The 72,089-nt window shown below is 35.8% G+C and overlaps 3 protein-coding genes and 2 non-coding genes across 5 annotated transcripts in view; 3 read left to right on the top strand and 2 right to left on the bottom strand.

Annotated features, from left to right (window-relative positions):
- The window catches only part of LOC103524833, a 42,148-nt gene extending 13,715 nt beyond the window's left edge, over nucleotides 1-28,433 (top strand). The window contains exons 9-28 of the mRNA XM_026832402.1: nucleotides 7,069-7,091; nucleotides 7,223-7,490; nucleotides 7,960-8,103; nucleotides 9,036-9,218; nucleotides 9,650-9,910; nucleotides 10,200-10,370; nucleotides 11,231-11,417; nucleotides 11,898-12,170; nucleotides 12,626-12,795; nucleotides 13,762-13,935; nucleotides 14,451-14,645; nucleotides 14,952-15,060; nucleotides 15,360-15,539; nucleotides 24,301-24,596; nucleotides 24,967-25,154; nucleotides 25,404-25,546; nucleotides 25,887-26,138; nucleotides 26,603-26,830; nucleotides 26,996-27,060; nucleotides 28,100-28,433. Of these exons, the coding sequence (XP_026688203.1) occupies nucleotides 7,069-7,091; nucleotides 7,223-7,490; nucleotides 7,960-8,103; nucleotides 9,036-9,218; nucleotides 9,650-9,910; nucleotides 10,200-10,370; nucleotides 11,231-11,417; nucleotides 11,898-12,170; nucleotides 12,626-12,795; nucleotides 13,762-13,935; nucleotides 14,451-14,645; nucleotides 14,952-15,060; nucleotides 15,360-15,539; nucleotides 24,301-24,596; nucleotides 24,967-25,154; nucleotides 25,404-25,546; nucleotides 25,887-26,138; nucleotides 26,603-26,830; nucleotides 26,996-27,060; nucleotides 28,100-28,180 (3,591 nt within the window). The 3' untranslated portion in view covers nucleotides 28,181-28,433. The remainder of the gene's footprint in view (nucleotides 1-7,068; nucleotides 7,092-7,222; nucleotides 7,491-7,959; nucleotides 8,104-9,035; nucleotides 9,219-9,649; nucleotides 9,911-10,199; nucleotides 10,371-11,230; nucleotides 11,418-11,897; nucleotides 12,171-12,625; nucleotides 12,796-13,761; nucleotides 13,936-14,450; nucleotides 14,646-14,951; nucleotides 15,061-15,359; nucleotides 15,540-24,300; nucleotides 24,597-24,966; nucleotides 25,155-25,403; nucleotides 25,547-25,886; nucleotides 26,139-26,602; nucleotides 26,831-26,995; nucleotides 27,061-28,099) is intronic.
- Nucleotides 28,434-53,468: 25,035 nt separating this feature from the next.
- Nucleotides 53,469-63,387, top strand: LOC103504972 (spondin-1-like). Its single transcript, XM_008469312.2, has 7 exons — nucleotides 53,469-53,641; nucleotides 56,211-56,397; nucleotides 58,565-58,841; nucleotides 59,044-59,185; nucleotides 61,106-61,218; nucleotides 61,379-61,472; nucleotides 63,337-63,387. The coding sequence occupies exons 2-7, from the start codon at nucleotides 56,217-56,219 to the stop codon at nucleotides 63,385-63,387; spliced, it is 858 nt and encodes a 285-aa protein (XP_008467534.1). The 5' UTR covers nucleotides 53,469-53,641; nucleotides 56,211-56,216.
- Trnai-aau lies at nucleotides 54,013-54,086 on the top strand. Its single transcript has one exon. It is a non-coding gene; the product is annotated as a tRNA-Ile (tRNA).
- Trnai-aau lies at nucleotides 54,422-54,495 on the bottom strand. Its single transcript has one exon. It is a non-coding gene; the product is annotated as a tRNA-Ile (tRNA).
- A 1,616-nt stretch (nucleotides 63,388-65,003) lies between the features above and the next one.
- Nucleotides 65,004-66,026, bottom strand: LOC103504879 (ribokinase-like). The gene has a single exon (XM_008469211.1). It carries the CDS (start codon nucleotides 66,024-66,026, stop codon nucleotides 65,004-65,006), a length of 1,023 nt encoding a protein of 340 aa, XP_008467433.1.
- Nucleotides 66,027-72,089: the final 6,063 nt, after the last annotated feature.

The following is a 72,089-nucleotide window of genomic DNA, read 5'->3' as shown; positions in this document are numbered from 1 at the left end:
TGGAGCACAAAAGAACAAGGGCTTCTTGTTGATCGCACCTAATGAAAAGTGAAGGTTTGAAAATGAAGGTTTGATATCCGAGAGCTCTTTAGAAGTGTATGAAGCCGAAAAAAAATGAGAAAAACGAGAAAACAAAAGAATTTCCTCGGAAAAAAATTAGAATGACTGAAAAATATACTTTTTTTCTTCCTTTGTTAGGAGAAATCTTTTATATTCTACAACAATGCATTCAGGTCAGGGAAGCAATTTTGTTTGACATAGGTCAATCCAGCTTGGCTATGTCTCCTACAGAGCTTAGGTCTAAACTGTATTTCGTCCAATTATGAAAGGTCGTTTCTTGTTACTCATTGTCTATTGATGGTCAATTCTCTTGTCTCCTAATCACATTGAGGTTACCAATCTTATCCAATACCTTTGAACAGCCCAGGATTTATTACGTCGCATTTTAATCTTACTACATCTCAACACCAGGTACCTACTGGCAAAAATTGGGAGCGATATCATTTCCTCGATTTATGTTATGTTGACACGCGAAGTTGTGACCAGAAAGGCTACGTGAATGATAAAATATTTAATATCATTATATTTTCCCTGCAACGGCCAAAACTGAACCAACCCAAACGGCTCTAGGCGTCATCCCTGTTAAACAGTCATGTATGACTGATAAAAGAGATATTTTCCCTATTTTGTCATCACCCTTTCGGCTATTACGTTCAGTCACTGCGACCTGATTAGATCTTTTGTGACTAATGACCAGTATACTACACCCCACCTCTGTGGTCAAGTGGTTGAAAGCACGGACTTTCAAACCGAAGTGTTGAGTTCAAATCCCGGCCGGGTCGGAAATTTTCTAACTTTCCGTTCCCAAAAAGAGTGTGCCTTGATGTGGATGTGAAAGAATGTGCCTTGATATAATATAATGCACTTTCCGAGGTGCAAAAAATAAATAAATCGACCAAAAATAAAATAAATAATGGAAAAAGTAAAGACATCAAAATGCTTATAGTCGTGACTTACTGACCATTGGGAGGATTATTATTTATTTATTTTTGTGTTCTTTTATGTTTGCACATTGATAAAGCTTAAATTCTGTTCTATTGCTCAAATGAAAAGAGTCCTTTTACCCAAGAAGTCGCCTTGAACTTTGAACTTTCACTATTTCTTTTCTATCCTGTTTTTCAACATAGATATTTTTGATATTGAACATTTTTTCTAATAATTGTGTTTTAACAAATCTTATATTTCTCATGGCCCTATAATATCTCCTATATTCCATCCTATCATTGTGGTCGAATTTTCAAACATTTGAAAATGAAATTCCATTCCTCGGATGAGATAAGAATCCAAGAGTTCCTGATTACCAGGCGAGGGCTTGACCACTAAGCTACCAAGGTAGGATATGATATAAGGGGAGGACATTTCAGGCAAACATTCCTATTGGATAAGATTGGTAACCTCCATGTGATTAGGAGACACGAGAATTGACCATCAATAAAGAGAGAATGAGTAACAAGAAATGACCTTTCATAATTGGACGAAATACAGTTTCCCCCTAACATTTTCTCGCCTTGACTAAGCCGCCTATTACTGGACATTGGCTAAACCACTTCTGTGACCTCTGCTCTCTGTTCTGCACAGTTTCACAAGTTTTATCTTCACTCTCCAGGGAAATAGAAAATATAACTAGGCTAAAATGTAAATAGAGAGAAACGGGAAAAGCTATGTAGGGTAAAATATATACATGAAAATGATAATAATAAGTAGAAGTAAGCAATAATAATAATACTGCTGGCGATATAGATAATAGTGATAATAACAAAATGCTCCTGCATACACAATGCTCTCTTGCGGAAAACTAAAATCTTCGAAAGAAATAAAAATCCTTCACGTTTGCTCAGTTTCTCAGTACTCAAGCTGCTCTCCTAAAAGCTCAAAGTTTTCGCGAAAGTTGTGCTTTTTTCAGTAGGTTTGGAAAAAAATTGATAGTTTTCTAAAAAAAATAATTCGTTAACTTATTATTTCAAAAATATTTTTAAAACACCTCCCACTCAAAACTAGGATTAAATCCGGTTTTGTTCTCATTTTCAGAGGTTGTTTATTTGCAAATAGATTGGGTATTTATTTTAGGTGATTTTCCAAAATGGAAAAATACCTAGATGGTAAAATAATGGAAAAAATTTCACGTAGTTTCCCGATGTCTTATCATAGAATTCTGGAATGCAACTTATTATCAGTACTTGTTTTTATCCACTATGGATTTTTCGCCGACAAAAAATATATCTAAGTATACCTATAGGTACCTAGTTTCTGTTTATAATTTTCAATACCCTATATTCCCACATGGCTGCTACGAACTTCACCTAACATTATGCTTTTCCGTTCAATTATTGTTCATGTAATATTTCTCGAAGAGTGGATAGTTCATTGGGGAAATCCGGTGCTGAAATGAAGTTTCTCCTGCTTTCCAACAAAATAATGAGAAAGAGAAAATCAGTGACGACTGATAATAAGAATCTTTCTCTTGACGAAAAAATATTGCGGATACCTTCAATAACACTTTTACTTTGAACCTTTGATTTCTCTTTTGATAGTTCTAAGTCAAGATATTCCATCCTATCATTGTGGTCGAATTTTCAAACATTTGAAAATGAAATTCCATTCCTCGGATGAGATAAGAATCCGAGAGTTCCTGATTACCAGGCGAGGGCTTGACCACTAAGCTACCAAGGTAGGATATGATATAAGGGGAGGACATTTCAGGCAAACATTCCATACATATTTTGAATTTCATAAGTCCTCACACCTAATCAACCCTACTGAATTCCTAGCTGCTCATCCCACTTTTCATCAAATTTTCCTGCTCAGGTAGGGTGAGCGTTACGTGTTAGCTTTTCAAGTCACCTACGTGAGAAGGATTTATCATAAATCCTCACGTAGATCCTCATTCCAACAGTACTTCCATTTCCCATCCATCCCAATTTTTCCTTCTACTTCCTTCTCCCACCCTCCCATTCGTATTCCGGCAACTTTCATTCCCACATAGTCACATAGCTGTCAACCTGTTCATACGACTTCTTTAGACCTTTGATATCCCACATCAAATGTGTGAAGAATCGAACTGAAGCTATGACAGAAGCAAAGTAGTTAAAATTAGACAAATTAGTAGTTAGGATTAATCATTAATTTTGAAAATATGACGTAATAACTATTAGACAAGAAACAGAACAATGTCTCGAAGGAAAAAAGAAAAAAACATCAAAGTAAAAAAAATAATTAGGTACAACGGAAATTTTCTACGAACCTAGACCGGGGTCGGTTTTTGCACCTGCAACTTGAGGGTTGAGTTTTAAGTCACTCGACCTCTTTTTAAAGACTTCCTACCACAGCATCTAGAGCTCTCAGTAAATACGAACTACCTGATAGAGCTTTCATCTAGCTCTGTAGGAGACATAGCCAAGCTGGATTGACCTATGTCAAACAAAATTGCTTCCCTGACCTGAATGCATTGTTGTAGAATATAAAAGATTTCTCCGTACTAACTACCTGATAGAGCTTTCATCTAGCTGTGTAAGAGACATAGCCAAGCTGGATTGACCTATGTCAAACAAAATTGCTTCCCTGACCTGAATGCATTGTTGTAGAATATAAAAGATTTCTCCTAACAAAGGAAGAAAAAAAGTATATTTTTCAGTCATTCTAATTTTTTTCCGAGGAAATTCTTTTGTTTTCTCGTTTTTCTCATTTTTTTTCGGCTTCATACACTTCTAAAGAGCTCTCGGATATCAAACCTTCATTTTCAAACCTTCACTTTTCATTAGGTGCGATCAACAAGAAGCCCTTGTTCTTTTGTGCTCCACGTTCTTTGACAAGTGACGTTTTTATTATATTGCTTTAGAATTTCATTTCAACATCTTTCACTATGTTCGCCTCTTGGAAGGTTCTTTATTTTGCCTGCATTCTATGTTCAACAGTGGATGACGCCTAGAGCCGTTTGGGTTGGTTCAGTTTTGGCCGTTGCAGGGAAAATATAATGATATTAAATATTTTATCATTCACGTAGCCTTTCTGGTCACAACTTCGCGTGTCAACATAACATAAATCGAGGAAATGATATCGCTCCCAATTTTTGCCAGTAGGTACCTGGTGTTGAGATGTAGTAAGATTAAAATGCGACGTAATAAATCCTGGGCTGTTCAAAGCTATTGGATAAGATTGGTAACCTCCATGTGATTAGGAGACACGAGAATTGACCATCAATAAAGAGAGAATGAGTAACAAGAAATGACCTTTCATAATTGGACGAAATACAGTTTCCCCCTAACATTTTCTCGCCTTGACTAAGCCGCCTATTACTGGACATTGGCTAAACCACTTCTGTGACCTCTGCTCTCTGTTCTGCACAGTTTCACAAGTTTTATCTTCACTCTCCAGGGAAATAGAAAATATAACTAGGCTAAAATGTAAATAGAGAGAAACGGGAAAAGCTATGTAGGGTAAAATATATACATGAAAATGATAATAATAAGTAGAAGTAAGCAATAATAATAATACTGCTGGCGATATAGATAATAGTGATAATAACAAAATGCTCCTGCATACACAATGCTCTCTTGCGGAAAACTAAAATCTTCGAAAGAAATAAAAATCCTTCACGTTTGCTCAGTTTCTCAGTACTCAAGCTGCTCTCCTAAAAGCTCAAAGTTTTCGCGAAAGTTGTGCTTTTTTCAGTAGGTTTGGAAAAAAATTGATAGTTTTCTAAAAAAAATAATTCGTTAACTTATTATTTCAAAAATATTTTTAAAACACCTCCCACTCAAAACTAGGATTAAATCCGGTTTTGTTCTCATTTTCAGAGGTTGTTTATTTGCAAATAGATTGGGTATTTATTTTAGGTGATTTTCCAAAATGGAAAAATACCTAGATGGTAAAATAATGGAAAAAATTTCACGTAGTTTCCCGATGTCTTATCATAGAATTCTGGAATGCAACTTATTATCAGTACTTGTTTTTATCCACTATGGATTTTTCGCCGACAAAAAATATATCTAAGTATACCTATAGGTACCTAGTTTCTGTTTATAATTTTCAATACCCTATATTCCCACATGGCTGCTACGAACTTCACCTAACATTATGCTTTTCCGTTCAATTATTGTTCATGTAATATTTCTCGAAGAGTGGATAGTTCATTGGGGAAATCCGGTGCTGAAATGAAGTTTCTCCTGCTTTCCAACAAAATAATGAGAAAGAGAAAATCAGTGACGACTGATAATAAGAATCTTTCTCTTGACGAAAAAATATTGCGGATACCTTCAATAACACTTTTACTTTGAACCTTTGATTTCTCTTTTGATAGTTCTAAGTCAAGAAAAACTGCCAAAAAAAGTCCGTTTGCCCCTTCTAAATCTATAAAACTTTCAGCTGGACATTAGACTAGGATATCCTATTAGAACAGGTCTCATTGCAATATTGTACACCCTTAGGTCACAAGTCAAGAAAAACTGCCAAAAAAAGTCCGTTTGCCCCCTCTAAATCTATAAAACTTTCAGCTGGACATTAGACTAGGATATCCTATTAGAACAGGTCTCATTGCAATATTGTACACCCTTAGGTCAGAAGCCAGAGTATAGAACAATATAGGTACCTATGCTTCCAAGCCCCTAGGTATCTATTACATAAAATAACAGGAACTTTTCTCTTTCGTTGTAAAAGTTCAGCCGCAATTGAAACATGAAACACAAAACTTGCAACTTTAGTAAACCCTATAGGTACATGTATTTCAAATAGAAATAATTCAATTACCGTCACTCTGCTTTCCACATGTCTCGGGAAAATCCCCAATTTTCTTTTTTAACGCTCCAGAAAATACATCCATTTCTACCGAGTGACAGGAACGTTTGTGGTTGGTTGGACTAATCGGAAATGGCCGCTGAATTTCAAAGTCAATGGAAGGTCTTTTTACTTTCTATTTTTATCGTGAAATGGAAGAGATATGTATTATGGAGATTGCAAATTAGGTGATTCCCATATCAAAGGGATTTTACTCTTTTTTAACCGTTGACGAATTCAGGGAGCTTGCTTCTGAGGAAATATTTTAACTTTTATGACAACAAAAAGGTCCAATTCAAATATTTTTCCGTACTTTGTATACGTTCCCTATGTACATACTGTAATATACGTATACTGTACATTTAGCTATAAATGGGTACCGTTTTTGCTTTTTTTATCTCTTTAATTATTTGCAGCAATTTTTTTCATTTTTCTTTCAATCATATCAAGCTTGACATAAAAACGTCAGTTGATGTTGACGGACATTTAGGTAGAGAGGTAGATACTCCATCAAATAGCTGAATGCAATTCATCATGAAATGAAAGGAGTGACGGGACATTGAAGTTTTATGAATTGCGTTACAAAATGTACAAAAAATAAATTCAAAAAAGTGAAAATCTTTAAATTGGGACATGGTCCCCCATTCCTAAAAAAAAAAAAAAAAAAAAAAAAAAAAAAAATCTCCATAAATTTTAAATTTAGAATTTAAGGAGTAGCTGCTTAAATCCGGATACCTCCCACACACTCAATTTTCTTGTCAATACTGTAAAATACCGATTGCGTGCGGACCTAGAGACAATATTTTTCGTAGAAAAAATATCGCACATCTAATAATGGAATAACGTAACTCCTTCAAATTTCTAAACAATGAAGAAAAACGTATACGACTTCAACCTCCATAAATTTTAAATTTAGAATTTAAGGAGTAGCTGCTTAAATCCGGATACCTCCCACACACTCAATTTTCTTGTCAATATTGTAAAATACCGATTGCGTGCGGACCTATAGACAATATTTTTCGTAGAAAAAATATCGCACATCTAATAATGGAATAACGTAACTCCTTCAAATTTCTAAACAATGAAGAAAAACGTTGTTCCATTAGATGTGAGATATGCATTGACGCGTATTATCAAAACTATTGACAAATACAAGTACTTTCCATAGTATGGACAAACATATTGATAGGCGGTTTGTTCTACGAGTGAAAGCATTTCACCAATCAATCTCTATTACAGATTCCTCAGTGTGAAAAAATGGTGTGAGATATGCATTGACGCGTATTATCAAAACTATTGACAAATACAAGTACTTTCCATAGTATTGTCAAACATATTGATAGGCGGTTTGTTCTACGAGTGAAAGCATTTCACCAATCAATCTCTATTACAGATTCCTCAGTGTGAAAAAATGGTTGCTGAGAAAGAAGCACCAGATAGAGCTAGCCAGAAAGCGGGGCTGGAAAGGCTATTGGGTGTGTCTCAAAGGCACAACGCTCCTATTTTACCCCTGTGATTCGAGAGAAGGGAGGTCGGTGGATGCAGCCCCTAAACATTTGATCATCGTGGATGGTGCCATCATGCAGCCTATACCAGAACACCCGAAGCGGGATTATATCTTCTGTCTGAGCACAGCTTTTGGAGACGCCTACTTGTTTCAAGTAAGTGCGGGACATTTATTAGTTCTTTTGTGATTTTTTTGAGTAATTGTCATGGAGGAACAACATATTTGGTTAATTATGTAGATAATCTTTAGCCCCATATACGCGTTACTTTTATGCTGTTAAATCCACTAAACTTGCCACAAGTCTTGATCATAACCATTCCACACTAGGAAATATCCAAACTCTGAAATATTTTCATCAAAAACGACGGAATTTTCTCTTCTTCCAGGCACCTTGTCAAGTCGAGCTGGAGTTCTTTTGTGATTTTTTTCTTGAGTAATTGTCATGGAGGAACAACATATTTGGTTAATTATGAAGATAATCTTTAGCCCCATATACGCGTTACTTTTATGCTGTTAAATCCACTAAACTTGCCACAAGTCTTGACCATAACCATTTCACACTAGGAAATATCCAAACTCTGAAATATTTTCATCAAAAACGACGGAATTTTCTCTTCTTCCAGGCACCTTGTCAAGTCGAGCTGGAGAATTGGGTGAACAGCATTCACAGTGCTTGTGCTGCAGCTTTCGCCAGACACAGAGGCAAGACTGGAACCTTACATTTACTCCAGGAGGAAATATTCCGTCTGGAAAAAGCAATAGACTCGGTAAGACATTTCATGTTCTCCTGAGGGAAGATAATCCCTCTTTTCCGGTTGTCAGCCTACTCCTCATAAGGCTCAGAGAAGAGAAATGTTCTTTTATCTTGAGCATAACCTCTCGGTATTCCTACATCTTCTCAAAACAATTTCTCTCCATCTATTTGAGCCTTCCCCTTCCTCAATTCCTGTTACGTTTGTACATTTCTTGTTTTCTTTCCAAAACCACATTAATCTTCTTTCCTGCCTGTACCTATTTCGAAATTTCTGCAACTTGCACTTTTTCTCATAAGATTTCATTTCGCATTCGAATCATTTCTATCTTAGCATTTCAATTTCTACTTATAACTTCCGAGTCTTTAATATTGTATTATGAAATTGTTTGAAACTAACAATCCTTTATAATCCTTCTGTTTGAGCCTTCCACTTCCTCAATTCCTGTTACGTTTATACATTTCTTGTTTTCTTTCCAAAACCACATTAATCTTCTTCCCTGCCTGTACCTATTTCGAAATTTCTGCAACTTGCACTTTTTCTCATAAGATTTCATTTCGCATTCAAATCATTTCTATCTTAGCATTTCAATTTCTACTTATAACTTCCGAGTCTTTAATATTGTATTTTGAAATTGTTTGAAACTAACAATCCTTTATAATCCTCGAAGCATTCGGGGGTCTTAAAACCTAACTTTTCGGTAGATGAAAATAATTTGCCGGAACTCGAATACTTGGTATTTGTAATCCCACTTTAAATCGTCCAATACATTTTAATTCCAACAACTAATTGCAATATCAAAATCTTGAACAAACTTTGATATTACTCTTAGTGAAATATCGTACAAAACAAGGCAATCAGAAGCTTTCCAGTTTCCGTTCTGAAATTCATTCTTCACAACAAAATCTGGGTTAGTACGGATTTCTCAAAATCTCTGTCGATTTCAGGACAACAAGTTGAAGCACATGGCAGATCTCCAAATGAGTGTTTTGGCAGAACCAGAAACCAAACAGCAAATCAACGAGCAAATAACCCAATGGGAGGAGAATTTGGAGAGACTTCACTGCGAGCAGTTCAGGTTGAGATGTTACATGGCCAGTCTGCAGAATGGAGAGCTGCCCAATCCTAAGGTGAGGAAATTACAGATCAATTTCTTTCAGCTTTCACATCAGTAGCAGTTCGGTAGCGGTACCTTTCCAGGGTGATTGACAGTAAGATTGAATGTAAGTTTTTTCACAGCAACTTTATGCAGTACACATCTCATAGAAATCTTGGGCTCCTCTGATAAAGGAATTTTCGAAGCTTTCATCACAGCAGCCGTAGGACCGTAAATTCGATCATTTTAATATTTTTTTTTTCTTCTTCTTCAAAGACTAGTGCTAAGCTCTGTCCTCACAGCTTAAGATATAGTCGATAGCGTCGATCGACCATCGATGTGAAGAAGTGAATCTATGTTGTCGAGGTAGTGTACGGTTTCAGTCGACGACTATCGACGGGGTCGACTAGGTGTGGACACAGCTTTAGACAATCATGTAATCGTATGAACGTTATCTGCTTTCAGAGTTTGCTCACTCACGTGTCTCGCAACACCAAGTGCATCCTCAACAATCTGGGCGTGTTCACCGTTTCGTCATTCCACGCGTTCATCTGCGCCAGATCCCCGTCACTGCTGAACAACTTGCTCGCCGGTAGAGGTGCTACTAAGCGGAGACCGCCCCTGCTATCCAGATCCAATTCGGGGTCTAGTCGAAGATCCTTGCAGTCCGCCTCTTCCCGCGACGAGCCGGACAAATCGGTGAAAGTGTCACTACCTGAAAACCAAGTGAGTTTTAGAGGATGACTCCAAACGTGTCTCGAGGTACAATCTTTTTAAACCATCTTTCCTACCAAAATCTAACCAATAAAAAAAGTACTTCAATTTCGAATCTTTAATTGGTAACTTGCTTTCTCTAGAGTCTTCAAATATTACGAGTATTGCCTTTCGTATATTGAAAATTGTAAATAACCTTCCTCCTTAAATTCAATCTCTTTTATGAAGCCAGGCAAATTGAAACAAAGAGTCTTAATTTGAATAATGACCTAATTTGAATTTCCTATTTTCTGTTTTCCAGTATGCTCATGTTTATTTAAAAGATTCAATGACTGTAGAAGAATTTCTAGCCAATGCTTGCTCTCGGAAGAATTTAAACCCCATGGAACACTTTGTCCGGGTGAAAAAACGTCGGGAGATGGAGGACCACAATTATTTTGTGCCGCCCCGAGGGGATTTGATTGAAACATATGTAAGTGACTAAATCCTGTAAAATTATACCTTGGCTTTCCTTTTCAGAAATAATTGGACTTAAAGTAGGTAAGAAACTTTTCCACCAGTTAAGTACCGAGGATAGGCACTACCTCATGGGTGCTTGCGCTCAGGTGTAGGAGAACTGAGAAAGCTTGGTATGACCTTTTAGGAGTTGGGAGAGTGCCTTTTACAACCCACAGATCAATCAACTTGTTCAAAAAGTGAAACCCTCTGAAGTCAGAAATTAATTGCAATGCAAACAATGCCCAAGTGCACTGAAGATTGAAAGTGTATGAGAACACTCGAGAAAAATCATAAAGTTTATGAAAACTGTACCTCTTATTCTTCAGTGCACTCACGAAGTTAATTATTTTTGTCCCAGAAATTAATTGCAATGCAAACAATACCAAAGTGCACTGAAGATTGAAAGGGTATGAGAACACTCGAGAAAAATCATAAAGTTTATGAAAACTGTACCTCTTATTCTTCAGTGCACTCACGAAGTTAATTATTTTTGTCGAGTAGGTAATCCCAAAGGGTCACCGATCGTCAGTGTAGTAGGTGGGCCTCTTTCCTCATGATTCCCGAACATGGGCTTATCAGCTTATTTCTTTTTTAGATCAGATAGATTAGTAAAGATTTCAAATTCAATAAAATCTTGGACCGTATAACTTGAATAGGTGAATACTCAGATAGACCTATTCGTCTCTGGTACTTGATGTTACAAATCAAGATATGGCGTGACGTCCAATAAGTCTAAGATTTAAGAGATTGTCACAATACGTTCAAGATTCAAAAGATTGTCACGACATTTCCGATGGCGAATTTGATTTAAGACTTCTTCGTTTGATTTTTCAGCTGAGTACACACGAGGTGGTAGAAGTGTGTGCGAAGATCCTGTACCAAGTGGAGTTGCAGAGGACAACGCTGGATCACATGTGGGGGTTTTCCGTGGAGGCAGAACTGACTGAAAACGCAGAGAGACAGGACGAACTGTGCTGCTACGTTAGTCGGGTTGAGGACAAGAGTGTCGCCATGCATAACGGTAAGGAAACATACTGCCTTTTGATTTATTATGAAGATACTGCCGGTGTGTTTTGTTCAACTAGTGTGGGAGGATATTTTGTGATTATGTCACATTGTCTCTCGTGATTAATGAGATCCCCTCTGCTCCCAGTGACACAACACTTTCCATTTTGGTGAAACGCAAGCACAACCAGAAAACTGCTGGTAAAAATAATTACAATCCACGTTTGGAAGCACTTGAAACAGGAATATTTTCTCCAGGCTTGTGGTGTGTTTTGTTCAACTAGTGTGGGAGGATATTTTGTGATTATGTCACATTGTCTCTTGTGATTAATGAGATCCCCTCTGCTCCCAGTGACACAACACTTTCCATTTTGGTGAGACGCAAGCACAACCAGAAAACTGCTGGTAAAAATAATTACAATCCACGTTTGGAAGCACTTGAAACAGGAATATTTTCTCCAGGCTTGACCACAATGTTCTCACTCTCCGATTCCAGGTCTGATCAAAGGTGACGAGATCATGGTCATCAATGGTGCTATAGTGTCCGATCTGGACATGATGTATCTCGAGTCGGTTCTTCAGGAAGAGCTGTCCCTATGCATGATGATGCGAAGTTCGCGCACAGAGCCACCCGAGACCGCAGGGTCGGGAATGCTGAGCGCAACGGATGATATGATTGAGTCGCTAGTGTGCCCTCCGCCACCGTCAGATCCTCCAATGATATCCGAGGAAATGATCTGCGATCTGATCGTCCCTGCGCCCAGTTGGAGTAAGTTGGGCTCTTGTATTCTTGAGGATCGGGGTAATGGGACTCTTCAGTCGGGGTAAAGAGACTTTTCAGTCTCATCCTAGCAGTATAAAGGAGTATTTTCTAAATGAATTATCGTTCCGGGAAGGCTCTCGTAGAAATTTCCTTCCTTCCAAAACTAAACAAAAGTTATTGCTCCCGAAAACAAACCATAAATAATTTGGAGTTTCCATTGACCCTAATTATGCTGCCGTCTAATGAACTATTTCAATAAAGAAACCTTGGTTAGGCCTGCCACTCACTATCAGGTAGACCTCACAGGTATGGCTGAAAAGGTCCGTGTCTCAGGTCTAACTGATACCTGATAGTGAGTGGCTGGCCTCTGACTTTGAGGGTAAAGGAACTTTTCAGTCTTATCCTACATGATTACTCTTCTGATCCTGATAAACCACTTATATTTTTTTCTTTTGTTCTAGGCAAAGAGCACAATATTTCCGAGCAGCCACCCGAGAAAGTGAAAATGCCAGGTAGTTTATACAATCGAGATCTACTCATGAGTAATAACAACAACAGCAGCACAATCAACAACAACAATGTCAACTCCAACAACAAAGGAGAAACCTATGAAATAGAAAATTTAATCAAGGTAAGTTGATCCTCAATATCCTAGATCTTTTTTAATCTTCCTTTCAGACAAAATGTATTGGGGTTTCTATCATTTAGTGGAGACGCCAAAAATTTCCGCTATCATTCTCGCAAAATTTTAACTTCGAAATTCTAAATTACTACATACATTACACAAATCATTAGAACAAACAACAAGAATTGATTGGACTTAAATTCCGAAAATGTCTTGGACAATATTAGACACAAAGAACAACGGACATATTGTCGAACTGCGGACGCAATGGTAATTTTGAAAAGAACAGGAAATAAAGGAGTCAAAAATATGATACACAAATGAAGTTGTGTGAAACTCTTCAGGCTGATGGAGTGTAAAACCATCTTTTCGTTCTAATGAGACTCAGACCAACTCCTTAGACTGGTTTTCTTTGGGGCTAAAATTGTCAAGTTATGTCACGCCGACTTTCATTTACAAGAGTAGAATTCAGACTGATTTTCCTATTGCAATAGTATCCTCATATCTGGCCACAACTCATTCATACAATCACTATCATAAAAATGTCACATCTCCCCCATCTCACTAAAATCATCGTTTCGTTTTTCTTTTCCAGGAAAGTCCGCTCAAGAACAGTCAATGAACAAAAGTTCTCTCAATCCAGGGTGCTCGCAAAGATCTCTTTTAATCTTCCTTTCAGACAAAATGTATTGGGGTTTCTATCATTTAGTGGAGACGCCAAAACTCTCCGCCATCATTCTCACAAAATTTTAACTTCGAAATTCTAAATTACTACATACATTACACAAATCATTAGAACAAACAATAAGAATTGGTTAGAATTAAATTCCGAAAATGTCTTGGACAATATTAGACACAAAGAACAACGGACATATTGTCGAACTGCGGACGCAATGGTAATTTTGAAAATACTTTGTGATCAAATTTTAGAATATTTTCTCTGTTTTCATTCCTCACCCATTTCCATTGCAGAGTGCTGGTGAAGTAACTGGCTTCTGCAGATCCCCAGTGGAAACTCACAGAACCAGCCCGACTGGAAGTATGGCTAACCAAAGCTCTTTGAATCCTTCGCGACAACTGACCGATGCCGAAAAACTTAGCAAAGTGATCATAGAATTAATTGAAACCGAGAGGACCTATGTGAAGGTAAGTGGTAATACCTGTACTAGTTCTAGTTTGGCCAGACAAAATGTTAGTCCCTGACGATCTAACGCAAGGATGCTTCGTATAATCAGTATATTACCAGGAAGGATGAACTATTTTTATCTCCTCCGGTAGATATGAGATATCTTTCTAATAAATGAAAATTCGGAGAATCCAGCTCAATTTCCTCTCCTTTCAATCAGAAGCTTCAAACAAAAGATCCCTTTTCTTGAGAAGAAATACAAAATAGAACTTGTCAAAATGTTCTATGAACTTGAACACGACTTTTTTTTTAAACTTTCCATCTTTTTTTTTCAATATAGGTACCTAATTATTACACGAGTATAGGTAATTCAATACTTTTCAAATTTTGTCAGAAAGGAGGACTTCAAACTTTCGCCCCCTCTTTTTCGTTTAAATATCCCTCATTTTAATATCAACTTCCCTTTGTTAAAAGTTATTAAAACTTTATTACGTTGTAAGTTGAAACTCATTAATTTACTCTTTTTCTGTTTCAGAACCTCAATGGGCTCTTGGAAAATTATTTAGAACCTCTGAAGAAAGAAACGTTTCTGTCTGGTGCTGAAATTAATGCTTTATTTGGAAACATTTTAGAGATAGTTGCTTTCCAACGTCAATTTCTACAAAATTTAGTTGAAGCTTTAGAAAACGAAGCTGATTTTCATCACTTTGATCAATCTAGTCAATTTAAGGTAAGTGAAAGTGCAGGCTGTTAATTGGAATCTGCAAACAATTAGGTGTCAATAATATCATGAGCTACAAGAGATTTTAAATGTTATAAGCTGATCGACAACACGATAGTATTCAAATTAATAAATTTTCTATTTGGAAAAAAAAGAATATGTTTAATTTTTCTGTCCATAATTCCATTTTAATCACGGATTTAATCAATGCACAGTAGCCAGCGGCTAAAGATCAAAATTTGGTTACTTCAATCAACTTTTAGGACTACCATGCCGGATTTGAGATATAATAAATTTGTTTCGTTTTTCTTGCAGAACATATTGTTCTCAATTGGGAGTGCTTTCCTTTACTACGTGAACCACTTCAAACTCTACAGCTCATTCTGTGCAAGTCATTCAAAAGCTCAAAAAGTTCTTCATCCAAGTAAGTGAAAAAATAGAAATGGAAAAACCGTATAGCTCATCCCTAAAGGGAATTTAGCTAAGAAGTAAAATCGAGTCGAAGAAATAGGATTGTTTTTTTACAGTTGAAGGGTCTATGGAAAATGGTCTACGAGTAAACGGTCTAGTATAGTAGTTATTTATTCAGTGCAAGGAAAAGGATTCTTCAATTCAAAGAACAGAAAATTTCTCATTCCTCACAAATGATGGACATCAGCACATTACTGAAACAAAATCGTTTTCCATTTTAAACCTAAACTCTCTATGTGTCTTCAATTTCAGACGAAGGCAACCAAGCACTACAAGAATTTCTTAGCTCTCGAAATCCGAGACAGCAGCACTCGTCTACTTTAGAATCCTATTTGATCAAACCCATTCAGAGGATACTCAAATACCCTCTGCTCCTGCAGCAACTTTGTAATTTAACTGATCCTCACTGTGATGAACATTTGCATTTAGTTGGTAAGTGAACTGAAGATGGTGTTAACCTAAAACTTTTCCTTGTAATAAATGGGAGAAAAGAAAGACGAATCCGAATTCCAACTTGAGAAATATTTGGATCCGGGGTGCGGGTTGGTATGACGAAGTCAAATGATACAGGTTGTCAGAGAGATTCCATTTTGAACATCCTGTAACTAGTAACTGAACAAATTATTTTCGAAACAAATATTTCTTCCGTTGTACTGATGGCTCCATGTCCTACGTAATATTTAGAGTCTTTGTTGGTAAGATGATACTGTGGGAATTTGGTGAAAAATTACAAATATTTTGATTCCGGTTCAAATGTTGCCAAAATAGTTTAGAATATTATTTTTATATGATTTTTTCTTTCTTTCGTTCTTTCCACATTTTAGAAAGAACATTTTTCTTTTCGATGTATTAATTGTATTTTTATAAAATCATTGTCAATCGAAGTAAATTTCTTTCGTTCTTTCCACATTTTAGAAAGAACATTTTTCTTTTCGATGTATTAATTGTATTTTTATAAAATCATTGTCAATCGAAGTAAAACTTTTCCACCAGTTAAGTACCGAGGATAGGCACTACCTCAAGGATGCTTGCGCTCAGGTGTAGGAGAACTGAGAAAGCTTGGTATGACCTTTTAGGAGTTGGGAGAGTGCCTTTTACAACCCACAGATCAATCAATCGAAGTTATGTGAAACTTAGTAGAAGGTCATGTAAATCATTACAATAAAATTATAGGTACTCACTTTTAAAAATGTATTTTGTTTTGAAAGCACCATTTTTTCCATCTCGAAACTTTCACATTCCAAAGTTATTTTTAGTTTCCTACTTTTTGTGGTTCTTATATTTAAAAAATCTATGTACCAAATATTGGTTTGTAGCTAATATTATAGATGTTTTTAAATATTAAATTACATTTGTCACTTATTTATTTTTAGAGTGGTTTATAAAACTGTTGCCAAATGGAAAAAGTTTTCAAGTTAGATCCTTATTACAAAAAGAAAATCAAAATCTTATAAATAATCTAAAATAAAAAATATTGCAAATGAAATATTGTTAGTTTATATTCGTAGTTAGTAGTGGTTGCAATCAACCAAATTATAAAGGGTGCCAACCTAGTATTACCAGAATTTAATGCTTCCCAACAAGACTGCAAATATTTATTTTACGAAATTGACGAAGGTGTAAAGAAATATAAAGCTACAACAAATTATAGGTAAAACTTGGAAGCATTTAGTTCTTAAAACTATTTCATAGTTTTAAATTTAAAATAGATATAGTTTAATTATTATGTACGTATATAATTTGTTCTCGGGATTCATTTACTTTTCTCTTTGTTTGCGGAAACAAAACGTGTTATTTTGGCCTGTTTGTCTCTTTCTGCTCAAATAAATCATCTTGTTGTAGTTTTTGTTTAAGATCCTTTATGGTTTTAAATATTATTTTGTGAAATTTATTTCTATTGAAGCACAGTATCACTCTTTTCATTTGATGGTATGACATTAAAGTCATTATGAAAACTTACACAAAACCAATTAATCTATTTAATATCAAACAAACATACAAACAAACGAAAAATCTCAAATTTATTGGATAAGCAGTAAATATTCATTAATATGTATATCGAATCTTGTTACTTTTCCTCTGTATTGATAGTTTAGTGTATTGATCAAACACATCTTTACGTATATGTTAAACTAAAATGGACAAAAGTCCATTAATATTTATTTAGGTATTAAGTATTATATTATTTTTCTCTTCCTTTTATTGTTCAAAAATAATTGACCATCACATATTTATGTAAGATATTCTTCTTTAATAAATTTTATTGTATCGAAGTTTCATAATGTTGTCTTAAGTTTGAAATAAATGAAATGGATTGAAGAGGCTGTGCAGAAGGTATATAATACTATCTTTGTTATACCATAGCATAGTATAACAACTACAAAGTATTGACTTTTAAATTAGAAACTTCAACTAATATCCACTTTTTATCAACTTTGCTTTTTCCAAGTCACCGCTCAGTTTCAAAATGAACAAACGCAAATTTGGAATGGAAAGAGTCCGAGGTCACCGAGTTCTAGCAGTAAACTTGAAGGTCCTTTGAGGAACAAATCAATAAACTCAGTTTCAAAACCACGGACTAAACAGTCTAAACACTGTGTGATAAATAGGTAGTACAAACACACACAAAGACATATAGCAAACCTGGAGATCACTACCAGAATATGACTGAAGGTGGAATCGGTAGGCATTAATTTAAAGATGGACGAGTGTGAAAGGTCGTATGAAGGATTCAATGATAGACTCAAATTTAATCATAAGCCAATCATTGTTCGACTTTTCAAATTTGAAATCGAACTGGAGAAAAGCGCTAGAATTTTCCAATAACGGCTCTATAAATCGTCCCCCCTATGAATTTTCAATATTTTTATGTTTCGAAATCGCGGGCTTGCCGTTCAAACGAATCGCGAAATTGAAGTTTTCTAGTTCCAGTGCAATTCAAAATTTAATGTGTTAATTTCAACTCCTCCCTTATTTCCGAAACGAATAACTTCAAAAAAGGCAAAATATCACATTCGATATGAAATTCGATTATATCGAATATCACATTCAATATAATCTCCCAGACGAAACGCCAGGTCAAAGTTATGAAATTTTAATCATCAGCAAGGTTCAAGCTACGGTAAGTGCTTTTATATTTTCTAGAAATTAATTTGGGATTCATTTGCGTCCTATTATAAGCGAAGTTCAAGGGTAAAGTTTGCTTACGAGTCCTAAGGATGGCAAAAAAATAACAATACACACGTGTAGGTAAATAATAGCAATAAAAGATACCTATAAAAAACCGTGTTATCCTGCAGCAAGTAGGGTATTCGCCCAAATGACGGCTCCTTTATCTAGTAGAAAAGAAAACCCGGCAATATTTCGACAAGTTTCCCTATTTATTGCAGTAAGAAAAAAAAAAAAAAAAAAAATTATTGCCTGAGGCAATCTCTACCATCCAACCCTGAAATACGTATAAAAAATAAAATACAGTTCTAACAGTTAACTATCTGTGGAAAGAAAATATTGTAGAATTGCAATTGTCAGCGTATTTGCGACCAGCAATCCTGACAGTTCTGAAAATTTACACATAATTTTATAAAATGGGGATTGTTGGAATTCTTATTGTTTCTTTGCTTGTCAATCTGGAATACTTTTTACAGTCGGTTTCTTCATTTTTCCAGGAGTTGTCTGCCTAATATCGTTCCTAGTTGGACTGATATTCACAACAGGTGCTGGAGAATATTGGCTGAAGTTATTCGACTCTTTTGCTGGAACTATTGGACTAGTGCTGATTGCGTTAATAGAAATGCTGGCTGTGATGTTTATCTATGGACACGAAAAGTATGTGAACCCCTTCTTTCCTTAAATCTTCGTAGATTCGTATAAGCTTAACCAATCCTTTGGGGCTGTTTGCCCCTACACCGAAGCTGAACAAACATTCCAAGAAAGCCTCAACAAGGGGATAATTTGTTAGTAAAAAGTTTACTATTGGTTGTATTTAGGGACATTGCTTCTTGTTTTATTATATCCCACTTCATCAATTTTAAATGGACAGAGCCAATAGAGGCATTTCGTGACAAACTTGTACACTTTATATCCCATTTTTGATTCTTCGATTACTACGATCAAGTGGCTAATAAATAATAATCAATCATTTCGATTGGGTTTCCCTATTCCAGCAGGTTAAACGAAGTGTATTCTATTCTAACCTAACCGATTTACACTTGTTGCAGGTTTACCAATGACATTTACGAGATGACTGGCTACAAGCCGGGCTGGTATTGGCAAATCACTTGGAGATTTCTCGGTCCGGCCATTATGAGTTGTATTCTGGTGTCGTCCATCATTTGCAGGTTCCTGAAGAAACCATCGTATAGCGCATGGAATAGTGAACTGGTAAGTGTCTCTTGATCTCCAATTAAAACTGAAATTTGTCTAGTTTGTCACTAACTGGGCTACTGGCTATTTATTTGTCACTTTAATCCAGTCAATCCTCTCATCTTATTCTACAAAAATATACAATTTAAACGGAAAAATCCGAAAAAGAAAATTCCCAAGTACATGCTTGAAAGTTTCCACTGTATTTTATCCCATCAATATTTGTCCTTGCATGTTGCAGGAGCTTTTCTGATTCCGTTCATGGTGATGTTGATTTTAGAAGGAATACCTTTGTTCCTCATCGAGCTAGGCATCGGTCAAAAGATGCGCCTTGGCTCTCTTGGCGTATGGAACACGATTCATCCTTGGCTGGGAGGCGTTGGCATTTCCAGCTGTCTAGTGACGTTTTTCGTAGCCCTCTACTACAATGTTATAATCACGTGGTGTTTCTATTACCTGTTCAATTCTTTTTCGGTAAGTCTCTTGTTCAATTTTCAGCATTAGTGATATTAGATTTACTGATAATAATGTCATATTTACAGGATTTATTAAAATTTAGTAATATTTCTAATTTAGTAATATTCTTCTTGTCACTCTATTTCTCTAATCTAATTTAAGGATGCTGATTGCTGATCAAAATGACAACACAGGTATTCTCCCCGATTACTTCTTACTATGTAATAATATAGGGTGCTTTACGTTACTTTCCGTGCCCGTGAGATGATCTTTGTGTCACAGTTTTGGGGGGTTTAAAAGCCCTTGGATTGTGTGTTTAGTTGTTTACCCCTCGGATACACGGAAAAAATTTCTGGACTTCTTCCATGTCCAAATAATAGGTAATTCTAATATCATTAGCAATAATATTTTTGCAGAGTTCATTACCTTGGTCTTCATGTCCCACCGACCACAACGGTACCATCATACCGGAATGCGAGCTATCTTCAGAGACGGCCTACTTCTGGTACAGAACTACTCTGGACGTTTCACCCAACATTGAGTCCCCAGGGAGTCCCAAATGGTGGATCGTTTTGTGTCTGCTCCTCGCGTGGATTATCGTCTTCTTCATTGTGATGAAAGGAATCCAATCTTCCGGTCGGGTAAGTCGATTTCCAAGTCGTCAGATAGTTGTCGAAGGGTTCGCCAATGAAATTTAAATGTGGGGGAAACGTGGGTCTTTCAATCTGGACTTGTTCCATCCAACTACTTGTGTGAGAGATAACTTTTTTGGGGTCGAGTGGATGGAAACACAGTACATGTCTTTAGTCACACTCAATTTGTCGAATATAAAGGTTTTACCTCACCCTTGTGATCACTTTACTTTGAAGTTCAAAGGTCCTTAGACTGAGCTTAGAAGAAATGGCCCATTATGATAACACGGATACTCTTTTGAATTAATTTTTATTTTTAATACATAACAATTTTCTAAATCATGATTTATTCATGGTGAAACTGAGAGCCTTTTTTTTTGGACATGACATTTTTCTCTTCCGTCTGTTTTCAGGTTGTCTACTTCACATCCATGTTTCCATACATTGTGCTCACGATTTTTTTCATTCGTGGGATCACACTTCCTGGTGCTGGGGCAGGCTTAGTTCACATGTACACGCCCAAGGTAAATAAAACAATACTTTGACACCGTGTCCTAGTGTCAACAATACAACATAAATTAATGTGATATTAATATATAAAAGTAGGTATATAATATTTTAGATTATGTAGTCCCATGTGCCGAAATATGTATTATGTGAGGCGAATTTAAAAGTAACTCTTATATTCTGCCTCAAATTTGTCCACAGTGTACTCATAAATGAGTAGCTAAAGTCAAGTGTTGACTACTAGCCAATGATGTCGGTCCAAGAGTCCAATGTCGGCTAACTGCTTGGGAGCTCTTTTAGGCCCTCCAATACTTGACCTGAGTATTTCCTCATATGTAGATGTGAATTTGTGTCTCTTTAAGTTTAATTTTGACTCGAACAATCCAAATTGTATTTGTGACTAACAAATTGGTCGGTGGCCAATGCTTTTATAGTGATAAAACTAAAAAGGCGTTCAAGTGGAACGAATCCTATACGTACAATAAAGACAGACTACCGGTCAGTTTTGCAGTCGTAAATTTTGTGCAGAATTGAAAATTTATAAAACTGTTTCCGGTCATTGATATATTGCGCGAAAACACCCATTGATTTTTTTCCGTACCTAGCGTTAACATACAGTTCCTATCATATCCAGTTATGTCCGGAAATTTAATTGCATTCGTCGTGAGGCTGTGGTGAAAAGAGAAAATCGACAGTTCTCACGACATGTGAATGGGTCTAAAGAGAAAGAGCCAAAGTCCAGAAAAACTAAAGTTTAGGAAATTAAGCTCGGGGAAAAAAATTTGTATTGTGGCCCTTCTTTATGAGACAATGAGAAGAGTGGGCTGTATTTTACAAATGAGGAGGGGTACCCCATTACCCCAACTTCATCGACCTTGTAAAACATGATATGGATGCTAAATTAGTTCATAGAAGTCCCAATAAATTACGAACAACTCCTGGTCCAGACTAAAACATCATCTATCCTTCATTTCGACAAAATGGGTCCTATTTCACTACTTACATACCAACATGAGATTTATCTAATCACTTTAACCTCTAACGCTGCGCTGGTGAAATTTCACCTAAATTGGCATTTACTGATCATCGTTCATTTTTGTTCCAGGTTGAAAAGCTATTAGATCCCAACGTTTGGCTGGATGCCGCGACCCAAGTGTTCTACTCATTCGGTCTCGCGTTCGGATCACTGATTGCTTTCGGGAGCTACAATCAGCCCAACAACAACTGTGTTAGAGACGTCATTATGGTGTCCATTTGCAATGCGTTAACCGCTATCTATGCTAGTGTTGTCGTCTTTGCCATCCTAGGCTTCAAAGCAATGTCGAATGTCAATAAATGTATACTCCAGTAAGTAATATTTACTAACACCCGTCTTTATGTCCTGCCTCGGTAGTGTAGTGGTCAAGACGCTCGCCTGGTAAACAGGAGGGCGTGTGTTCAATCCCAGCCGAGGTATGGAATTTTATCTTCGATATAATTTCTGAATTGAAAACTCTCTGGGGGTAAGATCGAACATTAGTGATTTAAAATATGAGATTAGGTCAATGAGGCACACTTACCTACCTAGCTAGCACGCAGAGTAGAGGTTTGATTTTCGATTTTTCTTCTCTCCTGCTTGGGGGTGCACTCAGCCTCAACATTGAAGAACTGTTACTTGTGAAAGGGCTTATCCTTGAACTCCAAAGTTTCAATTCCTGGAAACAAAGAACAAGTGTATATTTTATTACAGACATTTATTTATTTAAATGGTAGTTATAATAATTAACATAGTTCTAAGGATAACAATAGAGCTCTAAGGATGAGTGTGCAAAAGAATTTATTCAGGATTTTTTTTCCATTTCCAGTAATAAGCAGAAAATGAACTGTAGTCTCAAGACAAAATTAGGCCTAAATGAGATGGAGGACAGTTTGTACATCTTACATAATCAAGTCAGCCAATAAAATTTATAAATAAATAGTTACCTATTTATTTTAAAGATTTACCTGTTTCCTTATATTTTACTTACCAAAATCAGAGTCTTCAGTCTATCTTGAATGAAAATCATAAACTGTGATTTGGTCTAAAATTTGGTTGGTAAAATATGAAGACTTACGGGAAATTTATACAAAGCAATAGTACACACTGCATTATGTGCTTCATTCAAAACTGTCTCTAATATTATAATTTCATGCCAATTCCTGGAAACAAAGAACAAGTGTATATTTTATTACAGACATTTATTTATTTAAATGGTAGGTTTAATAATTAACATAGTTCTAAGGATAACAATAGAGCTCTAAGGATGAGTGTGCAAAAGAATTTATTGAGGATTTTTTTTCCCATTTCCAGTAATAAGCAGAAAATGTGGGATGCAAGAGTCACCGACTCAATAATGATGACTGAAACCGAGTATGAAAGCAAGATCCGATCATTTAGTGCTGACAATTTCAAAACCATGGACCTACAAGTTTGTAGTCTCGCTCAACAGTTGAATCAAGTAAGTTTAAACTATTATCTTTTCATTTTTGAAACTATTCTCTTTTCATTTTTGGGCCCTAGACCAACATTTATTCAAATAAAGTTTTAAAGCATCTCTAAAGCAGTTTGCAAAACTTGCAAATGATAAATTTCACTGACAATTTTCTCTTTAGCGCTCACTTGTGGGCCTTGGAAAATTCTCAATTTAATTCGGTTCTGGTCTTAATTTTCTGAAAATATTGCTATATCCTGTCTAAAGTCTCTTTTTTCGACACCAAATGACTTCTCTTGTTCTCATTTGCAGGCCGCAGAAGGGACCGGTCTGGCGTTCATCGTATTTACACAAGCAATGGTTCTGGTCTTAATTTTCTGAAAATATTGCTATATCCTGTCTAAAGTCTCTTTTTTTCGACACCAAATGACTTCTCTTGTTCTCATTTGCAGGCCGCAGAAGGGACCGGTCTGGCGTTCATCGTATTTACACAAGCAATAGTAGAATTACCGGGCGCTCCTTTCTGGTCGATTATATTCTTCATGATGCTCCTCAGTTTGGGACTCGGATCACAGATTGGGATCCTCGAAGGAGTCCTATGTACCATATTTGATATTGAAATTTTCAAACGAATAAGGAAGCCAATTCTCACAGGTAAGGAACCTTCGATGACCCATTTTTAGTACTGAACCAAAGCCACACCTGTAACAGAGAAATAATACCTATACTCTTTATTGAAATGCAATCAATGAGCGGGATTATTGCCTTATTTTTGTCCCTTTGCAGAAGCACTCAAAGGAATGGAAAAAGTGGCGGAGCACATTAACGAAATGCAACGAATTCACGAAGAATACGGTGCCATATTTGACCATCTTTTCCGTCAACATCAGAAATCCTGCAAACAACCTATCGACCTGAGTCCAGGAGATCTACTTTACTATGGCGGAGTCGAGTGGCTCAATATTTCCGACTTTTTAGGAAAAATTAAGAAGGGTTTAGAATTGCATGCGATGTGCTTTGTGTTTAAATCGGCTGTGGTGTTCCTTTGCAAGGAAAGGTTGAGGCAGAAGAAAAAGTTAATAGTAAGTATAAGCATGTTTTAGAATGACTTGGCCTCGGTTATTTAGCTGAAAAACTAGGATAAAAAACATAGTTGGGACTTACCCACAATTGTCAGTATTTGTGAACTGTGTCAGTGATGAAATTCAAGATACCACGAGATCCTGGAAAAACAACAAAAGGGAATACAAATTAACAAAAGCCAAGAATGGTTTTGTACAGTCCTGAGCTCATAGTTTCTAAATGAAATCACGTACAAGTTACTCACTTACTAAAATAGATTCTGCTAATGTACCAGCTTTAATAGTAAAAGGTCCAATGAACAATTGTCCATCAGTTCTGTCAAAACTTCGTAACTAATAACAATCGTCCACGCTTCTACCGACGTTTCAGGGCGTGTCAAACAAAGGCTGTTCCAACGAAGTGGAAATCATCAGGTACCAAGTTTTGGTGCCCGTGACTGAAGTTCAAGTCCGCGCCAGCTCAGCTAAGGACATGGACTCACACTTCCTGTGGGAGCTGATTCACCTGAGAAGTCAAATACAGAGACGCACTGAAAAAGTTTACGTTCTTTCAAACAGGTAAGTTTCAAGAAAACGAGGGTTTTTTGCCTTATCTGTTATCCCGTGAACATATACTAACAAAACTAACTGAATCCCATGCATTTTTAAGACATTTACAAAAATGGGCTGAAGCTCTATAAAAGTCCTATTAAAATAAACACTTAACCTTTCGTCATTGTAAGTTGAGTCGTATGCATAGTCCAGTTTTTAGATTTAAATAAAATTTACGTTTACAATGGTTCATAAAATTGTCTTCTTTATTTTCAGCACGGCAGAGTTCAGGAATGCATTCTTGAAGACGATCAGACAGATTATTAGGGAAAGTGTAAGGAACATGAGTATACCAATGACAAAGCCCGGAGTTGCTACCCAAATCGTCAGCAATACGCTGGGAAGGCACTCCTCTACAGGTTAGTAATTAGTAAATAGGAAATAAAGGAGTCAAAAATATGATACACAAATGAAGTTGTGTGAAACTCTCCAAAGTAAGCTCTTCAGGCTGATGGAGTGTAAAACCATCTTTTCGTTCTAATGAGACTCAGACCAACTCCTTAGACTGATTTTCTTTGGGGCTAAAATTGTCAAGTTATGTCACGCCGACTTTCATTTACAAGAGTAGAATTTAGACCGATTTTCCTATTGCAGTCGTATCCTCATATCTGGCCACAACTCATTCATACAATCACTATCATAAAAATGTCACATCTCCCCCTATCTCACTGAAATCATCGTTTCGTTTTTCTTTTCCAGGAAAGTCCGCTCAAGAACAGTCAATGAACAAAAGTTCTCTCAATCCAGGGTGCTCGCAAACGTTAGAGAAAAGTAAAAAGCCTCCGAGGCCCCCTCAGCGGCACTCTTCGGGGAGTATTGAATACGAACAGCAAGCCATCATAGGACAACCACAACAGGGTACTCAACCTAGCTATGTGCAAGAACCTCAGAGCACACACTCGACCTTTCGGGGTCGAAATAAACCTCTGAACGAAAGTCAAGTTAGTCAAGGTAAGTGAACAATAGAATAGAATATACCTTGTTTATACTACCAGCATAGGACTGAAAAGTCCCTTTACTCTCGCAGTCTAAACAAGGTCTTATATATTTGATAGGTAATAAAATTACATTTTAAGGAAAAATAATTAAGACCTGTTTAAATTGGTTGTGCTTTTACTAAATAAATTAATAGATACAATGGTCGCACATATTGCATTTTCCTCTGGAAGAGAAGGAGTAACCAGGCATATTATAGCAACACATAAAAAAGTACAAAGCATAGATTGTCCAAAAACGAAAGGTATCTACTGAAGAACGGAGAGTTTTGGTTGGATAAAGTAGAAACAGTGTACAAGAGAAGAATTTTGGTAGGAGCAAGTATTGGACGAAAGACTGCTCTAACAAATTGCTGTAAAAAGATAATGGTCTAGTAAAATCATTAGGATATTGATATAATGCCTTTCCTGAAATTTCAGATGAAGGTGACAAAGAAGTCAAGCATGACTGTGATCCGGGTACAAAATCGGAAGGGGAGGAAGACAGCATCACGGGAGCAGTAAAGAAAACCCTAGGGCGAACTCCAAATCATTTGACCTTGAGCACAACATCAACATTATCAGCTGGGAGTACAGGCAGCCAGGCAAAGCTGATACAATCCTCGCAACATCCAGTGAATTACCAGCCACCTATCGTGAAAGATTTAGGTAAGAAAGATGGAACACTCTTGCTGAAGGCTTTTGAGCTACATTTTTCACAGATCTGTCCTATTTACAAGCGTCTTTGTATACGAAAGTAGAGTTGCTTGATGCAGTTTTGCACTTGGTAATCATAAGTCTCCTAACTTGAATTGTTCTCTTTTCATTTTCCAGGATCACCAGTGTGGAAGCCTCGAGATTTCGGTGAAGCATCAACATTACCCAGAAAGAACAAAGCATCATACGATGAAATTTAAATGTGGGGGAAACGTGGGTCTATAACGCAAGAAGAAGAAAATTCGGAAAAGGATGAAAAAACAACAACTGTTCAGTGAATGAGAAAGCGCATGACGAAATAAATCGATGCAAAGTCTGAAGCAGGAGAGAAAATAGAAGGCCCAATAAAATAGGTTGGGCAGGAAAAATATTAATCCTAACGGTTATATTTCCCCATGTACATTTGTACATAATATGTACTTATATCTCACACTCAGACTCTCTGGTTAATCCCATGTGCAGGATCCTGCGCACTAAGAGCCATACGATGAAATTTAAATGTGGGGGAAACGTGGGTCTATAACGCAAGAAGAAGAAAATTCGGAAAAGGACGAAAAAACAACAACTGTTCAGTGAATGAGAAAGCGCATGACGAAATAAATCGATGCAAAGTCTGAAGCAGGAGAGAAAATAGAAGGCCGCAAAATAAAATCACACTCCACATTTTTCAGCGGTGATATTTCGTGGTCACTTCATTTAGATAATAAAATAAGGAATCTCGTATATTGTCGTCACAGTGTTTGTTTAGTAATGATAACTAAATAGTGTTTTTGTTTTTACAAAGAGAAATCATGGCTTCTAGATCGGCACAAACTAAAAATAAAAACGGGCATGAATTAGCTCCGCTAAATGCCCGTCTTACTAATTCGGGTAATGGAGTTACCATCGTAATTACACCGAATCAACCCTCGGACACCAACTCTAACAATGAAGGGAATGGCAGAGCAACCGAAAACCGGGCGGAATGGAGCAACAAAATGCAATTCATGCTCAGCATTATAGGATATTCTGTTGGGCTAGGCAATATCTGGAGGTTTCCATACCTATGTCAACAAAATGGAGGAGGTAGGTGCCTAGCACGGTTATGTGTATATTCATGTCTTCATGTTTAAAGTTGTCTTTTTGTTCGTAGCTATTATTTTGTTTTTATTTCTTTCACGTGTGTCTAGAAAACTTTCTTGAGAAATGAAATAATCGACCATTTCTTAAAAGAACAAAGCACCTTCAACGAGCGTCACTGACACACGCACACTAGTCCGGGCGAAGCCCCCAAATCCATCTGACAACAAACTGAAACCATGAAGTCAGGGATTAGGGCTTCGGCTAGGCAAAATTGTAAAGTAAAAATAAATAACAAAACGTAACTGATTTAATCAACAAAAATCAGTTGGGGCCAATTTTATTTTTTGAAAAGGTCCTCGAGAACATATCCCCTGTATCACACACAGTATTTCACATTAATTGATTGCTTTTCTTTTTTTTTATTCCTCATTTTTTGAACTATCGTGCTCACAAATATTCCAGAAACATGTTTCAATAATCTTTATATTTCATTTTTTATCTATTCCTCATTTTTTGAACTATCGTGCTCACAAATATTCCAGAAACATGTTTCAATAATCTTTATATTTCATTTTTTATCTTGATGTTTTGATTTGATTTTTGTTATTTTGTTTTGTAATTTGTATGTTACCCTTTGATGTTGATCTTGATAATTCAAGTGTTGCCAAATATAAAAGGATTTGAAACGGTTAATTTCTATTCTATCGTGTACCTAGGATGACTAGAGTTTCAAAGAGCGAATGAGGGGAAGTCCAATCAAACACCAGAAACATCAGGGTGCAGTTTCTCAATCATAAGTCCAAACTATGGGAGAGCTTGTAATAAGTTCAAGTGTTGCCAAATATAAAGGGATTTGAAACGGTTAATTTCTATTCTATCGTGTACCTAGGATGACTAGAGTTTCAAAGAACGAATGAGGGGAAGTCCAATCAAACACCAGAAACATCAGGGTGCAGTTTCTCAATCATAAGTCCAAACTATGGGAGAGCTTGTAATAATGCCTAGCACGGTTATGTGTATATTCATGTCTTCGTGTTTAAAGTTGTCTTTATGTTCGTAGCTATTATTTTGTTTTTATTTCTTTCACGTGTGTCTAGAAAACTTTCTTGAGAAATGAAATAATCGACCATTTCTTAAAAAGAAAAAGTAACGCTATGGGATAATGTTTATTAAACCCACATGTCCGCATTAATTAACGTCTCAGTTTCCGCATAATATTTTCAAAAAACATAGGTTATACTTCCTTCGAAACCTAAGTTTATTTATTGTATTTAGTGCATGTAATGTTTTTTTACTCGTCATTAAAATAATAATAATAAAGATAACTCTAAAATGTAACGCAAAATTCCATCATAAACTTTACATTTAACAGAAAGGAGACAGTACGCAACAGTCGACAGCATGCTTTCTTGGAAAGAAAAAATCAATATTGTTTGTATTGTTTCAAAGATCATCAAACCATACAAATGTCAACGCTTTGACAAAAAAACTACTGAATTCTATAGTTTGCTGAGGTAAAATATCTTGACTGCGTACGTTTGTACCTAATATGTATCAATTAAAAACTCAGAATAATTACCTATTCGTAGTTTTTGATTGGTAAGAAAACTCCCTCGATGTCGTTAATTTCCAAAGTAATTTAGCGATCTCTAAAATCATTATAATTTATATCGTAGATCTATTCCTTTTCTCTTTTGCTCTATACGTACGATGCACGTATTTGTTTATGAAAAGCGGTGAAATTTGAGTATTAAAAAGTTCGTGAAAAAAATGTAAAAGAGATGAAAGTTAGTCTTTGGAGTTATAAGCTCTTTAAAAAAAATAAAAGAAAACTTTGACATAAAAAATGTTTTTACTTTAGACACGTGGGTAAATATCAATATTCAAACGGGATTTTTTTTTTTTTTTTTGGGAAGAGGGGATTAATGAAGGTAAATATCAATATTCAAACGGGATTTTTTTTTTTTTTTAGGGAAGAGGGGATTAATGAAATTCTGCTAGTGGATGTACCAAAAGTACAAACTTTCCTTTAACTTGATACCTAGGAAGGATTTTTGAGTTGAATTTGTAATTTAATTATTTTACGTCAAGAAATGACAACTACAATACTTACTCAAAGATATTTTTAGTGGATGTGCCAAAGTACAAAATTCTGTAATACCTACATAAGGAAGGGAGAGAGTGAAGTTATTCTACTCGTAAAATCGATAATGTAATTTAGCCAACCTAGTTCACTTTGAGGGTAGCGCAAATGCCTTGTAAGCACTAGGCAGAGGGTTTGATTCCCGCCCGGGCAAACTTTATCCTAAACAGATAAGGTTCGTTATCGGAACGGCTGTCTTTCTCCTATCCTGTCTTCCTTCTCCCTTCGATTTCAGGGCGATAAAACCATATTAGTTTTACTCGTATTACAGGAATTTTACTCATGTTCAGCATAGGCATAAATGAGTGTCACAAGTGTCGTTTCCCACTTAATGCACTACGCTAAATTTTAGTTATGACTAGACTTGGACTCGAACCACGAACCTCCAGATCGAGAGTCCACCGTGCTAACCACTACACCACTAAGGTTGGTTAGTTTTGCTAAGGTGTGTCCAAAAAAATAGTCGTGCCGCGCCGTCGATTTCGAGAGTCCACCGTGCTAACCACTACACCACTAAGGTTGGTTAGTTTTGCTAAGGTGTGTCCAAAAAAATAGTCGTGCCGCGCCGTCGACTGAAACCGTACACTGCCTCGACAACATGGATTAACTCGTCGATCGACGACTAGGTGTGGAAGAGCTTTACAGTTCGCTCTATCAAACCTCTCAAAATAAGGAAGTAAAAGGGGGAGGGGGAAAACAACATCTTATCAATAGGTAACTACTGACACTCGTATTTATGAACAAGAATGATCGTTCTTAGATCAGTCTCAAGTCAAAATTAACCAATCAAATGCCTTGAGACTATGCTTCAAGAAGAAATCAAAATTCCACGGACCAAAAATCACCAAACATCCAAGAAGAAATCAAAATTGAACCAACATTCCACGGACCAAAAAATCACCGAACACCCAAGAAGAAATCAAAATTGAACCAAAATTCCACGGACCAAAAAATCACCAAACATCCAAGAAGAAATCAAAATTGAACCAAAATTCCGAAAATCACCAAACATCCAAGAAGAAATTAAAATTGAACCAAAATTCCACGGATCAAAAATCACCAAACATCCAAGAAGAAATCAAAATTGAACCAAAATTCCACGGACCAAAAAATCATCAAACATCCAAGAAGAAATTAAAATTGAACCAAAATTTCACGGACTAAAAAATCAGCAAAATTCAAGTCAAAAGAAAATCAAAATTTCAAAGAGTAGAAGTCGAAATCATCTAAATTCAAGAAGGCTAAAATTGAACCAAAATTCCACGGACTAAAAAATCAGCAAAATTCAAGTCAAAAGAAAATCAAAATTTCAAAGAGTAGAAGTCGAAATCATCTAAATTCAAGAAGGCAAAAATCACGAAAAAAAAGAAAGCATCAAACTCCAAAAAAAAGTCCGAAAATTATTATTGATGTAAAAGTTTATAGGAAAGAAAAATAAATTCAAAATTAAAAGTAATACCTGTGTTTTCATTTAACCCCATGAGAATAATAATGTATTTAGGCATTTAACCGAGAATCAAACTAGGTATTTTCCTAAATTCGTATTAGGTTAACCTGGCTTTTAGTCCTGTTTGCCTCGACACTTGAGCCTCAGATTCGACTTTTTGTGTAGGAAACTAGGTACCTATTTAGTATTTAGTACAGAATCAAACTTTCATTTTTTGATATTGCCGAAAATCACCAAAGTTTCTAATTTTTTTAGCACAAATTTCGCCCCGGGCGGGAATCGAAACTTCCACTTTGATTTTTCTTTTTTTTTTTTTTTTGAAATCGTTTATTGATGTTTTAAACAATAATTAGTTTTTAACATCGAGATGATCAAAAAAGAAAGACATCGAGATAGCAATGATTAATATTAACCTAATCTATAACATTACCTAAATAATATTGTACCTAGTCAGAAAGGATTCGTAACTCTTTTAGGTAAGCAAGCAAAACAAAGTAAATAGATATTTTTTAAAAGAAAAAAAAAAAAAAAAAAAAGGAAGCAAGTAAAAATAAGTATTTATCCCCCCATCAGAATAATAATGTATTTAGGCATTTAACCGAGAATCAAACTAGGTATTTTCCTAGATTCGTATTAGGTTAACTTGGCTTTTAGTCCTGTTTGCCCCTACACTTAAGCCTCAGATTCGACTTTTTGTGTAGGAAACTAGGTATTTAGTAGAGAATCAAACTTTCATTTTTTGATATTGCCGAAGATCAACAAAGTTTTTAATTTTTTTAGCACAAATTTCGCCCCGGGCGGGAATCGAACCTTCCACTTTGATTTTTAAAATATTCCTTGTTTCTCTAGGAAGCCAGGAACAACTGTATTAACACTCAGCTAGAGTTGACCGATATAGAAACCAGTCTAGACCAAGCTATCAATGAAACCAAAGATAAAGTGGACCACATCAAATCCCTCATAGATAACATAGCTGCCTCGGAAGTGAGTCTAGACAAGAAGATCGAGAAGAGACAAATAGAACTGGATAGAAATGTAAAGCGACTGCAAACACTGAAAAAAGTCAAGTAAGTAGAGAATAGAATAATATTCGAAATAGAACATGTAGAATACGAGTTTGTTCTATTGGGATAGGACTGAAAAGTTCCCGAGTAAAAATTAACAAACCATTGGACTGCCAGCCTAGTTAGCTTAGTTGGTAGCGCGTCTGCCTTGTAAGCGCTAGGCCGCGGGTTCGATTCCCGGCCGGGGCGGATTTTATCCTGATGGGATAATGTTCGTTCTCGGAACGGTTGGCTTTCTCCTACCCTGTCTTCCTTCTCTCTTCGATTTCGGGACGATAAGACCATAGCAGTTACAGTTCCCTCTGTCAAACCTCTTTAAAAGAAAGCTACTCGACTAAAGTAGCTACTCATTTGTCCTCATGAGGCTGAGTGCACCCCGAACTCCAAGAACGGCCTGAAAAAACTTCAGCCCCGCTGGGAATCGGACCCGGGACCTCCGGTGTGCAAGCCTAGTGTGATACCCATTGAAATTCAGTAGGTACCTACAGTCATCAGGACGGAGGATCACTGGACCCTAATGATAAAGGAGGACTAAGGACAGTGTACATAACTTGACGTGTTGTTCGAGGTCTAGCATATCCTAGCCTAGACTCTAGGTTATTCTAGGAAAATTATAATACGAAGCTATAGCACGTTATGTCAAATTCCATTGGTAATTTACGTTATTGCATTTCACGGAACAGATCAACTGATGAACCGTGAAGGCATTAGAGACATCCGCGGACAATGGTCCAGTTCGAATCCTCGTGATGGTTTGAAAATTGAGATGAAGTCTCGGACACATTGACTGTTTTGGTCAACTCTTATTCTGATCATGTACCTATCTATTAGAATTAAGTAATTTGTTTTAATACCGTACTTTTGGCCAGGCTGGGAAGTATTAAAATACATGGATAATAACTCTTAAATATTGTTTGTGTGTAGGTATTTAAGCACAAAAATATCTATGGTAAATGGTAAGTAAAAAGTTAAAATATTTAGGTTATCATGGTAACCAATGGATTATGCGGATTAGTATTTAGAGATTTAAAGATTAGAAAAATAATGAACAATTAGGAATTCAGGTATGAATTTAAATGTATCTCGTGTATTTGGATCGAAAATATTGTGGTTTAAACAAATCCGTAGTAATTACTGACATTTTGTTCAAGTTATGAATAACACATCTTATACAATGTTAAGATAAGAAAAAAAAATGCAAAGTGTGGAAGGAGGTGAGGAACATCAGGACTCAGGAGTAAAAGTGAAGCAAGCCAAGGTAAAGGCGTGACCGTTTTTACTTTCCATTACCCTCATTACGTATGGCGCGTGGCGGGATGAAAATTGGTGTCCGAATTCGTCAATCTTGTTAGATCAACACCCTGATCTTGTTTGGGGATGACATTAATTTGGTTTGTTTGTGTTGTTTTTTTTATTATTATTATTTTAATTTGGTTGTCAAATTATCAAACAGTGTTGAAGATAATTTAAAATGTCCATACCTCGGCTGGAATTGAACCCGCAATCTCCTGATTACCAGACGAGCGTTTTGACTACACCACCGAGGAAATTTTACATCGCAATTGGTGTAATAGCAATTAAAAACGGGAAATGCTGGAAAGCAACCAATATAGGATTCAAATAGAAATGAAAATTTATTTAAGTTGTAAATTATCAAGACTAGAGGTTAGCCCGCGAACGTCACACAAGTATTATCTGATGTAATTTATATTAATAACATTCCTTGAATTTCGCAAATTTTATAATTAATATTATTGGAGATATACAAATATAATGTGTAAATATGGAGAATTTCCTATAAATCATACTCGTACATTTTCGTTGTTTACGTAGTTCATAGAATTAAAATCTGGCGGCCTAGTTAGCTTGGATGGCAGAGCGTCTACCTTGTAAGGTTCGTTCTCGGAACGGCCGGCTTTCTCTTATCCTGTCTCTCTCTTCGCTTTCGGGACGATAAGACCTTAGCAGTTACAGTTCCCTCTACCAAACCTCTTGAAAAAAATCTACTTTGCACCTAGATGTAGGTCCCATATCTTTGAAAAATAAATAAAAATAATCATATTATCTACCCCTACTTTGAATGATGTTTGTTTTTTCAAGGGTAGCTAGCTACTTATGTGCAGAATACATGATGACCTTGAACAGACAGGGATTTCCGAGTACTTCAAAATAATGAGCTTTCAATTTTGACGGAATACAAATAAAAACATGTTTGTACTTGTTATGATAATGAAATGGGTCGTATCTTCCTGTTTTTCGAGGAAAAAGTGAGTGACAGAAATCACTTTACGTCAAAGCGATATCTTTTCAAAGGCGAAAATAAATTGCATGAAATTGACGAATTTGAATGACGTAGGTACTTGAATACATTTGTTTAGGTAGGTAGTAGGTACAGGGTGCAGAACATACATACATGAAACCGAGTCCACATCGTTTATTTCTTATGCACGTGTATCCAATTCAAACAATATGTCAAAATTAGCAATAAAAATAGTCCTGATTTGAAATGAAATAACAAAAATGCTCATAAAAACAATAAAATAGGTTGGGCAGGAAAAATATTAATCCTAACGGTTATATTTCCCCATGTACATTTGTACATAATATGTACTTATATTCTCACACCTAATCAACCCTACTGAATTCCTAACTGCTCATCCCACTTTTCATCAAATTTTCCTGCTCAGGTAGGGTCAGCGTTACGTGTTAGCTTTTCAAGTCACCTACGTGAGAAGGATTTATCATAAATCCTCACGTAGATCCTCATTCCAACAGTACTTCCAAGATTCACCTCTTTAACTCGTCGATCGACGACTATGTGTGGAAGAGCTTTGCAGTTCGCTCTATCAAACCTCTCAAAATTAGGAAGTAAAAGGGGGAGGGGGTAAACAACATCTTATCAATAGGTAACTACTGAGATTTCATTCCCAAGTACATGCTTGAAAGTTTCCACTGTATTTTATCCCATCAATATTTGTCCTTGCATGTTGCAGGAGCTTTTCTGTCTACTACAAAGTCTTCAGAAAGTAGGCAGGTAATTAAGTGGAAAGTCTGATCAGATGCAAGTATGTGTTCAATATACTGGCATCTAGACTTGATTTTTATTTGCTTACTCGTAGATTCAACGCACAGAGTTTTTTAAAGTTCAGTGGGAATGCGGTAGTCCATATTAAATGATGGCTGCAACTGGTATTATGAATGCCATCAATCATATTTTTATGAATCTATTGGAATATTTTATGGAATATACAGGGTTTTCCATACGAAAGATTCAAGAATTAGAAACAAGTCTTTTTAGTGCTTTGAATGTAAAATAATACCTGATTGACGAACACCGTGTACATGATCACTTGAGGTTTCTTCACCACAGAGTGTCAGTAATCAGAATCATGTTTTGATTTTGTGGTTAAGATTGTGATAGTGCAGTAGTAACTACAGGAGTGCAGTTTGCAATTTTATTCCCAGACTCGATGTAAGGCACTCTGGTCATAAACTTGAAGTCCCTATTGGTTTTCATCTTAGAGTTCTTGATCCTAACCTTGTGGATGGTGAATTATATTTTGACCTGACATAGTTAGGAACCTATACGTTTCATACCGATGACTAGTTACAAGTATGTGTAACGTTGACAAATTGACCAACTCAGAATTTCAGATGGATGTTCTTAGAAAACTTTTTTTTTCGACGAAGATTCTGAAATTTTCATCTCTAACCCAGTAGGTACTGTTAAGTTTAGTACCTAATAACTCTAATAAGGATTATTATGACATATTAATACTTACCTAGCCTACGCTAGGTATTTATTTGATTTATCACTGGCTTATTAGAAGAACCTGATAATTTTATTATGATTAAGATATATATCTGCAATGATTTTTAGCTGCTAGCGTTCCAAGAGTGCAAGCTTGTGCATCTGATTTTCCTCAACTTTCTCGGAGGATGCATTTCTCGTTTTAATTATGTACTCGTGATGCAACTGCATAGGATTGAGATGCAGAGAAATTTTATAATTTACAGTTTTGTTCGACCATTGGGACGTAATCTAATTAAGAAGGATTTTTTTAAAAGAAATTTGATAGAGGGAACTGTAAAAACGGAGATCTTATCATCCTGAAATCGAAAAGAGGACAGGCTAGAAGAAAACCAGCCGTTCTGAGAACGAACCGGACGGGAATCGAACCAGCAACCTAGCGCTTACACGCTAACCTCCGAGCTAACTAGGACGGCTAGGAATTTAAAGAAGCGTAGGTAATTATTATTTTAGTAATGTGGAGGAAAAAGTTCAAGTTGGTTATCACCCAAAATAGATTATCTGAAAGACATCGATAGTTTAAGTCTTGCTGTACATATTTAATTTTAGAAATTTACAGCATAAATTATTTATTTATCACTGCACCAAACACAATTAAAAGGAAAGTGAAATAAGTACCTGTTGTAATGAGCCCCGTAATGTAGTACTTAGCTCTACATTACAAGTATCTTTTCCCTTTTTTGTTGGGTGTTTTAGCGATAATAGTAATATACCTAGGTACTCATTAAGATACTACATACTATACATGATAATAATGATTAGAGATAATAAAAAGAACAGAATTGTGCCTAGAAACTGTCTACTACAAAGTTACCTACTTTTGAAACAGTACCTTAGTCAAAGACGTAATAATTATTATAAGTAATTTATTTTATCAAAGGCTTTTCCCTCGTCATGCGAAGAATTGTTCGACCTTGTTTAGCAACTCTACAAACCCTATAACCTGGCTCCTGAACAAGAACAATGGCCTCCAACCAAAGTGATCAACACTCTCGATATTTCCATCTAAAGACACCAGCTCAATTGTCCTAGATTCACAGTTTTGGAATTAGAAATTTCAGAGTTTTATTCTCTTCCAAGTGAACAACCTAGAAGTAGTTTGAAACCAGTACTGTCCTAAAGAGATATTGAAGTTAACTATTTATATAATAAAATTTATTTGTCTAGTTAAACTGGTACGTGTTCACATTGATCTTGAGTTCATGACAGACGCGATGCTAGAACTTGTGTTCTAAATCTTGGACTTGTCTATTTTCTCAAATGTTTTATTCTTTCAAATGAAATGTGTTTTACTTTCTTTCGAACTAATATGTTTCTTCTCGAATTTGATTCAACCATCAAGATATGGAAAACAAATCCGAATAGGAATGTAGGTTACCAAATCTATTAAAAGGTTGTTATGATGAAAAGAAAACGTAATCAAAAGATTATTTTAAAAATCCCCTGCTCCCTCAGGTTAGACTCACTTTAGTCGCTAGATAGAGCTTTAAAATTCAAGGTCGCACAAAAGTGGCATAAAAAACTTTCACCATTAGTAGGCAATGTGTACCAGGTAAAATTTGTACCTACACAGTTGAATTAATTCTAAATTTCCAACAGATTTTTAACATCATCAATTTTTCATTAATTTTACATGCACTCCCATGATATCAGATGGCCATGGACCGAAGCACCAATATAATTTTTATAGTAATTGCAGTGGATTTAATTTGCAAGCCTATCTGGATAATATAATGTGTTTACTTTCCTTTTAAAATTTGCACATAGGCAAGTGCAAGTGGAGAATGCAATTCTACTTTCTTGCGAAATAAGATGGAATTATGTGTCGAGGATAATGATATACTGGTCAACATGGTATTACGGACCAATAAGGTAGATCCGTCATTGATTGGCTTTAGAAACTGTTTTCCCCGTCCCATGGGAATATTGACTTTACATCCTTTCCTTAATTATTTCTCAGATTGATTTGATCAACAATCAGTAATTATCTGTAATAAGACTTGTAAGTCTCAAGCTGACTGTCTAAATACAGAATATTATTCTTGTCACTGTCAATATTTTGCTCATTACTGGTAATAAATATCTTCTTTTACTCAGGTATTAATCTTATTCTCTCCAAACTTGGCCGGGTTTTCTTTTTAGTCTCTCTAAAAGAATATTAGAGCTTTTACTTTGTCTACTATCACTCATGGTTTGTTCATCAAATTAAGTGACTTGAATATTGAAAAGGAATCGAGAAACACAGGTCAGGGGGTTTTCTCATCTTTTCTCTTTCATTCTCAACATACACTTACACCTACTCACAACTTTTACGGCTATTATTGTTCTCAGTCAATTTAGTAAGGTGTGTTATCTCTTAGTGTAGGTAATAAGTAATAAGTCACTACAATGACTAGACCAATAGAAGCAGATAATGAATGCTCATTAAATCTTACAGCGAAGATCATAAAGCTCTGCCGACATAACAAAAGACTATTGAAAGATAGATAAAACCAACATGTTCAAGCACTGATGCTGTCGAGTTACTGACAGACAATAGACTTATGTAAGTGTCTAGCGACCAAGTTAGAGTTATCTGAGAAATCAACTAATCATAACTAAGGCACTTGTAATGTCTGTGATAGGTAACTCGAAGCGTCTTCTCTTGATTTCAAGGTCGAACGTAAATTATTACGTTTAACTTCTTTTCTATTAATTCATCACAATGGCTAGCTTATACATTCATAACAAATCTTATCCCAGACAGTAGGATCATAGATCTGTTCTAATTGTACTTCCTTTTAATTTGAGAACCGTACTTGTACAACTATGGTAATGAATGTAATGATGGTATTTATAAAATATCTCATGAGATCTACATCTAATGCATCTATACGGGAAGTATTACAAGGACTTTTTGTACGTTTAGAACTGTCTTATCTGGACAAAATGTTTTGCTCGACAAAATGTATACCAGAAGTTTAGTTCCCTGCCATTGTTCCCCTTTGTTTTTTCCTACTTGATTCTACTACTGATTTCCTCTTTTCAATGAACCTTTGACTACAAGAATCAATCAACTCAGTCGCCAATTACCCAAGATTTTATGAGTATCTGCTTCATTATTCAATAACTTGTTTCGTTTATTCCTGTTATTACCTCAATATTTCAATAATTTCTTTATGGCGTCACTATGACTGGTAATATTGAACTTTTAAATGCTAGAAATAAAATCAATTTTACGACAGAATACATACCTAGAGGTAAAGTAGTCGAGATCAGTGTCAAAGAAGCAGCAGCAGCAGCAGAAAATGATGAAAAAATTTGACGTTTTTCAAAGTCAAATATCTCCGGCCTAACTTAACCAATATTGATGATTTTTTTAAAGCTCTTCAATTATTTCTTCACTTACCAGGTTGGAAGTAGGAAAGGAAAAGTTGACTCTCGTGCTCTTCAACTTCTCTGTGTTGCACAGGAGCTCCTCCCAGACTATCATCCAGATCTACAGCCAGGATAGCAGCTGCTCCAGATTCATCCTGAAATATTACATCCAGTTTTATTGACAAAATGCCATAAGATCCTGAAATAATGTAGTAGGGTGTTGCCATTGTTCTCCTGATTTGTTCATGGGTGAAGGAACTTTTCAGTCTCATCCTAGGAGTATAAATAAGGTACATATATATATATTCTAGTTTATAATCTACTCCATAGTTCTCGTTGTTAAAGTCATTTCCTAGTGAAATATTAAAATCGAATATTCCCAACTTTCAGTTGTGGGTTTCGTTCCGGTTTAACACCCGGGGTTCATCATAGATATCCGGAAAACACCCAAAATAGAAACTGGGCTCAACACCAATACCAAGAAACACCTTTTTTCCATTGGGTAGAATTCACAACAGTTGCTTATTCTTTACTTCCAGGATCCTCAGAAGTTGTTTCCCATTCAATTCTGTTTACCTACCTGGGAAGTTTCCTTGCCCAACCAGAAGTGCACGTCCCAGGAGAAGGTCTTCTTCTTGTTTCCTTTCTCTTCTTTCGTCTGAAATCAAACAAAAGGCCAAATTTTATTCATCAGTCATCAGTGTCATCAATTTGTAGTTCCCCTAAATTTACCTTTGAGGAAAATACCTGAATATTATACCAGTAAATTTCAGGTATACCTTTGTTTATACTTGCTTTGAGCTTTTGATTTGACAAAATTTTATCACCAGTCTCAAACATTAAATTTTTATCAGTTTTAGAAAACAATAAAATGGCCTAGGGCTAAAACAAGATTTTCGGAGAATCCAGTTCTACAATGTTCACTCTTGAGTAGCGTGCTTGAAAAACAAGTAGTGCTTAAATTTTTGAAATAAGTTACATGTCATTTTTTCTGTAAATACCTAGTTGTTCCTAGGTGCTTTTTATTTAATTACTTCTAAGTGTACGTTATGATTTTACGAGTTTATTCGTATGTACCTACTTTCTTCGTAGACTGAGCTCAACATTAACATGAAGATTTTTTTGTCCAGACTTCCACTTGTGTTATCTGCTTAATTCTTCGCTATATTATTATCTTAATTCTTTAGATTCCTACGAAAGTTTCTATCTTGACATTTTAGTCATTATGTTCACATTTCTGATTTCACACGGCTAATGTCAATTGAGTTGCGTCATTTTAGCTGAGCGTAGATGGGACTCGTGTGAGATATAAGATGAAAAATGTGTTTATAAATTGGTTCTTTTAGCTTTTACAGCTTAAAACTTTCTTCGTTTTCACACAAGGACGTAAAAATATTATTTCGATAAAAAATCTAGCAGGTGAAAAGCAGGCGACCTAAAATATTATGTTGGTTTAGCAACCTCCGTAGTTGCTCATCAACCTAGCCCAACAAAAAAGCCGTGTCCGATTCCTGGTTGGGTCGAACTTTTTCCAGCTTTGTGTTTGAATTTTGAGGTGCACTCAGCCTCATGAGGACTATGGGTTCGTTATTTCCCAAACTTACCTTGAATTCATTAAGTGTTTGTGAATTCTTTCCTAAATTTTAGTATCTAAGGAAAGTCCTTCAACCAGACTTTGTTTGAGACGTTCAAATTCCCTTAGATATACCTACATACCTATATCTTTGTTTTCATTGTTCCAGAATGCGTAAACAATGTAATAAAAAAAAAATTGATTTATTGTGCATCTATACGGGATAACAGTAGAGATTTCGTCTTCTCACAATGGGTTTGATTCATATCTCTACAACCTTCCTTACTTCCTTAATGATTACTGATTATTTTATCTATCTACCTAGCAATTATAATAATGGCCTTAGTCTGGTGTTTACAGTAGCTTTTTAAAGGGTTAGAGAGTAATTTATTGAGGAAAAATTACGAACATTAATGTTTTGATTATAATATTTATGATAAAACAATACTCTCTCCTTGTCAACATGCAAAAAGTAAATTAATGATCAAGTCAAGTGAATTAAGGTTAGCATTTTCGTTTGTACATTTTAGATCGCGCTTGAACGTACAACACATTTTCTGAAATGTCTTCTGTGCCAGAACTACAAACCACCAAAATAAACGTCAGATAATGCCCCCTTATTTACAACTAAAATTTGGCTTAGCCTAATGACTCTAGCGACATAGATAACTGACTTACTTCTCAGACAGGCCATTTATACGACCATGTAATTAAACACCACGGTCACAAATTACCTACTTATCAAAACAGAATGTACGTAGAACAATTACTTACGTTCAAAACGATGTATGAATCACCAGAGTAGAATTTGCCATAGCTTTTTTCCGGAACAGGGACGGGTTCGAATTTCTGAAATCAAAACAAAGAAAAAATTAATTTGGTTCAGCTTAAGGGTATAAATTCAATGGCTTTCCGCTCTACATCATTGCCCCAAAGACTCGTGAAGATGAAAATGTAGAAATGTCTGTTAGCTTTCATGACGTTTTTATTAACATTTCTAGCATTGTAAAATAACACAACATTAGTGGCACGCCACATAACGTCTAAGATTCTAAGGTGATATTTCATGTATATTACTGACGGAAAAATGTCATTATGATACTGATTTTATCACAGTAACACAATTTGTGCTTGTGGGCTTTGCACCACAATGTTTTGGGCCGGTTGAAAATATGATTGTACCTAGTCCATTACCTAAGAATATCAAAACCATAGACGAGTGGGATACCAAAATGAAAGCCAATAAGAATCTTGAAAGACAAAGATTGGCAATGACAGTGATCTGTAGAGATAACATCCAGAGATCAAGCACTGATTTTGGTCACATACGTCATCCCAGTATGTCTCTAAGTAAATACGGTATGGACTCCCCACACAGAATCTGCAATCTGCATTCCTACTCGAAAATAACAAATAGACAACAGGCTAAAATGAAAGTGGTTTTCGGATTGGCTGTGGGTTATTAGGTGACCATGAGTAGGTAGTCTCAGCATCTTCAAATCAGTACTGAAGCTTTGTTAGAATCTGCCTTCAGATATGAGTCATGGAATTTTATACCTGTAAGCGTTGAGTTTCTATAAAGTAGTTGAAGTTCCGGAATATTGAAACGTCTGGTTAGCAATAAATAAAGTAACACATCCCACTAAAGTTTGTCAATCTTACTCACTGTTTTCAAAACTATTTGTATATTCACTCGTAGGTAATGTACAATATTGTACATGTTGTAGGTACTATTGATTTGATTAATTGTATCAAATTATTTCTGGCGTACTAAATGCAAATTGAAGACATAGGTCGATGATCATGAGGGCCAACATTTTTGTCTGGGTTTATCCAAATTGAAAGCAGTTTAGTGAAGCATGCGAAATTAGCTTCGTACCGTAATTTAGAAATAACTTGTGTTTTTTATTATTATTTTATGAATCTATCTAAAGTGGCAACCTCTTTTTATGTACTTATGGCAGCTAATTAAACTGATCCAGTCAAGTACTTGTGGTCCCCAGTTAGGTATAATACTTGTGAGTCTCCTGTTGTAGATAAAACTTTAAATGGTTGAATGATTCATAGTCGATAGTAGCTTAACTGCTGGATATTAGAAGTTGACCAACAGCTGACCAAAAAAAAATAAACTTTTGATGTTTCTGCCCGTTTGTGTCTGGTTGTTTTGGGTTTTGACTGTCGATTTTATCAAACTATACGGTGTATATTCCGGGATGGTTAATTTTTGTAGTTTCCATCAGGTAAACCAGTGAAAGACACTAAATACTCCTTTTAAAAAAGCTTTTGGGACGAAAGAGTGTGTGGACTTACATTTTAATGATGCATGTGATAATGTTTTTTATATTCCTTTATTAGTTTTGCTATTTTAAAAACAACCTGGACACATTCAGACCCAACGAAGCACTTCGATGTCCCGTTGGTAAAATTCCTGGGAGGACATTTAGATCTCAATAAAAATACTTGCAGCATAAATGATTCGAACGTGTAAAATACCTTGTAAGGATACAGTGTGTTTTTGTATTCCTTCTTGTATTTGTATTTCTGGCAGAAGACATACGACATCAGGTGTTTGAACCAATAATTGCTTTAAATAACTTACACCCATTTTGGGGTAGATTCTTCTGCACTTAGTTTTTAGCACTTTTCTGTCACTTATAAAATTATTGTTGAATCACTTATCTGAATGTTTCAGAGGCGTTTTTGGCTGGATTCGAACAAATTCCCTTTATTGAATGTAATGATTAATGATAATGACAACCCATTACATTCGATATAATCTATCACGTCTGTTTTACAAGTAGATTCTGTAGATTGATTATTTTTTTTCCTTACCACCAGGTACCATTGTACCAACCAAACTCATCTTATGATTTCCTAGTCTTGAAACTTGAGTATGTTCTTTGTCATGGTTAGTGTCATAGGTTAGGTCATCTATTCTCTATTGTCTACTGTCATAACCTCAAAGCCAGGTAAGATAAAGTCAAAAGTCAGGTTCTGTTCATAAAACACTGGAATCTTCATGATACATAATAAAATGACTACGTGAAGTAGGTCTGTGGTTACATCTTGCTCAATGTGCACATACCTACCTTCAGTTACCAAATTGATTTCATCTAGTTCCAGTTGAAAGTTAAAAAAAAAACAATAAGTAGGTATTGTTGCACTCGGATTTATCAATATTGTAATTTTAATAGCCATTCAACACCAATAAACTTGAACAAAAAGGCATTGTTCTTTGTATTGACTTCTTTTTAATCAAAATGTTTGCTAAATCTATCACATCAACAGAGCAATCACCTATCCCAAAAAATAATCCAATAAGGAAGGTTAAACCCATTCGTTACACAAATATGTAAGTTAATCGAATATGGGAATCATACGTTACGTCTAAACTGATAAGTTTCGTTGATTTTTACTTTAACGTGAACTGATTCTCATTTTGTTGAAATCAAGGTTAATTTGTACAAATTCTAGGTATTGATAAGCTTGATGTTTGATAGTAGATATTCTGTTCATCACAACTTTAACGAACAATCTGAATAATTATACCGAGAACTTTCTGCATGATAATGGCTATTATCTGATGATTCGATCATTATAGAGGTTCATTTCGTGCTGTTTATTCTAAGAGTATCTAAGATAACTTAGGATAGATCGCTGATTTTGAATTGACCTCCGTAGTACAGTGAAAGTGACAGACAGGGATAATATCAGATATAGGCGCAAACAAAATAATGGAATCTGAAAAAAGTGCCGACTTGAATAAACTTTCAGTATCATTACTTGAGCTATGACTGGAATACTAGATGCTTCTGTCTTCTCGTAGATATTCTATTGCATTAGTGTCTAATTAGAAATCCCAATATGTAATAGTGTTCTTACCTCTATTCTCCAGATCTTCAGCCCAGGAACTCTCCCAGCATTTACAAAAGCAGGGTGCACCACACTATTCTTGATTGTGGGAGTGGGAGATATGCTTGCAGCCAAGCATGCACCAAATAAGGCGACAGTCACGCCAATCGTACTAATCATGATTGAGAGATCTCTGAAACAGAAATGTGAAGTGAGGAAATGAGGGAAAAAACTGGAATAATTTCCTATACCCTTTTCCATTAATTGTTTGGACTAACTCATAAAAGACCATGAACCATAAATGAGATTCGAAAAATATTAGGTATTATTGTTGGCGTTCCAGTAAGAAAGTTTGAAAATTCTTAATTGGTACCTATAAGTACGTAAATCAGCTAATCAAAACATACAAAAATATACAAATTCCAACGCAATACAAACTTGATCCTGCTGCCTAGTACAACAGAAATTATTCAACCATTTAAAAGAAAGATAAATAGGTACATAAAAAACTTGAAGTGAATTTCTACACAAGTCTCAAGTTTTCTCGACTTGATCTTGAATATCTCGAAGTTGAAAGTCATGAATAAAGAAAGTAAAACGAAGACTCTCTGAAAAAGGTTACAAACTGGGTTCATCCACTGATCGAATGACCTATTGAAGCAAAACAGTCATTAGAAAACCTTGATCTAGGCAAAGCTACTTCTTCCGATGCTTGAGGAGTGACTAGCGGGTGGACAGACCGCATTGCAACGTATAAAAACCGGAATCTCAGTCCGAAACCAGGGTGTATTGATGTCCGGTATATTTTGTGTTTTCACTATAGAAATGTTTCTGAGTTTCTAGTTAGCTTGCTTGTTCTTTTAGACTTCTGCGGACTGTTAAGTCTTGATAAAACTTTATTTTTACATCGAACTTTTTTCCTTCAACATGTTTCGTTATTATTTTAATTCTAGACAATCCTTTCAACTGCTTTTCATATCAGTCTTCATGCCTCTATACCTTTTTCGCTGAAATTTAAACCTGGACTTCAATAATTTTGGAGAAGTGTCTTCAGTAGTTTTTAGATATTTAATATTTAACTATGACATAAGTAAAGTGCAATTTGCGTTACGTACCTTTACGTGCTTAAGAAGTTGAAACAGATAATTATTATGAAGATCCTTCTCAAAATGAGATTTTCTGATGTTGTTTTTGAAATGAAATTTTATTATGTACTGTGTTCAAAGTTATTCACAACACTGGACAAAATATGATGTATCAACTCTAGAAATGATATGACCACAGTTAAGTGATAAACTGATGCTTTATATGTTTGATATTATAATTTATATTAAACACCTTGGCACCTACAAGTCCATTATCATTTTCAATTAAATGTATCTTGATCGATCCGGAATATTTCCTAGTCAAATTCATGTTATTTTGAATCCGGAGATTACTGGTTTCTTTTCATTCAATTTGTTTTCGAAAATTGACATCTGGCGAAATTCATATTTGTTTTGAGTCGACAAAATCTACAACATCTTCATTTTATAGTGGATATCTGGAGATTACTAGTTTCTTTTCATTCAATTGGGTTGTTTTTGAAAAAACATTTACGAGTGACGAAATTGATCTTTATCAGGGTTAAGTTATGTAGTCTCCAACTATTACGGTTAGTTCTACCGGTACATCGTTGTCACATTGAGAGTTCAAAATGATGATGTCTATAGCGGTTTCCATGTTATGATTCCCCTGATGAATGACCATCTGCAAGGTCATGGAATCGGTCCAAATATTTCAGTTTATGTTTGGATCCAATATCATTGGGCGCGGTGCTATGCAGTTATAGGAACGCAAGACCTAACCTTCCCTGACAGGAAAAGATTAATTTGTTTCGCGATTGTTTATTCAATTCGCAATATTTCTGGTCTGCCATTGTTGAAGCGCTATTGCTTGCGTCCTTTGATTTAATCAATAAACCGAGGAAAATTTTCATGTAGGATGCAAGATTGACGTAAGTAAGTCCAGTGTGACTGATGCCGGATTTAGTGGAAAAGAAAACTATGAGATGCAATGCCTGAATAAATTAGAGATGCTGAACAGATAGCTTAAACGCTTGGAGTTTCACATTTTCAAAATCATTGGATGAATAACTAATTATTCTAATTATCCCAGACTTCTATTTGGTACCAAGATTTCACTGACGGTGTTATTTTGCATACTTCTTTTTACTATTATTTAAAGAATCGATCCACAGTAAAAAAAAAAAAAAAAAAAAAAAAAGATCCACAGTGCTTTATTGTTCTCTGGACAAAATTTGCACAACAATAAGGTCTGAAATGGAAGAAACTTTCTCCGGCCGAAAGTACTTAATTTTGATACTACAGTATTATTCGAGCTTCATTCAGTGTCCACAGAACACCACAGGGTTAATAATGCCCCGACTCGGTAGTGAATTGGATTTTGAATAATTCGAACATTAATAATTTAATATCATTTCATTATTTATGCTAGGCACCGCGTCTTGGATTCTTGGATCATTATTTTAACTTTGATTCTTTCGATTAATTCCTTTAAACAGGGGCATCCGAGCGGACCTTTCCCTTCGCTGCAAAATAAATAATACTGCAGTAAGGTAGATTGGCTTATGAATTTTGCAGGTTACCTACTTGGATATAATTTTAAAACTTAGTAATTTAAGATTACAAGCCAAACACCTCGTCAAATCTGTCTCCAGCTGGGGAGGTCCCCTCCACACTTGCCCCATTCTCGCGCTGGACGGCCAAACCAATCCTTTGGTAGAGGAAGGATTTCGCCTTCACGTCACCTGTGATTATTAAAATAAAATAACAATAAATGAAGTAGGTACATAATAGGTATTAGACATACTTACATAGTTATACGCAGCTATTCAAGTACTATCAGTTCGGCGAACTTTAGAGCTAACTTAGAAAAGGGGTTCCTATGAAGCCTCTGAAGGCCCAATTGGTCTCAAATCGAATAAGCCATTCCTTTGTGTGTCGACTACTGCTCGTATGTTTGCCAAATTTGGACCAATGGTAGTCACAAATGTCGTTCCGCTGAAGTTGGCCCCTAAAATTTTCTTCGTCTTTTCCCGTGTTCAGACGGGGTTGGCGTTTTTCGTCATCCCTCAATCTGCCCTAGGATGATCGTTTTTGGCTGTTTGGCCGGTTGGAACCTAAAATAAAAAATAAAATGCGAATAAGCAAATAGGTACGCGTGAGCTAAGGGACTACATGTAGAAATGAAGTTTCAAAATAATTCGACAGTCAAAGCATACCCCCCCAGGTATTAATACATACCTGTTCCAGCTTTCTTGCGGGTAGGTTTGCCTAGATATCCAAACAATTAATGGTCTGATCTAATCAGCAAGTGGAAAGCTAAGGGACTACATGTAGAAATGAAGTTTCAAAATAATTCGACAGTCAAAGCACTATTAATACATACCTGTTCCAGCTTTCTTGCGGGTAGGTTTGCCTAGATATCCAAACAATTAATGGTCTGATCTAATCAGCAAGTGGAGATATCGAAATTACATTCGTGTCAGTTCTTGTTGAGTTCTTAGAAAATTTGTTTCTCTTTGATCTAAATGTATTTTAAAGATGTAATAAAACGTGAAAGTTCTCGTTATGATGTTAAATTCTTTCGTTTCATTTCAGTAGGACTCTTAGATATGGGTTTCAGGTTCCCATTCAGCTTTGGAATGATCATTTCACCGCCCGAGCAGTCAGCCTGAGAAAAACAAAGTTGAGAAGCTGTTTGAAATTCAAGTAAAAGGTTAGGTACGTATAGGTAAGAACCTTCTAACCTTAGCAGTGAAGAGATGGCTCTTCGTTCAAAAGAAAAAAATCCCGTTTGAACTGGGGATTTTCTTGAAAAAGAAACCAATGCTGACATCCAAAATAGAACATAATCATCTGCGGACAAGAAAAGCTGACAGAAAAGGGTTGATAAAGGATCAAGGGAAATAATACATGGTTCACATGACCTTATTTAGACTACAGGTAAAAGAGACCTTTCAGTCTCCTTCTGGCAGGACAAACAAATTGGTCAGAGATATTGGAGCTGTCAAAAAGAAACCAATGCTGACATCCAAAATAGAACATAATCATCTGCGGACAAGAAAAGCTGACAGAAAAGGGCTGATAAAGGATCAAGGGAAATAATACATGGTTTACATGACCTTATTTAGACTACAGGTAAAAGAGACCTTTCAGTCTCCTTCTGGCAGGACAAACAAATTGGTCAGAGATATTGGAGCTGTAAAAGCGAGTCCAAACATAGTAGACCGGCCTTCGATCGACGAGGTGAATTTATGTTGTTGAGGCAGTGTGGACGGTTCAGTCGACATCGATCGACTATATATGGACACACCTGAATATTCTTTGATTTCAGGGTAAAACTGTGGACACGCCCTATCCAGACTGGATCCTTGCCATTGCTATAGCGATGATAACTGCAAGTATACTCCCCATATTCATCGTCTGCATACTAAGGCGATCCCAGTGTATCAAATACGACATGGACATCCATCAAGCAGCAATAAGGAGAATTGAAACAACTGTGTCAACTAAGGAAATGATTGTGGATGTGGACGTGAGTAGTTTTTATGAGTGGAATTTACCCTTTGACAGCAAGTAGATGCTGTGGCAAGATCGGGGCTTAAAATCTATTCGAGCAAATAAACTAAAATTTAAATTTATTCGTGTCAACTAAGGAAATGATTGTGGATGTGGACGTGAGTAGTTTTTATGAGTAGAATTTACCCTTTGACAGCAAGTAGATGCTGTGGCAAGATCGGGGCTTAAAATCTATTCGAGCAAATAAACTAAAATTTAAATTTATTTTAAATTTGGCATTTTTACAAAAATTCTAGGTCACTGGGACCTAATGTCGCGAGGATGTTAGGTACTGCCCTGGGTTTAATATCACTCAATGTTGAGTTCATGCTAGTCCAACTTTGGACGTTATTTATTAGAAATCTTCTGGAAACGAGATACTATGTCAAATAGCATGATAACAATAAATTTATTTATGAGGTTAAGCCTAATTTTTTAAAATGAAATTAACTGTGTTTTTGGCAAAATTTTCAGTCCGATGAATTCCGAGATGAGGACGAAGAGGAAGAAGAAGAGAACAACGTTCAACGTAACAAGACATTCAAAATGGAGGTGATGGATTTCTAGCAATCGGAAAACGAATGCCAAACCTACTTGTAAACTTGGCCATGATTACCCCGCATCGTTCATTAATTTGGTGGACGAAACTCGTGCAGTCTTGGAAGAATTTCGCTGTGACCTAGTTGTACTCAAAGTACACCGAGGATTGTTGTCTTTACATGTTAGAGATGAAGGAGAAACCGTGAAAATCTACTGTGGACTGAGAAGATATGTTAATTTTCTATGCTATAATATGTTGTATAGTGTACTTGGTATACTGTCGGGACTAGGAAAGTAGAAGCGAAACAGAGGACTTAGGTATAGACAAAGAATTTGTAATTAAACTTCAACTTAGCACACTTTACTCGAGACATATTGTAGATACCTATTTTTAACTTTTATAATACTTTGATGTCATAGTTGGTATAGTATAAACTCTTGGAAAAACCTATTTTTATGTAAACCTATTACTTATTTATTTTTTAAGTAACTTGTACAGGGTGTTTTTTAAAGTTGATGACCGAAAAACGGTAGATTTTTGGGACCTTTGAACTTTGGAAAATAAAGACTGAGACTGGAAGCTTCGCCGTAAGGTTAACTAGATATTAGCTAATGGATAGGCAAATAGTGAATATCACCAATAGCTAATCAAAAACCAGTCCCAGTCATTATATTGACTCTTGGGACTTCCAAAGGATCACAAATCAATGTATGTAGCTGTGTTTTGACTACTTTTTTACAATAATTGTTTCATTTATTCGTACAGAACTAGGCTGGCCACAAAGTAACAATTTTCAAATCAATTCTCACATAGTCTATTATTCAACATTTCTGCCAGTTATTTTCCTCCCTTCTTTTTTCCTTTGGATCCCGAAAATTTCCCGTTTAAATTTGCGCTCAAGTTTCAGAAACACCTTGTCTTAGAATCTATAAATAAGTTATATTGTGGTTAAGAAAATCTCCGCCTCAATGTGTGATATCTATTGATAATTGTTGTCACGCACCTATAGATTTATTATTGGTCAGTATTTATGTTAACTATTTAAGTAGTCTATGTTTCTATACCAACCATTTTCGGTGTCTATTCTTCTGAGTGTACCCAACTTCCTGAGGACAACTGAGTAGCGATCAGGGACATTGCAATACATGAAGTTTGGGAATTAATTACGTTCATACGTTGCTTCATTTATAACTAGAGGTAATTTTTGTAACAAAATCAACGTTAACTCTGATAATCATGTAACTAATTTTCAATACTACAGGAATAGGTAGGTACTCCAGATTATCAAGGATCCCTCACGAATCTCTCAGGTTTCCCTTACGACTTCCAAATGCCTATCTTATGTGCCGGGCCACCTGGCCAGAATCTCAGAACTTAGGCCAAATAATATAAATTGAAAAGAGGTGCATTAATATTTTTAAAGCCCAATTGTCCTATTTTGACAGTCTAAAATGTCTAAATAAAGCACTGCACTGTACAATACTTTACCTTGGATTTTAGAATTGATATAGGGTTATTTTGTGATTTAAATAATAATTGGATAAAGCACTGCACTGTACAATACTTTACCTTGGATTTTAGAATTGATATAGGGTTATTTTGTGATTTAAATAATAATTGGAGATCTAGGTTCATACTCGTACAACTGTAGTCTCAAGACAAAATTAGGCCTAAATGAGATAAAGGACAGTTTGTACATCTTACATAATCAAGTCAGCCAATAAAATTTATAAATAAATAGTTACCTATTTATTTTAAAGATTTACCTGTTTCCTTATATTTTACTTACCAAAAATCAGAGTCTTCAGTCTATCTTGAATGAAAATCATTTAACTTAGTATATTAAACTGTGATTTGGTCTAAAATTTGGTTGGTAAAATATGAAGACTTACGGGAAATTTATACAAAGCAATAGTACACACTGCATTATGTGCTTCATTCAAAACTGTCTCTAATATTATAATTTCATGTTTTGGTCATTTCAAGGGTAACCAATTAAACCAAGCAATCTTGGTTGATTTTAAATTTTGGATTGAAATTTAACCATAATTTCATGTTTTGGTCATTTCAAGGGTAACCAATTAAACCAAGCAATCTTGGTTGATTTTAAATTTTGGATTGAAATTTAACCAATCAGGATGTTTAGATTCATCCAAGATGAAACCCAGATTGTGAACCTGGCCATTATCCTACATAGTATGAGACAAACTGAACATTTGACATTTCATTATCTCTTCACTGTTGAGTCTTCTTATTAATTATAATTTCTAGTCCAGAGGTAAATTAGGTAATATATTATTGTATAAAACTTTAGATTCTGGAGCTTTCAACGAAGCCTTTTTTAAGGAGTTTTTTTTATGAACTATTGTCCTCAATAAGTATTATGTATTCTTCTAGAGTTCCTAGATTTTTAGCAATTTACTCTTACTTTGTAATAGGAAATGAGCTCCCTTGGAATAAGGAGTTTTTTTTATGAACTATTGTAACCTCAATAAGTATTATGTATTCTTCTAGAGTTCCTAGATTTTTAGCAATTTACTCTTACTTTGTAATAGGAAATGAGCTCCCTTGGAATAGGTAAGAACCTTCTAACCTTAGCAGTGAAGAGATGGCTCTTCGTTCAAAAGAAAAAAATCCCGTTTGAACTGGGGATTTTCTTCCATAAAAGAATGTAATAATAGTGCTTATTTATACTGCTCGCATAGGACTGTAAAGTCCCTTTACTCCAGCAGTAGGCTACTACTATTATTGTGGTCAAATTCTCAAATTATATTGAGGATAAAATTCCATACCTCGGCTGGGATTGAACCCACGCCCTCCTGTTTACCAGGCGAGCGCCTTGACCACTACACCACCAATGTACCCACACTTTGCAAGTGAATAACTGTGCCAATAAGCCCTTGAGTAGAATAACTGTGCCAATAAGATACTTACACATCCGCTAAATCTTCATCTGCACTTCCAAAGTCCTCTGAAATCGGATGATCCTTTTGGACCATCCTGTAGATTCGATCACATTGACCAAGTGCCTCCACTTCTGAGATATCCTGTACATGAGGAGCATCAAACGGTCATAATAGACTCATAATATTTTGTCCATAAATTAGTTTGTATGGAACCCTCTTTCTTGGGTCAGTCTGCTCTGTGATGTGTTCAAGTGTTTTGATCAAATCAAGTTGTAAATAAATCACAGTTTGAAAAATCTAGTTGGGAGTCAGTCAGTGAGTGTGCAGTTCGAAGGGTCAACCAACTTCTTGTGCATTTGTGTAATTTTACTAATCGTCTGTTTCCGTAAGATAATTCTGTATGAAATAATAAATTCCCTGATAGCAGGGGAAAACAAGCGGGGCCCGTCCCTCCGGGAATTTTTCGATCTTGGTTAAAGAAAATCAGTATTTATGTGCCTAGGTATTATGTTTTTTTTATTTTATTTTTTATTTTTATTGAAAAAAAATCCATTACCACACGCATACCCACTACTAAAAGTACACGCAGTCAGTCCCCTGGCGAAAATCAAACCCCCAAGTAGTAGTCTAGTGGAAAGTGGTGTCAAATGGGAGTAAAAAATTGAAAAGTTGAGAACAGCTGTCGGGAAAAGTTTGCGCATTTCACAGTTTCCCGTTCGTATTAAATAAGTTTATTTCTTGTCCCCTATTTCGACTGGCCCATTAGCTCAGTTGGTTAGAGCGTCGTGCTAATAACGCGAAGGTCGTGAGTTCGATCCTCCCATGGGCCAATATTTTTTACTTTCGTTTTATTTTTTATATGCCTGCTTATGGTGGAGTGATCAAGGTGCTTCCCTGGTAAATAGAAAGACGCGGATTCAATCCCTGCCCATATATGAATTTTTGTCTTCGCCCTTAATATTATTTGAGAATTTTGTAGCCGACTACTCCGATAAATAGGATCTTTGAGTAATAAAAATAAACACTAGTTTTATCATCTTTATTTTTTTTTTTTCTTTTTTGAGTGTCCAAAATAAGTACCTTTAAAAGGACGTCTATTGATTTTAAGGATCGAAAATTTCAGCCTATTACTTCCCTTTCTCTAGGGAAGGAAAGTAAAAAATCTTGGCCCATGGGAGGATCGAACTCACGACCTTCGCGTTATTAGCACGACGCTCTAACCAACTGAGCTAATGGGCCAGTTGATGTATCACATTGAAATTTTCAAACGAATAAGGAAGCCAATTCTCACAGGTAAGGAACCTTCGATGACCCATTGTTAGTACTGAACCAAAGCCACACCTGTAACAGAGAAATAATACCTATACTCTTTATTGAAATGCAATCAATGAGCGGGATTATTGCCTTCCCTTGGAAAACATAAAAGAAGGAAACATGTTCTCGTTTATAAAGTTTGGACAAGTTTGTTTATAAGTATGTCACATCAACTCCCTGTTAACTTTATGGAAAGATGGGTGACATAAATTCCCTCCTTTTTATACGGTATTTCCAAATAAATACCGTATTTGGCCTTTTTTTACTGGAATTAAAACTAGGAACTTTTAGAACTACATTAGTTTTATTTTTTATGGCACAATAATTACCCATCTCAAAATGGCCAAACGAAACTTCCAACAGCAAAAATTTTGCATGATTTTTCAATTCCTGAAATTGATAGATTCCATTTCCCTAGGAACCCAATATTATCATGGACCAAACTTTTACAACGAGACCCACCTAATTTCATAATTTATGTTTTTCTTGGGGTACAGAATACAGGTATTGCGTGAGTTCAAAACCAGGCCCTTATTACAATTTGGCCTTTTTTTTCTAGGAAACAATAAACAATATTATTTACGTGATTTTCATTTCCAATCACTAGATTTTATTTGCCCCCACTGCTCATAACAACTCACAGTGGGGCACTATGTCAATTCAAGAGGAAACAAACCGTTCAAGTTTTCCTACGTGCTTTAATAAGATTTTTATGTTGTCCGGAACCAATAAAAAAAAAAAAGATGATAGAATATTATTTTCATGGTTTTTATTTTTTAAATTTTTACTGTGGATTTTTGTTTGGATAGATGACAAATACCTACCTATTTGGGTCTATAAAAAATCAACTCTAACAAAATTTGCGTTCTTCCCTTATGCAGATTTTAGAGGGTGGATTTTTTTTTTTAGTTATGACCCTTAAAGGTCATACGGCCTTGACCTCATATCCTTCTTTAGAACAGTAAGTCGGTAAACCCATGAAACTATTGAGCTAAGGGATGTATCAAAGAATAAATAAACGTACTTAATGAACGCCCGTCATATGACTTGATGAGAGATGATTAAAATAAAATAACAATAAATGAAATAGGTACATAAGTGTAGGTATTAGGCATACTTACATAGTTATATTCAAGTACTAGCAGTTCGGCGAACTTTAGAGCTAACTTAGAAAAGGGGCTCCTATGAAGCCTCTGAAGGCCCAATTGGTCTCAAATCGAATACGCCATTCCTTTATGTGTCGACTACTGCTCGTATGTTTGCCAAATTTGGACCAATGGTAGTCACAAATGTCGTTCCGCTGAAGTTGGCCCCTAAAATTTTCTTCGGCTTTTCCCGTGTTCAGACGGGGTTGGCGTTTTTCGTCATCCCTCGATCTGCCCTAGGATGATCGTTTTTGGCTGTTTGGCCGGTTGGAACCTAAAATAAAAAATAAAATGCGAATAAGCAAATAGGTACGCGTGATACTTAGGTACCTACACCGTAAGTTTCCAAGACGAGTCAATTGAATCTCGCGAAGAAGATGCTACATGGTTTACAATACTTACCATAATTAGGTTACGGAGAAAATAACCTATTTCCGGAATGAAACTTGCAATACAAATGTAATTTCCTATGCAATTTTCTGTCTCCTTATCTAGGCAATAATGATGTTATTTCAAATCTACTTAACTCTGTTCGCTGTGAAACTCAGTCGCGTTCTGTCTCAAGAGACCTGTAACAGAGACCCGGAAGCAGTCAAAGGCTCCAAGACGTTTGCTGATGGCAGGTTCACGCTCAGCCTAAAAGAAGAAGTGTCGTATTACATTCCTGGGAATACCTATACTGGTTAGTGGATGCTTGTTCTGGTTAGTGAGGTCCTATACGGGTAATGAGTATGTAAATGCCGTTTCCCAGCTTGGTCTTCCGGACTTTCAACAGATCGATGGTCTTCCAACCTGGTCTTGAGATCGTTGCGTGTGTAGGTACTAGGTACGCAATATTTGCGTAGATCTCATTCGTTTGGACGTGAACTTTACACAAATATCGCGTACACACACAACGACAACGATCTTTCGAAAGCCCATCAAGTTAAGAGACAAGCCACATGCCGTAGCGTGTGTAGTGTGTACTGGACTTAAGTATAATTTATTATTACTTGATATTGAAATTAGGTACTTAATGACGTCATTCAGTGATTTTTTTTTAATTGCAAAAGATTTTCATCAGCGAGAATGTCATCATTAATTACTTACAGTTACTATCAGTGCAGAAATTGTACTGTAAATGTTTGATTGAAGAAGGAGGAGGGAGAGGAGAAGAAGAAGCAGAAGAAGGAGGAGGGAGAGGAGAAGGAGAAGGAGAGGCAGAATAAGAAAGAAAAAAGAATAAAAAATGGTATTTCATCGATTTTTTCCCCCTTATAAAAAATTTTCTCTGATTTTATGAGGATTCCTCACTAGATAAATGAAACAGATACCTTGTTCCTCCTCCCCAAAGCTTGAAATCAGAAATTACCCTATTTTCTTGTTTATTTATTTTTTATGCATCTAAATTGCAAATCCGTTACTTAAGTACTGAATGCAAATTTTAAACGGGTACACCACATAAGATAACGTAGTGGCTCTCAAAACTTTCCAAGTCCAGGACCTTCCAAGAAAGAAAGCTCTGTATTTGTCAAAAGAACACATTCCCTCCTTCCCCATGTTATGAAGCACTAATCGTACTATCAACGTTATGACCTCAACAATAAACGGTGCCAAGAAAATCTTATGTAACTCGATTGAGAAAAGATGAGGGATTCAAATTTATGACTTTCAACACCCCAGAAAAATCCATTCAAACGCAACAGGTTACTCTACCCGCTGTGTGGAAAATTTTCTGATACATTCCTCGAAGAAATGTTCTTGGATGTTACATAAGATTGTTTTGGCAGAAAAAACGACGATGGTCTATTGTTTTGAATTCTTTAGAATGAGCTGAGTGATCAATTAAAAATATAAATTGCAACTTTATTATTGACCTTGATTCAAATTAAGATGTTGGGACACATGTCATAACTAGGTACTGGGTGTTGTGATTATACATGACAATGGTATTATTGGTATTGTTATTGTTAATAGCAATATTGTCATACTTAAATGATACGTACAGTTGAACGGTTTTACTTAAGAAGTACTTACAGACGAAAATTGAGTTTTGAGTAGATTAAATTTCTTGATTTCCAATGAAAAACAGTGGGAGGATTTGTACAAAAACTCCTGTACCTTTGTGAATAACTGGTATAGTTTGGGATACTAACAACATTCTTTTTGCGACTGATTTTTAACAACATTCCACATTAGAAAAACCGTTTTTCCAAAAAGCGTGTAAGCAGGTTTAAGCTCTTCTTCCATAGAATCATCAATCAAATAAACAAGAAATAGGTTAGAACCACTGTACCACATAAAACAAATGACAAACAACTTCTCTATTGAAAACTCATAAGACACAGGACACAATTTATGGGCTCAACTCTCAGTTTTTATCAATATTTATTTTTCCGGAAGATCATAATTTTGTGCAACCTATTTTCTCATGTTCTTTTCATTTCATATAATCCAAGTGCTATATTGAGCTTTTGATTTATTGGCACCGTTTTTCCTACTTCGATGTAGCAATTCGTCTCATAGCATAGTAAGAAAACTTGACCCTGAAAATCAAATCCTACAAGTTAAACAAATAGGTTTTTTAGAAAGACAGAGATTGCCTCAGATAGTAATCTTGCTGCTAAGGAATTAACAGATAGGATCATAAGTGGGAACTGTGGGATCATAAGTGGGAACTGTTCAAATCCCAGACATGAACGAACATTCAAACATTGTAAGATTGAGTTCAAACGAGATAAATCCTTATTTCATTTTATTTTAAAGTATAGAAAGGTACTGCGTGATTTTTTCGTGTCCTCTTTACAGGATAAAGGTCTCCTTCCAAAATAATTACCATTTGCTCACTTCCCATTCTTGTCCCCTTCCAGTGATTTTATCTTCCAGTGCCCCTCTCAATTCGGAAGACAATCCTCCCAAGTTTACCAGCTTCAACATAATTGTCGAACCTCTTCAGGATAACTCCGCCCCCAGCCCAAACGATGGGGAAACCTCCGTGGGGATTTTCGATCTCAGTATGGACGATTCCATGATCAAAATGAGTGATACGTGTAGAAATATGATCGAACAAGCCTCGTACATACCGAAGACGGAGGTGCAAGTGCTGTACACTGCCCCGCCTACCAGATCTGGTTGTGTGATTTTCAAGTAAGCACCTAGGGCCCGAACCACAAAGGAAAGAGTTTTAAAACCTATGTTCGTTCCTCATCCCGATTTTATAAGAAGAATAAAAAATAAAATAAATACCTATCAGGTACATCATTGCCATACTTCTTGAAAGAAATATCTCTACTAGGAAGGAATTTCTTTTCTTACAAGGTAGTATGAATTAATTTCATTTCTCTTTTAGGGCTTCAGTTGTGGAGCAGAAAGATCTTTGGTATCAAGATGACGGACCTTTGAGTTTAATCCTCTGTGAAGATTCTGAAAGCAAATTCGGTTCCAGTTCCAGCAACAAATATTGTTGTGCCTGTGACGAGGCCAAATATGAGGTAATTTGAAAATGCAATTAAGTTAATGCGACCGTGCATGATGACAACGTGAGCTTTTCTCTGTTAATTTTGTTGCACAAATACAAGAAGAGCAGTGATATCATGCCCCTGTGACGGTAAATAAATAAATGAAATAATGTCATTATCAATGCTAAAACGGAAAGCAGAGTCTAATCCACAGAACAAGGGGAGGGGATGCTGGGAGCAACCCCCCCCCCTTCTTCCCTCTAGCCTCTTCTTCACTCTCTTTAGTTTTGCCTGTATGCATGAGATTGAGATAATTATTTTGCAATTATGGTGTAGAAACCTGGGTTGAAAAGCTGTAAACACCTCCTGGCTCAAAAGAGTTTGGTATGTATAGCTATGTAGGTACACAGGTAGGTACCCTACCCACATTATTTTGTTGCTTGTCCACCCATAGCCTCTCCCTACCCAGAAGAGAAAAGGGAGTGAAAGAAAATAATAATGGGTATACAACTTACTGATCTTTACTGGGTTTACTTATTTTAAAGCAGAGCCAACTAAAGAGAGTAAGAAGTTACAAAAAACACACACACTCAGCCAGTGGCTGAGAAAAATCCTAGTTAAAATTCCTGTTTTTTTTTTTTTTCTACCCTCATGCTTCGGTTGAAATTTGATATGGATTCTGCCTTGAGAGGACAATATTGGTAGCAACTTAGTTGTGGTAACTTTGTTAACCAACCCTTAAGTCTCATGTTAACTTTGATGGCCAAATTTTAGACTTCGAGTCCTGGTGTAAAAGATAACAATGAGTTAAAGACCACGGGGTTGAAAACCCCACCGACCAGACATTGATACCTACACACAATTCTAAGGGGTGGGGGCTTATAGTAGATACACAGATACATTATCATTCTTCTTTTTCTTCTGTGATTGCTTTGGGCTGACATTAAATTTGGTTTTGACTACAAAAATTATACAAGTGGAGGTCCTTTGCACTCATCCTTTGCTACTTCTTTAGAAAGGGAAATTTCAGGCCGATATCCTTCCTGTTTAGCTCCCAGCTAGACCAGCTTGGTCCCCCAGCAAGACTCTACATTATCATTGTTATTAACGAAAAATATAATTAAAGTGGAAAAGGAGTAGAAATACTGATACAAATCTTACCTCAAGATATTTCAAACAGGTGGGTGTTTCAGCAAGTACAAAATCAAAGATTCAAACAAAAGCATAGGGTAACTGAATTAAAGCAAAATATGGTAATTAAACCTCTTCACAATTGTTTTTTTAGGTGCTCACTATGAACTAAAAGTGGTAATAAATCAATAAATGAGCGATAATGAGATAATCTCGAAAAATAATCAACGGTTCCACTGCTACTTTTGAAAAATATTGAAAAATCTGACATTTTCAAAAAATTCGCGGTTCTTTTTTGTGTTGACTGCGTAAGATCCGTTTACACGATCTGCTTTCAAATTGCTACTGCGCAGTCGCAGACAAGCGGCCATCATGTTTTTCATTTCATTGGAGCGAGAGAACTAACGATAGTGTGCGAGAGAGAAAGAAAAGGAATGTCAAGGTCAAAAATACTACAGTACTACTCCCGTACTACGGGAAGGTCGTTCGTGGGCCTCTGCACTTACTATGATCCAAGAAACCACAAAACTAGTACTAATGTACTAGATATGGTGCATCTTTTTAGAATATCTCGTACATCTAGTATAAATCTACTACAATTTTAGTACTTTTTACTTTCCTTATCCAATAAGAAGGAAAGTAATGTAATTTATTGTGTGGTCTGTTTGGCCTAAATGATTTTATTGATTTATCATTTAGCACTTGATATTATATTAATGGATTTTACAAATTTATTAATTAATCCGTATAATACCTACATTGGGATTTTTTAGGAAGAAAAGTTAGTTCTGCTTGACCAATATTTTTGCTTTTTATTTTCAGATGGCATTCGAAGGACTTTGGTCGAGATATACTCACCCCAGAGATTTTCCTAGGGACAGTTGGCTCACGAGATTCAGCGATATAATTGGAGCATCCCACACCAACATCTACACGTAATGAAATTATTATCTATTTTACTATTTTATAGGGGCTTGGAAAAAAAAAAATAATAACAAGAGGTAAAAAAAAGGAATACCTAATAATCACATATCGCCATGCCGTTTTCCTCTAACTTTAAAATCAAAAATATCAATTTTATTATTTTGATTTCAGGTTCTGGAAACTTGGCGGAATAGCATCAGAAGGTCTCAGGCAAGTTGCAGAAAGAGGCTCCACAAGAACTCTAGAGGCCGAGTTGAAAGCTCAGGTAAATTTGAAAAATCCAGCTGTCACTTTTCCCTTAAAGTTTTCAAAGACACGAATGCCAAGATATAGATAGGTAGGTATGTGAATCTTGGAAAATAAGTTTTGGTCGTACATGATAATATTTTCCAAGTGGGTCTACTTAGATAGGTTCCTTTTCTTACTAGTAGGTACAGAATTTTCTTGTTGTCTACATATTTTCTTTCTATCGGAAAATAGTTTAGAGATATAATAATAATAATAATAATAATAGTGTTTATTTATACTGCTCGTATAGGACTGAAAAGTCCCTTTACTCCAGCAGTAGGCTACTACTATTATTGTCATATACAATATGTGTTTGTATTTGCGAACCGCTGTTTTCGCAGGTCGCTGATGTTAAACAAATTTTCAATGGATAAATGTCGCAGGTCGCAAAATGGATATAGGTAATAGATCTTACACAAATTATAGGTATTCTAATCAATATTCTTTCAATATATTTTTACACAGAAAAAAGCTCATAATAGTCTTATTGAACTTGCCCTGTATAAATTTAAATAAAAATAAATTTAGTGCAGTATAATCCAGATCCCAAGAACTTATATTGTACTAAGTAGGTAGTAAAACTAAAGATTATATTAAACATGCAAGCATGCAACTATACAAAGTGTCCCTTAGGGTAAAAGATTGCTTTGAGATGTGATCTAGGTGGGTATTATTTCCTCTTTTTTCCTCAACCTGAGGATAGAACTTTTCTCTTTCCTCGCCTCGTACAGAAAAAGTAGCAACTTTAGCCATCGGCGCGGCTCAGCGTAAGAAATGTAAAACTTGGTCAAGTAGGTAAGTATGTTGATGGGAATTCTAATTAATGTAAGTAAGAGTAGATAGGTATAGTAATTGTATGTGTAACAACTTCACACAGTACAAGAATATACTATCGATAATTCTATAAAGTTTGCATGAAATAAGGATTTGAAGGACGATTCATCCATTCCGTAAGAATTTGGCGGCGATTTATCCACTTTAATACAGTTTTTTTTTTGTCTAAAATATTATACGCTATGTTTTTAAAACTTTGAAAATTTCAAATTTAGCACTCAGAAAAAAAGGAAATAGAGGGAAAACTCGGACAGGAAAACGGGCATGTGATTATTATTTCCGTAGTGGAACATAGTTCAAATCAGATAGTACAGAATAAATAAAATTGCTCCTAATACTCATAGAACAGATTAACAGAAGTCATGGTCGAATGTTTATCATTTAGATTGGGATTCGCACCCAAAGAGGCCCACATTTGAAGGTTGCGTTTTTTTTTTTTTTTTTCCTGAAAGTTTAAAATGGGATGAGCGACATTGTTGCAATACCTAGCTAATTAGACATTATCTGACTGGTTAGGATCTGACAGGTTGGGAAAATTAATGAACCAAACAGAAACTGTGGTAATGTATATCAATTTAGATATATTCTGCATTCTGAAACTTTGAAAATAGTTCATAACAGAAATTTCCAGAAACGTCTTTTTTTTTCTTTTTTTTTTTCAAATAAGATGTCTGATGAGCTGAAGTCCTAGCAAGCGAGTTTTGCACTTTTCTCATACACCTGTTAATAATTCAATTCTAATACCTACCTAACACTGGTAGCATCCGTGTGAAATGACCCTAGAGTCCAAGATTAATGCAAGAACCATGGTCAAGATTTGAATACCTATCTAGCTCATTTTCTCATTATGAATTCTAATATATACCTACTCGTACATAGCCTCTGGTCGAATTTCATTTTTGAATTTCTGTGTCATTTTTTCAAGTCATAATTTTTAGCTGGGTAGGCTTGTTCATTTCAAAATTATGAATTTCACGGCGACTGGTTTTTGTCTGGATCTATTCCAGAAATACCGAACACATGGGAATTTGATAGACGCAGCCATGAACATCAAATAAGATGGGGAGTTGGTGCAGTAAGAGAAACGTAGAAATAATATCTGATACCTACGTGCATACCTAGTACCTACTTACACCTAGGCCTAGGTACTTGTAATTTAAAGACCAAAACTATCAGTAGAATATCTACACTTATCTGGTGAAATGGGCACTATAAGCTTGTGAAGAGGCAGAGGCACATACCTAAATAATAGAGTTAATTATTCGAACTTATTTGAGTAACAAATAATAATAATAATAATAATAATAATAATAATAGCTGGGATTGAACCCACGCCCTCCTGTTTACCAGGCGAGCGCCTTGACCACTACACCACCGAGGTAGGTTGGGAAAAGATGAGGGGGGAATAAGGAAACAAGTTGGGAACCAAGGTGAGAAAGAGAAATTTAGGAGTAGTAGAACTGGTAGTGGTCGGGGGAGAGAAATAGGAGGGACACAAGATAGGATAGGGAGAAAGGAGGGGGAGGAAGGACAGAAGGGTGAACACTGGTATTACACTTGAGGACCAACCTCAGTTAGTGCAGTGGATTTCAGATATGAAGGGTGGTGGTACTGGTGGTTGGAGTTCAAATTAAGTCATGAAATCTAGCGGAGTTTATCAGGGAATATTTCTTACAATCATTCACGAGCCCAAATACACCTCTTTCATTGCGAGCCCAAATACACCTCTTTCATTGCCGTTATTTTTAAACCATGAAACAAACGCTGAATTCGACTTTCTTTCAGAACTGTTCTTCCCTTCCAATTGGACTCTTCTCGCAACAAGACACTAAAGATTCAACCAGGTCGCGGTGAAATAGGGCTGAAATCTAGCCGATGGCCCTACTCATACGAACAGCACCACTCTAGCAAACCTGCAGCTCTTTTAAAATCCCTCTACCATTTCTTAGCCTGCAGCTGTCTAAATTCCCTCCCTTCTGACCAGCTTTACTAAATAAATAAATACTAATCCCGAAATTTCCCTTCCCTTCTTCAAGTCGCTTCATTTCCTACCCTGACCCTCTCAATTTCCCCCTAAAATTCCCCCTCACACCACCTACCCACCCCCTAACACCTTTTTGCGAGGTGAAGTTCGCAGGGGGTGCCCGGGTCAAACTCGCACAGGCGCACGAAATGTTGAGATGGGGAAGAAAAATTCCCTTTTTTCCCTCGTCCGATTAAAAAATCCCTCGATTTTGTACATTTCTCCCGTATTTTCTCTGTTTTTTCCCACAACCAAGTTCTTTTCCGTATTCATTTGTCTTTAACCAAGTCTTGACCTTCCCACTTTCAGAATCTTTCCCTTTTCTTCAAAATTTTCTCCCATGTATTTTTCCCCGGCACGTACCTATCCAAAAGTTGTCTTTCGTTTGGTCTCGTGAGAGGAAAAGTTTTTTTTTTTTTCTCATCTCTTTTTGCTATGCTAGCACACTAATTTCGTTATTTCTCTCCTCCCGCGACCCCCCCATAGTCTATCTCTCTCTTGCTGAAAAGTCCCTTTACTCCAGCAGTAGGCTACTACTATTATTGTGGTCAAATTCTCAAATTATATTGAGGATAAAATTTAAGACCTCGGCTGGGATTGAACCCACGCCCTCCTGTTTACCAGGCGAGCGCCTTGACCACTACACCACACCTAGATGTCCAGTAAGTTTGATGTATTCAATTCACATTTAAGAGAAAACAAGTTATCAGGTAAGGTCTCCTTGTCAGGAAAACTATTCTGAAGTCCGACATTGAACAAACTCTGTCTGGCAACGTGGCAGGATCTGAGAATTATTTCACCCAGGGGAAGTTGAGGAAAGTAGCACAAATAATATGCTAAAGCTCCTACAAAGCAATCACCAACGCCTTCAGATTCAATAGGATACTCTACATGATCCACAGTAATGGTTTTCAGTCTAGGATTATCTCTAGTGGCGTACACAACACCACTTCCTCCCAATGTTATGATGACAGTATTACATTTCATGTCAAGCAGTTTCTCCATACAGTCTGCAAGGTCTTCTTCATTGTTGATTTTCATGTCAGTGATGATTTCTGCTTCTTGTTCATTGATACAAATAATATCAGCAAGAATCATAACAATAGGATTTAACGGATAAACTGCTGGCGATGGATTAACTATGATTTTAGCTCTTGATTCCAATGAAACATGAAGTTTACTCAAACAATATAAAGTTGTTTCCCATGGTGTTTCACCTTGAAACATTATAACTTTGGCTTTAAGTAGCAAATTCTTTGCAGCATCTATGTCTGATGCAGACAGGTAAGTATTGGCACCAGGAATAATGTTTGTTTGATGGGTACCTTTGTTGGAAATTACCTTAGAGCATACTCCTGTGGTAACATCTTGCAATAGCCAAATGTATTTCGTGTTGATGGAATTGTATTTTCTCAACTCTTCTAAATAGCTTTTGCCAAATTTATCATTTCCTAGTTTTGATATCAAAGCTACCGAAGCTCTGAGTTTGGCGGCTGCTACACATTGATTGGCTCCCTTGCCGCTAAAGCGTTGTTCAAAATGATAACCTTTCACTGTTTCTTCGGGTTTAGGAAGCGTTTGAACATAGGTAATGAATTCTACAAGACAAGATCCCACTACTACAATATCAGCTTCATCTTTCAAGTTTGCAACACAATGACTCCAGTCTCCCATTATATAGTACTATTAAAAAGCATTCATTTACTTCTAATTTAGATACGGGGAATTTAGACAAGTTTTGTTTTTTAAAAAATTCTGAAAAACTTAAATATCACCTAAAGCCTGAAGGATCATTTTCCATTCAGGAGAGTTTAAGAATTTTGGACAGATCAACTGGGTTTGACTAGCTGATTTCAAGCCATCTCATTACTTGAGATGGCCATCTGCTTCGTCTTTATCTTTACGAATGATTCCCGAGGAAGATGAAACGAAACTGTTGTTGCTGCTGTTGTTCTTGGACTACTTTGTTGTTGACTCTGACTTGTTTAAGGATCGCGAGAATAATCTCTGGTAGGAGTAGGAGTAGGTAGGTACTCATGTCTTCAATATCTACAATTCTACACTATAAGTTTATACGTGTGTTTCTTGGTTCATATGGCAACTAAACCCAGAGGTGAAGGTCGCTTATTATGTTTTAATAGGTGATGTATGATTATTTATTATGCATTCAATGCAGAACTTGATAGAATCCTCTTCAGTATTAAATGAGACCGACCTCTTGAGTATTTTTCGTTTCAAAGGCTTTAAGAATTTGAGGTATCAATGAAGTTTAGTTGTCCTGACGTCCTGGCCCTAAGAACCTGCATTACAGCAACAGCTTGGGCCCTAGAAGACTGTAGCACACAAAATTAGGGCCCTAGAGGACCCTAACAAACTAACTTGATCATTTTTCACTGCTTGTCTCTCAAATTTCGATCAAGAACTGAATTGATCAATAATAAGATGGATTACAGGTACATTTTACATAATTACATAAGATTAAAAGGGTAGATCCATCATAATAAATTCAACCTACTCAGAACTCAAAAACTTTGAGAGGATGAACCAGAGTTAAACATTTGGGTACTTAATTCTTGAAGACTTTTTGCCCTGGGTTAAGTTTACGTTGATAATAAAAATTTGGCGTTTTCATACATTGTTACTTTGTTTTTACTGTGTTTTTCACGAAGTACGTAATTTTCGTGAAATAAATTCGTTAGAACTGTGTAAAAATTATAAGGTGTAAGAGAAGACACTGAACTTTTAGGTAGAGTCTGATTGCTTAATTTTAACGATTTCTTAGAAGCTGATTTTGCTGAATTATACATCAAAATCCAAACCAAAGTGGCTATAGCTATCTAATTTTTAGATTTTCTGGGGTCAATCAAACGTCATTAGTTTTCACATGATCCAACCAAATTATAATAGGTATCTAGCGGGTGCCTAATTAGATACGTATTGATTCCAAAGAATTTAATTTTATTGCGAATATCAAACTACTAAGCTTCTGGATTCTTTGAACAATAAATTTTATGTTTAACTATGTACCAGATGTACCTACATCAATCTCGGACATTTTTTGGTCAGGATTCAGGATGTGCAATGAAATTTCGACTTTCACATACCTATGAAGTATGAAATAATATGATTGGAATAATAACAATTAAAAATTACTCTATTTTTTATTACGAGTTCATCAACGCATGCTCAATTATGACTAGAAGATCCACCTATGCATGTTTGATTATTCTGCTACAGGTGATTGATGCATATAAGAATGGGTACGCCTTGTATTTTGGTGGGAAAACAAGACTTTGCAATTATTCTTGTAATCATGAATAAATTAATTTATTAATCTGCATTGTATATTGCTCGGACCTCGAATTTATATGCAATAAATGAGATATCAGAATCTCTGACTTATGCAAAAGAATAATTAATTAGGATGTAAAAAATAAATAAAAATATCTCAAGTATTTGGCATCCAAAGAACTCGTACATAGCAACAGATTTAATTTGATACAAGCACGAGTAAGTATTGTGTATTGTTAAACCATATTATTCTTACTAAGCTATTTTTTCTCTGTGTTCTTGTATCAGGAATTTCATTCCACTACAATAATCAAATAATGAACAGAACGTACGAGTGGTTAGTGTATATTTTAAGCTATTTAGTTTCCCTGCATATCTAATCACCATAGATAACATTTTCATGCTTGATTACGTTTTCAGTAAGGATGTACCAAGTATTTTTTCCTTTTTTCTAATGTCATCGTTGGTTGTAATCTATAGATTTTCTTTCAAATCAAACAGAAGAACTGGACACCATCAGCATGCAGCCTGTGTTAACACTGGTGTGTTGGAATTGACAAGATCATGCTAGACTGCTAGTTCATGTAGATTTCAGAGAAATGTGGTTTGAGAAAGATTATTAAATAGAAAAGAAGCAAACATTAATTAGGTCAATGTGGACGCTTTTTGGTAGGAAACACGTCTAAAAAAAATGAAGAAGATAATATTGAATATGAACATTTTTTTTGGAGACTGACATGAAAGCTAAATTTTTCACCACACGAGAACCGAACCTGTACCTCTAGGACAAAAATCCCAAGACTTAACCGTAAGACTAGCAAGACACGACAGTCATATTTCCTGTCTTCAAGACTTGGTACCATATTTTATGTCTCTTATGACATTATGATCGTGAATTTTAATTAAATGCACTTCTAAGCTCAGGTCTGAAGGAAAAAAGTCATCTTATGGAATGACGTGGCGGAGTTAACAATAGACAGTTTCAAATGGAAAGTACCAGTCGAGTTATTTCATATCCATATTGCAGATAGGAAGATGATGGTGACCGTATATTGTGTCTAATTTATTGCCTGGATTTAACTAAATAACTTTTTAGTCAAGTGCAAGCTTTTCGCTACCAGTGATCAGTTTTTATTTCACGCAAGAAATTTGCTACCTCGGCAGTACGATTGCGTGATAAGACGTTTTCTCCTATCGGAGACCTGGAATTTGAACTAGGTATCCTTTTATTATTTTTCCAATGGTGTGTCTACTATAGATCTCAGGGTTAGATCGTATACTATGCTCAATAATTCACTATACCTATAGTTATCTTCCACAAATCTATCATTATGTTCCACGAGTCTATTATCTGATTAGGAAATGGAACGTATGACGGTACTAGGACTAATTAGAAGACGCGACGACAGAAAGCGTAACACATAATCAGACAATACGCTGATTGGAGAATTAATTGAAAAGAATAATGGAAAGTAGAATGGAAAAATTAATAAGTAACTCTGAATTGAGTATTTATTTACCAAGCAAAACGTCCACAGACAGAAAATTATTGCCTCAAGCCTCAGACAATCTCTGACAATAAATCTCCAATAAAAGAAGCCGTGACGTGAAAATATCAAGGGATGAGAGATTGATAGATGGTACAAACATATTCGAAGGTACGTATCCAATTTTCAAAATATCTAATGATATGATCACAGTCGATCTGATGAGAAGCAAAGGGTTCACAAATATGTCTAGTATGGGTATGGCGGACATTTAGATTGACAGATTGATCAAGTGCCTCATCCAGTTCAGAACAAACGCATCTACTTTCAGTCATTATGTGCATCTAGTAAATTCAGTTTAAAGCTGGTTTATCTGGTTGACTGAGCTCCAATAATTATAGAAAAGACAGGTTGTTTAATTTTACGTAAATTATTGACCAAACTTAGGACCAGTCATCTTGTAGCAATACCAAGTTGTCCACGTTTTGTTAAGTGAAGCTGTTTGAGAAATTACGGTTTACCAGTTTGGAATGTGCCTCGAACAATGAAAGCATCTCTTGGTATGAAACGGGTTAGAAATGACAAGACCAACCTGTTTTTATTGGAGAATATAATAGAATTAGAAATAAAAATTGGCTTTTTATTACGTGCGCAAGAATGCATGTGTGGGGCTCTTTTGAACCATACTGGTCTGAGCTTTCATGCAATCATGCTTGAAGTTAACTACTAATCTGATAGATATAATGTCCTATGGAGTATGAAACCTTTCTCTGGTGACGCACGGCTAAAAAAATGAAAAATATGAAATACAACTTAACCAACTTCTAACTATTGGGTCGTAACTTTATCCCATTTAGATGGGTACCCAACAAACTGTAAAAGCACCCAAGAAAATACTGATTATTTATTTTATTTTTATGTTGTTGGTCCAAAATAGAAGATAATTTCATTACCTAATAATAAAATAATACCTACATTTTTTTACCTATTATTTTAGATACTTGTTGAGATATTGAGACACACGAATGATTATGGAGATATTGTAAACAAATCACGCGTAAGTAATTGGTAAATTACCTACCGTAATCACAATATTAGTGTCTATGGAGTCATAATCGAACATTGATATGTAAATTTAATATTAGCCAAGATCATTGTTCTTAGGTTCAATCAGCTTGACTGTGAATAATCATGTGGTTTATTTTGTTTGTTTGTAATTCAATATGTCTGTGTTCAAAGATCAAGTCTATTAATCTTCGGCCAATATCAATACACAGACATTATCTCGAGACTAAATCTCATGATATTTCATCAAGCATAGAGGTAATGATATATTGAAAACATCCGTATTCCACCGAATATTCTGCACAGTAGGTTTATATCGACCACAATTTTAATATTCAGTTCAGAATATTCGGGGATTACATGAGTTTGCATGATTTATCTGCTCACTGAAGTTAATGCTAGGTTCGATCGAGTATGGCTCCAAATATTGTTTACATTTTTTTATTTATTGGCGAAGGAAAAACGCGAGGAAGCTCAATACCCTCCCATGTTTATTAGGATAATCAATTTTAATAACACAGCAATAGGTACACAAACCTTGTGATGTATACCTCGATTCGTTACAACTCGAGTTTCAGAACTTTATGAAAAACGAACTAAAAAGCCTGGATTTATACACAAAGTGTTGGAGTCCGAAAGTTGGAAAAGGGTAAATTAGCTTTGACTCTTTTTCTTTGTATCCAGATGCCCAGGAAGGCCGTGGAAAAGGGAGAGAGACTGTGAGAGAAAGGTAAGTTTATGAGAAAAAAGATTAAGAGATAAATGAGAAAGAGAATGAAGGGGAAAGATAGCAAAACAGATAGGTAGAAAGTAAAAAAGAGGAAGAGATGAGACAAACCAGAGAGGCGAAGACAGAGACAGAAAAAGAGAGATTGAAAATGCAAGAATGCAACTCAAGTCTCAAAACTCTCAAGTGAAATGTCTCCTCATAAATCTCGTGAAGACACGTGCTATAAAATAATTCAATAATTCCAATTTCCATTAAAATATCTGAAAGTGATAGGTGAAGTAGGTGATAGATAAGTGAATGTGATGAGTGATAGTAAGGCAGAAGATCCAAGAACCTTAACATTATAGTAATATCCCTATTTAACAGCTAATATCTCGATAATATATATTTTAAATCTATCACAGGTTGCAACTATGAGTGTAAAACAGGTAATATACCTAGATACTAGTTTTTATGCAGGTATTCCTGCATAAAAAAAATAAGACAGACTATCTATGATAGCTAGTGAAATTTACATTCTGTGGTGATCAAAATGACGATCGTCTGAATCTACTGGTAATAATCAGAAGAGCCTGGGTTCAATCCCAGGTGAGGCATGGAATTTTATCGTCTTAAAATATGATTTTATTTGATCGCCAGAGAAGAACAGAAGCAATGAAATCATAATCACATACGTGGAGATTGATCATAAGGTACATTAAGACTAAAATTTATATGCATCCAATGTAACCACAGCCTAATTTGTATGGTCAACCTTAGTAGTAATCTGGTTATACAGTGACTTTAAAACTCTTTCACAAAAATGTGTACACTCAGAACTGACAATGGGATATCCTGTCGTACAGCTTTCACAAAAGAAAAAGCTACACCATATAAAACGGTTTAAAAGTTCTTACAGAGGTCTGAAGAGATTCCTTCTAGCTTGGAAGATTCTGACATTTATTATTCTACGCAGATCTGGTGAGATATTTCAAGATGCGACCTCTCTTGTCGTAAAATATCTCACCAGGTCAACTGAAAACACTGGCATACACAACCCCCTGCCAATTCTCAACATTGTAACAGTCTGCAGGCTGGAGAAAGATCTTTTCTGAGAAATCAGACAAAGTTTTTGAAGAGGGTCTCAGCTTAACGATTGGAGAGGTAGATCAGATAATTATGTAG

This window comes from Diaphorina citri, unplaced genomic scaffold, assembly GCF_000475195.1.
Source record: "Diaphorina citri unplaced genomic scaffold, Diaci psyllid genome assembly version 1.1 scaffold1, whole genome shotgun sequence".
Taxonomy (NCBI): domain Eukaryota; kingdom Metazoa; phylum Arthropoda; class Insecta; order Hemiptera; family Psyllidae; genus Diaphorina; species Diaphorina citri.
The sequence above is the reverse complement of the archived record's forward strand: the minus strand, read 5'-3'. Positions and strand labels throughout refer to the sequence as shown.

Bases quoted from the DNA above. Each gene is read 5' to 3' on its own strand.
- LOC103504879 (XM_008469211.1), bottom strand. From the start codon at position 66,026: ATGGGAGACTGGAGTCATTGTGTTGCAAACTTGAAAGATGAAGCTGAT.
- LOC103504972 (XM_008469312.2), top strand. From the start codon at position 56,217: ATGATGTTATTTCAAATCTACTTAACTCTGTTCGCTGTGAAACTCAGT. The intron at 56,398-58,564 runs GTTAGTGGATGC...GTCCCCTTCCAG, and splicing joins TCCTGGGAATACCTATACTG to TGATTTTATCTTCCAGTGCC. The intron at 59,186-61,105 runs GTAATTTGAAAA...TTTTATTTTCAG, and splicing joins GTGACGAGGCCAAATATGAG to ATGGCATTCGAAGGACTTTG.